At 42.5% G+C, this 72089-nt stretch overlaps 2 protein-coding genes across 3 annotated transcripts in view; both read right to left on the bottom strand.

The window, feature by feature from the left end:
• RABIF (RAB interacting factor) overlaps positions 1 to 7639 on the bottom strand; it is a 9136-nt gene extending 1497 nt beyond the window's left edge. The window contains exon 1 of the mRNA XM_089653631.1: positions 7455 to 7639. Within this exon, the coding sequence (XP_089509757.1) occupies positions 7455 to 7565 (111 nt within the window). The 5' untranslated portion in view covers positions 7566 to 7639. The remainder of the gene's footprint in view (positions 1 to 7454) is intronic.
• A 32677-nt stretch (positions 7640 to 40316) lies between these two features.
• KLHL12 (kelch like family member 12) lies at positions 40317 to 66265 on the bottom strand. Of its 2 annotated transcripts, XM_089653629.1 has the most exons (12): positions 66221 to 66265; positions 60847 to 61062; positions 57890 to 58043; positions 53797 to 54014; positions 51171 to 51320; positions 50969 to 51083; positions 45202 to 45308; positions 43948 to 44143; positions 42371 to 42529; positions 42178 to 42276; positions 41904 to 42090; positions 40317 to 41545 (listed from the first exon to the last, which is right to left on the bottom strand). In XM_089653629.1, exons 2-12 carry the CDS (start codon positions 61042 to 61044, stop codon positions 41419 to 41421), a joined length of 1710 nt encoding a protein of 569 aa, XP_089509755.1. In that variant the 5' UTR covers positions 61045 to 61062; positions 66221 to 66265; the 3' UTR covers positions 40317 to 41418. The 2 variants fall into 2 exon arrangements, with proteins under 2 accessions (XP_089509755.1, XP_089509756.1); XM_089653630.1 differs by lacking the exon at positions 51171 to 51320.
• Between the last annotated feature and the right edge of the window lie 5824 nt (positions 66266 to 72089).

The raw sequence follows: 72089 nt of genomic DNA, 5'->3' as shown, positions 1-72089 counted from the left end.
AAAAAAAAAAATAGTGAAAATCATTTTTTTAATTTTTTAATTTTCCGAAAAATTATGACAAAAAAATACAACTTCAAAAAACTCGCCATGCCTCTTATGAAGTACGTCGGACTGTCTACTCTGCAAAAAGGGGTCATTTGGGGGATATCTGTACTGTTCTGACATTCGTGGACCTCAAGAAATTAGATTGGCCGTCAGAACTTCAGGATTGATCAATATTCAGATCTATACCATAGTTTGTGAACTCTATAACTTTCCTACAGACTAAATAATAAATACTAATTTGGGTTATTTTCACCAAAGACATGTAGTAGAATACATCTTGGCCTAAATTTATGAAGAACAATTATTTATTTGGAAACTTTTATAACAGAGACAAAGAAAAATGTGTTTTTTTTTTCAAAATTTTTGATCTTTTTTTGTTAATGTAGCAAAAAATAAAAACCCCAGCGGTGAATAAATACCACCAAAAGAAAGCTCTAGTTGTGCGAAGAAAATGATAAAATTTTAGTTCGGGTACAGTGTTGTATGACCGCGCAATTGTCATTCAAAGTGTGAGAGCGCTGAAACCTGAAAATTGGCTTGGGCAGGAAGGGGGTGAAAGTGCCCGGTATGGAAGTGGTTAAAAAAGAAGCAAATAAGAAGCCGGAAGGGTGTTTCTTAGGTAAAAAAAAAAAAACCTAACATGTGAATGAGGGGGGAAAGTCTGATGACTAACCAGATTCTCTCCTCCATTCACAGATCTTGTTACAGGCAGAGAGAGCAACAAAAAAATGTTCCTCTATGGAGGAGAGGGTGGGTCCCTCATCTTGAACCTTTTTTCACAGCAGCTACAAAAAAAGATTCAAAGTTACTAACCCCAGAGGTACTAGAAATTCACAGACAGGAAGAGGATAGAGCATCCCTGTACAGATGGTTTGTACAGGATCCAGCTGTCTGCATGACATTGGACATCCTTCATTACAGGTAAATTACCTAACTAAAGCTATAGGGATTTTTTTTTTCTTGGCTAAACTTCAGCTTTAAAGATGCAAGCTTTTGAGATGCCTTACATTTCTTCCTTAGGCTTTATACCACTGATCCATGGCATCCTCAAAGCTTGAAACCGTAATAACCTAGGGCCAGTTTACAAACAGTGAGGTGACTGGTATTTTTCCGCACTTTAAGAACACCAGTCACCACAGGGGCACATAGAAAACAGAGCTGCTATAAAATGCAGAAAGGCTGCATATATCGCAGCGCACTGGATGGCATCTCACCTCACCGCAGAGCAGCAAAACACACCATGCTGCAGTGCAGTGATAGGAAGTGTCACTTTTTGCACTTCAATAAAGTTGAAGAGAATAATAAAGAAAAAAAGGAAACATGTGAAGCAATGACTTTGGTGTCACTCCTCCCACACAGACACATCATTTATTAAGAGGGATCTGTGAATAGAAAGACTACAAGTCCAATCTGCGACTGTGGCAGGAGGACTTGTAGATCTCAGTGGAGTGCAAGTTTAGTGATGTCACCACACCTGAGTTGTTTCCTTCCTCCAGCCCTATAACGGTAGGTCCATACAGTTCTGGGGTTACACTGATTGCAGTTGAAATGCTCTGCAGGCCTGAATGCAAAACATAATAAATGCACAGTTCTTTCTTTAACAATGTATTTGTTTTTTTCAAAAGGTGGACTATGCCTTTAATGACTTGCCCTCCAGAAGATTTACCTCCCTTCCTGACCAGGCCATTTTTTGCGTTACAGCGCTACGTTAATTTATTGGATAATTGCACTGTCATGCAACGCTGTACATAAATGAAATTTGTGTCCTTTTTTCCCACAAATAGAGCTTTCTTTTGGTGGTATTTGATCACCTGTGCATTTTTAATTTTTTGCGCTATAAACAAAAAAAGACCGACAATTTTGAAAAAAAAACCCCAAACAATATTTTTGACTGTTTGCTATAAAACATCCAGTAAAATAATTTTAAAAATCAAATTTCTTAAAAAAATCCCAATGAATGTAAATTAATTGGTTTACATGAAAGTTCTAGTGTCTATAAATGGCAGTATTTATACTGGAATTTTTTTAATACTAGTAACGGCGGTGATCAGCAACCTATATCGGGACTGCGTTGGGCATTCTAACACTGGGGGGAACTGACTAACTGCCACTAACATCCCAATGACACTAATACAGTGATCAGTGCACTGACACTGTACTAATGACACTGGGCAGAAAGAGGTTAACATCTGGGGTGATCAAAGGGTTAACTGTGTGCTGTTTTACTGTGTGTGATGTATTTTACTAGGGAAACATACTGCTGTGTATTTCTCTGCTGTGCAGAGAAATACACAGCAGACTGTTACTGCTGGCAGGAGAGAGACCTGTGTTGTTTACACACAAGTTTCTCCCATCAGTGATACTTGACGATCGCCGGGTGCCAGCGGGGATTCTCTGGCAGGGACATGGTGATCGACATCTGTAGTCACCAATGGCGGCGTGGGTAGGTCGCACCCCCTACCTGCAAATACAAAATCAAAAATCACACACACAAATAAATAAATAAATAAATATATATATATATATATATACACATATACATATATATACACACACACACATACACACACACACACACACACACACACACATAGCCAATAAGTCCTGATTCACACTTGAGTTTTTTGACGCTTGAATCTCAGAGCTCCAAAATGATCAACCTAAATTCCATTTATTTCATTAGTGTCTGTTTACATTTGACCATTCAGCTGAATGTAGTTCGACAGCTGAAACTCAAAAAGATACAAGAGCTACTGTTGAAGCAGAAATTGTTAATTTTGGCCCTTTACACTTCAATGGGAGTGCCTGAAAATGAGTTCTTTATGCCTAAACAACCATCTCCATTTAGTAACTAGCTTTGTACTGGCTAAAACAAAAATACTCAAGTCTGAATATGTTCGAAAAAAAGTTGAAAAACGGCCTGTAAATGCTCACGCCCCAGTGTGAATAGTCTAAGGAGTACAGCTTAGGGTTTGTTCACACAGCAAACCGCACTAAACGTACAGCTGCTAGTGTGCACTGTGTGACACACTCCCACTCTGGTGTGAATGGACCCTTCAAGCAGAACTTCAAGGAAAAAGTGAAGCCTCAGGATCCATGATGGTGGTGCTGGTGACCCGCAGCGGTAAAAAGAACTGGCTGCAGTAAGACAGCAGTTAACCCCAGACACTGGAAAGTACCTGATTTTATAGGTCAGCGGCCACAGTATTTTTAGCAGCCGACTTAAAAAAGAAAAAACAAAGAAACAAAAGTGAAGCTCAATCCATGTATGGTTTGCTTAAAGGTTAGGTTCACCTTTTAGCAAAAAATAATAAATGCATTTTTTTTACAGGTTAAAAAATGTGCATTTAGTATTTTTTGTTTTGGGAGCCTGGAAAGCATTGCACCAGCGATCAGCAGATTGCTGGTGCCATGCAAGTCTCCTGCAGACCTGTCAGTGTATCTGTCTGCTCATACGGCAAGCAGATACACTCTGACAGGAAAAATCAATAAACTACCACGGCATTCAACAACGCAGTGGTAGTTCATTGAGAACTACAAGCCGACACCCGCGAAGGCTGTCAGAACTTGTAGTTTTTCCATTCACAGAATACTGTGAATGAGTGACTCAGCTGGAAGGACAGAGCCCCGCATGACCACGTTGTTTTTTTCAATTGTGACAGCTAGCAGGGGAAGAAGATCGCTGCCAGCTGTCAAAACAGGGGATCAAGGGCCTATCCTTTTGTAACATGTTATTCCCTGAATATGGGTATAACACAGGGGCGGACTGACCATTTGGAAACTCAGGCACTGCCCGAGGGCCCCGGGTCAGTAGAGGGCCCCATGAGATGCCCCTGGTACCTTTTTCATAGGCTTTTTTGAGTTTGGGCAAGGACACAGGGGCCCCATGATCCCCTATTGCCCGGGGGTCCCATGAGTTGTCAGTCCGCCCCTGGTATAACATGTAACATGTTACAAAAAGGTGAACTTATCCTTAAATTCACCTTTTCACGAAAAATGAAAAGGCGAACCCACTCCAAATATCCTGGCCACACCTCCAGACCCCACTGCACATAGTGACTATGATGCCCCTTGTATCAATATATTTGTCTGTAAAACGCAATACACCCCACAGTAAGCATCTATCATACTGCTCACAAAGGGGAGGGCTCCTTGGTTATTGCAACCACATGGACCTGTGAGAAGTCCTCCTTTCTTCTGGGACACGTTACCAGAAAAAGCCTCAAATGCACTATTCATTGGTCAGCATGCTCACATGGATACTCACCCCAGGGCCTTGAGAGGCTTTGTTCAAACAGGGTGTATCAATGCATACACCCATGCAGGTCAATCCAGAAAAAAACATCACTTCTCATAAAGTGAGAAGGCTATACATTAAAATCTTTGCATTTTCTAGTCCCTTCTTTAAGATATAATGGGAAGTTGTCATCTTAAGAGTTACATAAATATAGGTGTGACTCGGTTTACAAATTGAATGTGTTCTCCGGGACATTTCGTATTGCGAAAAATTTGTAAACCAAAACGCGGTTTCCCATAAGAATGCATTGAAAACCAATTAATCCGTTCCGGAGGTCAGAAAAAAGTAAAAAAAAAAAAAAGTTGCTGTCACTATAGGCCAGTGCCGGTTTTAAATTTAATTACGGTATTTTTTTTTTTTCTTCACTATAGCTCAGAGAATCAGCTGTCACTTTCCCCCAGCTAAAAGAAAAAAAGTTTCATTTTAGTTTCCCAATTTAAAAGAAACAATGTTTCTTTTTAGTTTGTTTCCCAAGATAAAAGAAATAAAGTATCCTTTAGCTCTGGGGAAAGTGACAACTAATTCTGTGAGCTATAGTGAAGAAAAAAAAAAAAAAAGCCGGCAATTGCATTTACAATTTGGCATCGACATACACTTTGTATTGCAAAAAAAAAAATTCATAAACCAAGGCATTATTTTCAATGGATTTTCATTTGTAAACCGAAAATTATATTAATTGAGGCTTTCGTAAATGGAGGTACACCTGTACAGTCATTCAATAAATAATAATTTGGCCTTGTTCACCCAGGTGTACACCTACATGAAAACTGTGTTTTGTCTGCACAGATGTTTTGCAGCTGTCACATCCTAACTGACATCAATGGGCCTACCTGCAAGTAGATGCACAGAACATCCGTGCACCTCCCCTGTGGGCAAGCACGGACATACATATTGATACACCCCATGTGAACGAGGCCTATTGCAGTGTATGGCCATCACCCCCGCCATGTGCAGCCGGGTCTGGAGGGGTGACCATGATATTTGGACTATAGTTCATGGTTTCATGTTCTGAAAAGGTAAACCTACTGTTTACTCACCTTAAAGAGGAAGTTCTGCTTTAAAGAATCCCCCCAGCTCCTCTAACAATATTGGAGGCTAATTTTTTTGGGGGTAGCGAGAACCTAGTTTCGCCTAGGTGATTCCACCAGAAGTTGTCCCCCCTTACACAACGGTCACATCAAGCCCGACTTTGAAATCGTGCGACTTACAGTGAAGTCGCACAAGTTCAAAGTCAGGGGCCATGCCGATTAAAAGTAGTACATGTACTACTTTAGTAATCGGTGCGGCTCCAACCAAGTCCGAACCGCAATGATTTGCCCACTGTAATTGCGGACAATAGGGTGCAACTTGGCATACGATTTGCAAGTGTGACCGGGGTGTTACTGCTTACAAGGTCCCATAAGGCTGCTGGACCATTCACAAAGCGCAGTGAGACCCGAGCATGCGCAGCGGGAAGCCAGCTGTGAAGCTGCAAGGTGACACAGCTGGCTTCCCACAGTGCCAGGGATCCAAAGACTGGTGAAGACCCAGCTTGGGTGAGAACAGGGGACCCAAAGACTGGTGAAGACCCAGCTTGGGTGAGAACAGGGGACCCAAAGACTGGTGAAGACCCAGCTTGGGTGAGAACAGGGGACCAAAAGACTGATGAAGAACCAGCTTGGGTGAGAACAGGGGACCAAAAGACTGGCAAAGAACCGGCTTGGGTGAAGACCGGGACCAGGGGCAGACTGACAACTCATAGGGCCCCCGGGCAATAGGGGATCATGGGGCCCCTGTGTCCTTGCCCAAACTCAAAAAAGCCTATGAAAAAGGTACCAGGGGCATCTCATGAGGCCCCCTACTGACCCCTGGCCCTCAGGCAGTGCCCAAGTTTCCAAATGGTCAGTCCGCCCCTGCCGGGGACCCAATGACTGGTGATGAACTGGCTTCGGTGAGGAGCGGGGACCCAAACACTGGCGAAGAACCGGTTTGAGTGAGCACTGGGGACCCAAAGACTGGCGAAAAATTGGCTTGGGTGAGGACTGGGGATCCAAAGACTACTAAAGAACCGGCTGGGGTGGGGATGGTGCTGGATCACTGGACAGATGAGTGTCCTTTTATTACAATATTTGTAGCTTTTTTTTTCTACAGACCAAAGAACCTCCTTAATGCAGAACTAAACCCTCCTATCCTTTTCAGTCAAGCAAGCTGCCATCTTAGCTTGTTAGATCTGCAGTTGTCATGGTGCTGCACATGTGATCAGCTATTTCATGGTTTGACAGTTTGGTTGAGGGCAAAAGGAAATGTGATTCCTGGCATGCTGGTAATTTAACCGTTTTTTTTTAGATGGGTTTAGTTCTGCGTTAAGGGCCCATTTTCATCATACGTGGAGGGGGCCTCTCAAAGTCCTGCTATGGACACCCCTGAGAGAAGGAACTTAAAGCGGAGTTCCACCCCAAAGGGGAAATTCCACTTTAAGGCTTTGTCCCCTTCTCCCCATTAAGGATTGGCACCTTTGGGGAGGAGGTACCCAAATTTGACAGGTACCCACTCCCACTTGGCGATTGCCTAAGTGGAAGTTGTCCTCCCTCCCCGTAGTCTTCTGGGACCCGTGACAGTTACCAGAAGACTACGAGACCATTCACAAAGTGCAGCGCTACTCGTCATGCACAGTAGGCACCTGGCTATGAAGCCGCCAGCTATCACAGCCGGGTGCCACAAAGAAGATGCCAGCGCCGAGGAGACAGAAACGCTAGTCAACCTGGCCGGTGTGAGGACACCGCGGGATCGAGGGACAGGTGAGTGTCCATTTATTAAAAGTTAGCAGCTACAGTTGTACCTACTGACTTTTATTTTTTTGAAATTCCGAAGGGACCTCCGCTTTAAGGTCTTCCCACCCCACAACTGGCCTTTTTGCTAGATAAACGCCCTGTATAGACAACCTGTGCTGAGAGAGGTGGATCTATCCTGACTCTGTCCCACACCACCCTTGCACTGTCTATGGGCAGCTTTACATCCAACAGGAAGTCTACAATGTACTGCGCCTTGTCCGGTGGGTGAGGAGCCCATAATGCAGGGCAGACTCCTCCCTGAAAGCCCACGTTGTACATGAACAGCCGAAGCGGCACCTGACCTCTCTCTTCGCTAGAGTGGCCATTCCCTCCGACAAGACGCGGCAGCCGCACCGCTGACACAGCACAGCCCGAGAATTCTTCCCGTCCGCCGACACCAAAGACTCCTCCATTCTACAGTGTGCACACGAAGGCCGGAGACGACACTGCAGTCATGTGACCGGCTTCTTGGGTGACATCATCACGTCATGTGATGTTCGTCCTGCCTGTTCAGTCACGTGGGGAAGGCGGCTCTAGGGAAGTCAGGAGTGTCTGCTTGGACAAAGCTGATGTGGTTTGAATTGTTATTATTATGGTTTTCTTCAAGACTTTGTCCTGCACTGCTTGCTTTGCTGTGAATATGAAGAAATAAAGAAGATATTTGACAACCACTTGCTACCGGGCACTTTTACCTCCTTCATGCCTAGGCAATTTTTAGCTTTCAGTGTTGTCGTACTTTGACAATTGCACGGTCATGCAACATTGTGCCCATGTGGATTTTTTTAATAATTTTTCCCTCCACATAAATAGAGCTTTCGTTTTTGTATTTAATCACCACTGGGTGTTTTATTTTTTGCACTATAAACAGCAAAAAAAAGTTTTTCTTTTCTAAAATTTTGCAAACAGGTAATTTTTCTCCTCCACTGATGTGAGTTGTTGGGACGCGAAGATAGGCAGCACTGATGGGCACCGATAGGCTGCACTGATAGGCAGCACTAATGGCACTGATGAGGTGGCACAGATAGGCTGCACTGGTGGGCATTGATGAGTAGGCACTGATGATGCTGCACTGATATCCAGCAATGATGGGCACTGATGGGCGCAACTGCTGGTCACTGGTGGGAGGCACTGCTGGGCACTGATCACTGGTGGGAGGCACTGCTGGGCACTGATCACCAGTGCCCTGATTGTGATGATTGTGCGCAAGAGAGACATGGACGCTGTACATGACAGCCATCTTGTTAAGGTCTCCCATTTACAATAGTCTCTCCTTTCCTCCCTCCTCTTGAAATGGAATTTGTAGCTGTAAGTTGTAACGGACTTCAAAAGAGCCTCTTATCTTAAATAAAACACAGATAGATGAAGCTCTAAGAGCTGTAAACTGCTAATTAGGCATGGCAGGATGTCTGTATGGCAGAGACACTTTACTCTGCCCTATCGTAAAGCAATAACTCAGCCATGACCTGTTAGGCCATTAGAGCTCTAGGATGCAGAGCATGCCATAAAGCATCCATTCCATATGTCACAATTTCACATACAATTCATAAAATTCAACAGGAACTGGGCACATTAATATTAGGTATATATTTGGAAAGGTCATTTTGTGTCGAGTCAAACGAGGTCATACGTGACTATGTTAGCACATAGGAAGGGGGAGAAAGCAGTCTCTTACCTCCTGGGTGTCAAGGGTGCGCTGTGTTTGGTATCCCTGGGTTTGAAATGCAATTCTGAATATTAATCTGCCAGTTGCTAGAATACCACCTGTACATACTGGAAGTTATTAATATTCGTATGAAACTGCACTTGGTCATTAACTGGGTGGCCGCCTAGCACCCATCCCCAAACTGGATGATTGATCATTTGTTCTCAGGCGACACCCCTTTAATATCATAGAAAAAGACTGACAGGTCTGGAGAAGAGAACTGGAAAATCTCTGTGCAGGGCACAGCTGAGAGTGACATTGTTACACAAGTGAAAGATCGGCTGGTCCTTCGGTCACGAGTTGGTGAGAAGGGCAGTGGTCGGACACCTTGTTCCGTCACACTTGTGATGAGTACAGATGTCCTCTGTGTCATTTGCCGGTTATCAGCAGTACTTTCCTCATGCTGTCACAGCATGAGGAAAGTGCAGTCGATAACTGGCAACTGTATTTACTTGGTGATCTGCTGTGTCATTGGACACAGCTGATCACGTGGTAAAAGGCCACTGTGATTGGCCTTTTACCTCATCATGTGATCAGCTGTGACCGTAGGACACAGCAATCATGGGCAGCACCAGGTGCACACCGCTGGGGGAGGGTGCGTTCTGGGAGGACATCATATGACGCCCTACCAGAACTGAACAACCGCGCTGTAGCCGTCATTTGGCTATAGCGCAGTTGGCAAGTGGTTAATTAATGGTGGAATGGCCATGGTAAAGGGTTGGGAAAATAGGAAGTTGGGCCAGTTTTACCACCTGCCATAAAGTGTTTGTAAATATGAAGTATGGACAAAGTACATCCTTTTATAGTGTGTACTTGTCTCAGTTAAGAGCACTAAGTATAATGTAAGCTCTAACAAGCAGGGACCTCCAATTCCTACTGTATTAAATTGTAATTGTACTGTCCGCTTTTATGTTGTACAGTGCTGCATAAACAGTTGGCACTATATAAATCCTATATAATAATAATAGTTTCTGTCTGATGTCTCATTCCTCTGCTATCAGCAGGAGTCACTTCTGACAAGTTTTCCTGACACCAAGAAAAATGGTGACGGAAAGGACCTCCATCAGATTGACAGCCTCCTTTGTGGAGGGGGGGGGTTGTGTCACTTCCCTCCAATCAGCTCTCAGAACTCTCCTCAGTGAGTTCTGCAGAGTGTAACTGCAGCTCTCCGACCACTTTTTTCTGAACTCTCAGACAAGCTGCATACAGTCAGCACTTTGAACAGATGTACAGAAGAGAAGAATGCAGATGTACAGAGGAGAATAATGCAGATTAACAGGTACAACTTGTGTAGGAGGATTTGTTTTATCTCCTGTTTATCACCTGAGACTAGTCACTTAACTGGGAATAGGTAAGTTTTATCTTAAAATGACAACCTGATAGGGTGGTACACAAATTAAATAACACATCTTGCTTGGCAAGTGATACCACTGCTAAATGTGAACCATTCCTAAGAATGGTACCTTGCTGCAATCACATTTAAGGCCTTGTGCCTAAGAACTACAGCATATGCCCGTGTGAGGCTCCATTTACATCTGAGCGTAGCGTTTTTTGCACTTTTTTTGTGCATATTTTACCATCATTTTTGCGCTTTTTCATACCATCATTGTTGCTCTTTTTCATACAGTGTTTTTAACCGTTTTCGAGCTTTGGTGTTTTTTTATTAGCCAATAGAGAAAAATGTCATCTGTTGCATCATATGTTGCTAGGTTTTTCTGCTCCAGCTTTTCCATTAGCTTTTATTTCTTTTATTATTATTATTATTATTATGAATAATTTAAAATTTTATTATTAATTTATTAATTATTTGATTAATTTATTATTTAATATTTTTATTAGGGTGATAATAATAATATTAATAAATAATGTTAAATACACAAGTAAATAAAAATAATCATAAATAAATGCTATGTAATAATAAATAATAATTAACCCCTAACCTTAACCCCTTAACCCTTAAAAAATATATTAAAAAAATTATTATTATTATTAACATTAACCGCTTCTCCTCTGCCCTATAGCAGAAATACTGCTACAGGGTGGCAGGGGTGCACAAAATCACATATATACGTGACTTCGCATTTCCGGGTAGGGGGCATGCGTGAGCTGCTCGTGTGCCCTACCTGCGCCACCATTCACGGCCTCAGGTGTCAATCACCAGGTCCCGCTCCGGTGATTACTCACCGACACCCAGTGATCACCGAGCATGTCCAACAGGGGAGAGACCTGTGTAAAAACAACACAGACCTCTCTCCTGTCAGCTCTTGCACACTGTAAGCACAGTGTGCTACAGTGAAGCACACACAGCCCAAGTAGTGAAACATCACATAGTAAACCCTTTGATCGCCCCACATTTTAACCCCTTCCTGCCCAGTGCCATTAGTACAGTGTCAGTGCTTTTTATTAGCACTTATCACTGTATTGGTGTCACTGGGGATATCAGTGACACCAAGTCAGTTCCCTCCAGTGTCAGAATGCCTGCCGCAGTCCCGTTATAAGTCGCTGATCACTGCCATTACTAGTACAAAAAAAAATATCCAGTGTATATACCGCTATACACTATAACTTTAATGCAAACTAATTAATTTACACGTATTGGGATTTTTTTTTAGCAAAGTCATGGAGCTGAATACATTTTGGCCTAAATTTATGAAGAGATTTGATTTTTTTAAATTTTTTTTACTGGACATGTTTAACCATTTCAATACCGTGCAATTTTATACCTTCCTGCCCAGGCCATTTTTCACGTTTCAGCGCTCTCACACTTTGAATGACAATTGCGCGGTCATACAACATTGTACCCAAACTAAAATTTTATCATTTTCTTCACACAACTAGAGCTTTCTTTTGGTGGTATTTAATCACCGCTCGGGTTTTTATTTTTTGCTAAATTAACAAAAAAAGACCAAAAATTTTGAAAAAAAAACACGTTTTTCTTTGTTTCTGTTATAAAAGTTTACAAATTAATATTTGTTCTTCATAAATTTAGGCCGAGATGTGTTCTGCTACATGTCTTTGTTGAAAATAACCCAAATTAGGATGTATTTAGTTTGTAGGAAAGTTATAGAGTTCGCAAACTATGGTATAGATCTGAATATTGATCAATCCTGAAGTACTGACGGCCAATCTAATTTCTTGAGGTCCAAGAATGTCAGAATAGTACAGATATCCCCAAATGACCCCTTTTTGCAGAGTAGACAGTCTGACGTACTTCATAAGAGGCATGGCGAGTTTTTTGAAGTTGTATTTTTTTTGTCCTTTTTCGGAAAATGAAAAAATTAAAAAAATTATTTTCACTATTTTCTTTTTACATACTGTCACCAGTGCAGTACAGCGTCATCATATAACGGGCATGGCGGTGAACAGGGACACTGACTGGTGACAGTATGAAAAAAAAATATATATATTTTTTTTTAATTTTTTTATTATTTTTAATTTTTTATTACATTTTTTTTATTTTTAAGATTTTTTTTTTCATATTTTACTATGACCAAAGTAGTACAATGTTACCATAGTAACATTGTACTACTTTGGGGAAGTGATCAGTACTTTTTTTTTTTTTTTTACACAATTTGCTTATAGCAAAGAATTACTTTGCTATAAGCAAGCATTTACCTGAATGAAATCGATTCATTCAGGGTTTTTTTTTTTTTTTGTGCTTAGCTGTGATTTGGTCACAGCTAATCACATGACATGTGCATGTGATTAGCTGTGACCATTCACAGCTAGGCACTAGTATACAATGGATGGCATGAATGAAGCCATCCATTGTATACAACTGTCATGTGACCTGCTGTGATTGGTCACAGCAGGTCACATGGTACCAGCAAGGGGGGCCGGTACTCAGATCTGTCATCGTGCCGCTGCGCGGCTCTGCATTAGCGCAAACTGCGCACGTGCGGGAGCACGCCAAATGGCGTGCACCCAGAATGCCGAAGCACTTTTGAAGCCGCCAAAACGGCCATTGGCCGGGCGGCTAATGGTTAATAGCAAAAAGTCAAAAATATTGATTTTTTTCTCAAAAGTGTCTTTTTTTGTTTATAGCACAAAAAAATAAAAACACACAGGCAATCAAATACCACCAAAATAAATCTCTATTTATGGGAAAAGGACGTAAATTTCATTTGGGTGCAGCGTTGCATGACTGTGCAATTGTCAGTTAAAGTAACGTAGCGGCGTAACGCAAAAGGTTAGGGATGCACCGAAATTTCAGTCACTGAAACATATCAGCCAAAAATAGCCCTATCGGCATTTTGCTGGTAGGAAAAATATAGCTGATACAGGAGACTGCGTGTACTGCAGATGTGGGGGGGGGGGGGGGGTGGCTGAGAAAGGTAGGAGAGGAGCAGTGTATATAGTGACAGCCAGTGAGGGAGCCTTTCTGTACACCCTTCTCCCTCACTGTATAGACTGCTCCCTCCTTGCACACACTGCCCCCTATAAAGAGTACCTTTCACTCATATGCTATCACTAGAGATGAGCGAATCGAACATGACGAAGTGGAATTCGTTCTATTCGCGACGAATCCGAAGATTAGCAAACTTCGGATGCACGAATCGAATTTTCCCAAAAATGGCGGCGACATGTGTGGCGACGGAGAAAATGGACAGAGAAGATGGGGCGGGGATCTCTGGGAAGGCGCGCAGACAAGGCGCGCTGACCCATAATGCATTCATGACGTGATCGCATTAGCCAATCAGCAGCCAGCCAGCACTGTGTAATGGTGGAGCTATAAATCGCGGCCATCTTAGAATTCTCCATTAGCCTCCGGTCATTCAAGAGAGACAGACCTGTGTGTATTAAGGGACAGAGTTAGGGCCACAGAGACTTTAGGGCCACAGAATCGTTACTCAGGGACACAGAATCGTTACTCAGGGACACAGAATCGTTACTCAGGGACACAGAATCGTTACTTAGGGCCACAGCTATCAAAGAATCGAAAATTTAAAGTGACATACACCCTTTTTTTTTTTTGGTGGCTGTCGTGCACAGTTGGTGCTGCAGTTTGCCGATTGTGCTAAATAAACTGACTTTCTGCTTCACAACCACTATTGTACCTTCAAAGAGTTAAATCCATTTACACGCCGGCTGGCGGTAATATTTTTTGGGTGATTAGTGCATTCCAGCGACAGAAACGTACAGTTTCCAGCCAACGGCAAGCTGCAATTGACCGATTGTGCTAAATAAACTGACTTTCTGCTTCACAACCACTATTGTACGTTCAAAGAGTTAAATCCATTTACACGCCGGCTGGCGGTAATATTTTTTGGGTGATTAGTGCATTCCAGTGACAGAAACGTACAGTTTCCAGCCAACGGCAAGCTGCAATTGACCGATTGTGCTAAATAAACTGACTTTCTGCTTCACAACCACTATTGTACGTTCAAAGAGTTAAATCCGGTTTTATTTTTGGGGTGCTTATTGAATTAAAGAGTATGTCAGACAACACGCAGAGGAGTGGCAGAGGAGGCAATGTTTCAGGAGCGAGCAGACGTGGCAGCAGAGGAAGGGGTCGAGGCAGCACTAGTCGCAGCCAGAGGCCAGTGCTCCCGGTGTCATCCAGCGGTCGTGTCTCCACCGACAACCCTGCCGTCATCGATTGGTTGACTCGGTCGTCTTCCTCTTCCCAGGTCACCTCTGACACCTACAGCCAACGGTCGGTAGGTACGTCAGACACAACCGTTAGTTGGCATGGCCCGGGAGCAAGCCCACTGAAATCACGTGTCCTCGACCTGCCCATGTCCTTTGGTGTTCCCTCACCAAGCGAATTATCGCATGCTGTGGGCTCAGCCCCACTGTACAGTGAGGAAGAGCTAACAGAGGGCGGTCAGGAACGGGGGGAGACATCCGCCTCTTCAGCAGCCAGGCGAAGAAGTACTGGCGAGGAGAGTGGCTCGGTAGCCGGTCTAGAGACAGGTCTGTCTCCTGACCCACACGCAGCCGAGGGGGCTAGTAGTGACGCGGAGACCCTAATTGATGATGATGAGGCTGATCGCACTTGGCAGCCTCGTCGTCATCAGGCTATTGCTTCCGCATCATCAGGAGAAGAGGGTGGCAGCTTGCCAGCGAGCAAAACAGTCGGTGGGTTGCCCAGGAGGCAGCAGGGTCGCAGCAGTGTCAGTGGAGCCAAACGGCCACGGAGTAGAGCACCAGCTCCACTGCAGCCTACCACCACGGCCAGTAGTGGTGCCGGTGTGCACGGAGGAAGTAGCAGTCAGCCAGTGAGGAGTAGCGGGGGCAAAGTTTCCTACTCGGCGGTGTGGCAATTTTTCGTCAAGCCGCCCGAGGAAGTAAACGTAGCCGTATGTCGACTACGTGGCCAGAAAGTCAAGCGTGGCCAGGGGGCCAATGTTGGGACTACAGTGTTGCGTCAGCATATGCAGCGTCGCCATTCGGTGGCCTGGGAAAACCGTGATAAAGATACGGCGGTTCTGCCTGCCTCAGCCCCCGCTCCATCACCCGCTCCGTTACTTGCTCCGTCACCCGACGTCAATCGCCCTCTATCAGCCAGTCAAGGCTCCAACACCTCTGCTGAGGGGAGTTGTCGCTCGTTGGCATCTTCCGCTCGTTCAGATGCTCCTTCTCCTGCTACTCCTCTTCACGGATTCCGTCAGCAGTCTTTCTTGGAATCCGTTTCCAAGAGACAACAGTTTGCGAGCACGCACCCGACGGTGCAGAAGCTGAACGTCCTCCTGTCCAAGTTGCTGGTGCTGCAGTCCCTCCCTTTCCAAGGGGTGGACTCAGCACCTTTCCGAGAAATGATGGCTTGTGCCGAGCCGCGGTGGAGAGTGCCAAGTCGGTCTCTGCCAAAGTGCACGGCAGAGCCGACGTGTGGAGCTGTAACTACGGTCAGGGACAGTACATGTCATTTACGGCCCACTGGGTGAACGTGGTGCCGGCACAGCCGCACCAGCAACTTGGACAGGTCACGCCGCTTTTGCCTCCACGTTTGCACGTCCTTGGTCCAGCAAAGATGTCCGCCTCTACCACCTCTTCTTCCGCCGTGTCCTCAGCCGCCACCCCCGTGCCAAGTCCCATTACCCGACCGGCATATCACATGTGCAGGGCGCAACGGTGTCACGCTGTGCTGCACCTGGTATGCCTTGGCGAACGTAGTCACACAGGGGAGGAACTTTTGAGTGTAATGTACAGAGAAATCGACAGATGGCTGTCTCCGCGCAAACTGAAAATCGGAACCATGTTGACCGACAACGGAAAGAACATGGTGTCTGCTCTGCGTCAAGGAAGGTTGTGCCATGCGCCATGCATGGCTCACGTGTTCAATCTGGTTGTCAAGCGGTTCCTAAAATCCACCATCCCACTGCAAGACATCCTTAAAATGTCACGTAAACTTTGCATGCATTTCAGCCATTCCTACACCGCAAAGCACACCCTCCTTGAGCTGCAGCGGCAGAACGGAATTCCACAGCATCGCCTGATCTGCGACGTTGCAACAAGGTGGAATTCAACCCTACATGTGTTAGACCGCCTTTACGAACAGCAAAAGGCCATCACCGATTTCCTGATGTTACAAGCGGATAAAGGTACTCCCCTGTGTAACTTAGATGTCAGCCATTGGCAGCTCATGCGTGACACCTGCCGCTTGCTCAGGCCCTTTGAGGAGGCCACGCTATTCGTGAGTCGGCAGGACTATGGGATGAACGACGTCATTCCTCTGTTGCACGTCCTGGAACAAATGCTGTTAACAATGGCTGGTCAGGCTGCGGTAGACGTGGCGCACAGATCTCAACGCCACATGAACCCTGTGGGGGCAGGACAGGAAGAAGAGGAGGAGGTAGAGGAGGACATTGGTGCTCAGGAATTATTGAGTGAAATGGGTGGTTCTTTCACTCAGCGGACAGGAGTGGAGGAGCAGGAGCATCTGGTAGAGGAGGAGGAGGAGACAGAGGACCCAGACGCACCGTGGCAGTATGCTGTGGAGATGGAGGCAGGGAGTCCCTCGCATTCCTTGGCACAAATGGCCCATAGCATGCTTGGTTGCTTGCGTAGCGACAGCCGAATAATAACCATCAGACAGAGGGATGACTTTTGGCTGTCCACATTGTTGGACCCTCGCTACCGTTCAAAAATGGTGGCCTTTTTCACACCTGCTGAGAGGGAGGCCAAAATAAAGTACTATAAAAACCACCTATGTAGTCAGTTGGTCTCTGCCTTTCTGCGCCAACGTCCATCCTCAGACACTGTGGGCCCTGTGCGCTCGCGTTACGCTGCCATGGCAGCAGGGGAGGGGTGGGCTGGTAGGAGCAGTGGCAGCTCCACCAGCAGCGGCTGCCTCAGTCTGCAGTCGATGATGAGTAGCTTTCTTCACCAGCGCAGTGAGGAAACTACTAACCAGCCGCAGCAGCAGCAGCATCAGGTGGACCTGGAGCAGGACCTCAAACAACAGGCTTGGGCCTACTTGGACAGCACCCTGCCAACCGAGGTAGACAATCCCCTTGACTACTGGGCAACGAAACTTGACCTTTGGCCCCAACTAGCTGAATTTGCCCTTGAAAGGCTGTCATGCCCGGCCAGTAGCGTGGCATCGGAGCGCGTGTTTAGTGCGGCAGGAGGTATTGTAACTCCGCGGAGGACACGACTGTCCACCCAAAGTGTGGAGAGACTCACGTTTGTGAAAATGAATCAGGCGTGGATTAGTCTGGATTTCAAACCACCAGTTCCTGACACAACTGACTAAATCCGCCATGAATCATGCCCCAAACATGTTATTAGGGACAAATGGAAGACCTCCACCTGATCCGTACATTTGTATATATATTTTATTGACAGGCTGCTGGTCGGCCGACTCATGTTTTGCACATTTTTAATGACTTATACTCTGCAGGTCGGGCCCCTCATGAATTGGCGTTTTTTAAATTATTTATACTTCGCTGGACGACCGTCACATGAATTGAACCTTTTTAATGACTTATACTCTGCTGGTCGGGCCCCTCATGAATTGGTGTTTTTAAATTATTTATACGTCGCTGGACGACTGTCACATGAATTTAAACTTTTTAATTATTTATAGTCGACCAGTTCCAGACCGATGGAATAGCAATTTTTTTAAATATTTATTTGACACGTGTTGTCCATCTCATCAATGAGGTGGACTGTTTATTTATTGGCCACGGTTTGGCCCCCTCCTGTTTCTTACATTGTTAACTTGTTGTATCGGTCACGGTTTGGCCACATGTTTGGTTGTCTTGTTAAGATTTTCTGTAATGTACACAGTTACGCTTGACTTGTCGACTTTCCACAATCTACTAAGGTATAGCATCGTATCAAAGTTTTTTTTTTTTTTTTTTTTGGTCTAAACCATTTCTTATAATGTCAATTTGTAGGATACGCCGCTGTAAGGGGACCTACTTTTTTGTCACTGTGTAGACATCTATTTATAGGCCGATGTTTGGCCAGAAAGATATATTTAGTAATAACCTAGCCGTTCAAGCCGCTCATTGAACACCTCGGGAATTGCTTTGTATATCTGTCGCCTTAGGGGCCGCTGTCTGGCGACATAATTTTTTGTCACTGTGTAGACATCTATTTATAGGCCGATGTTTGGCCACAAAAATATATTTAGTAATAACCTAGCCGTTCAGGCCGCTCCCTGAACACCTCGGGAATTGCTTTGTATATCTGTCGCCTTAGAGGCCGCTGTCTGAACAGCTCATGAATTGCTTTCTATATGTGTCGCCTTTGAGGCCACTGGCTGGACAGCTGATGAATTGATTTGTTTATATGTACTTATTGTCCGCTGTCCAGACAGCTCATGAATTACTTTTTGTATATAGCCTTCCAAACCACTCTCAGAATAAGTCATGATATTCATGCTGTGTATAGCCTTATAGGCCAATGGTCAATCAAGTCATGATTGTTATAGTGTGTATAGCCTTATAGGCCGCTGTCTTTACAACTTTATAATTCCATGCAGTATATAGCCCTATCGGCCACTTTCTGGCATCCAGTTGCTGTAGCCCCCATCACCACACTGTGCCACGGGCCCCTGTACCGCCTTCTCATACTGCTGCCAGATCCATCCTCTGCCATGTGCATCTTTGTCGTCTGCTCACGCTGCTGGGTTCCAGTTTTAAACCTAGGCCTGTGTATGGCTTCCGAATACTGCTGCCTCCACCACCACCCTGCGCCATGTGCCTCTGTCGTCTGCTCACGCTGCTGACGGCTTCCGCTTTTTAACCTAGGCCTGTGTATGGCTTCCAAATACTGCTGCCTCCACCGCCACCCTGCGCCATGTGCCTCTGTCGTCTGCTCACGCTGCTGACGGCTTCCGCTTTTTAAACTAGTCCTGTGTATGTCTTCCGAATACTGCTGCCTCCACCGCCATCCTGCGCCATGTGCCACTTTCGGGTCTCCTCACACTGCTGCCAGGTCCATACTGATTCATGGCCCCCTGTACCGGCTTCTCATGAACGTGGTTCAGCGGGTTTGCATCACTTAACGGCAAATCGTTGACAAATGCTGGGACGTTCAGTGTTGTGCGCATTAAGCCAGACACCAAAGGGCAGCACAGACCTGTTATTACTCGCTCAAGCATGGCTGAACAAAACCAGTCTCTACCACAAATTGGACCCAGACCTGCCCAGGGTCTCGTAACTAGATTGCACGGAGGAGTAGAGTCCGTTATCGGAATTAAATAGACAAAACGCCACACCAAAAAGAGTGGCCATTTCCAACACTTATTCCAGAAAGAGGAACAACCCGTTTCATATACGGCCCGTAGACGTTTCACGTCTGCCACATTCAGTCGATTTAAGACGCAAGCTCCACTTCCTGTGGTCTCTGACCGTCAATATACCTTTAAGTGTCAGCTTTGAAGCTATATTCCCTCCGGAGCACTGACACTGGTGCCCTTCCGTCAACATGCCTTTAAGTTTCAGTTTTCAACCATATTCCCCACAGAAGCCAAACTCTTGGGTATCCCAGAAGCTGCTCAGCGGGTCAGGGCAATAAAGCTCCCAGTTCGCAGGTTGTTCCGTCTTATGGATGGAAGTACGACGGTATATGATCTTCTTCGCACCCACGGCATCACCTCATAGAATCTCTGCATTGCATCTGCAATCACAACGCTGACTTCCCGGATCGCCACTCAGCCATTGGACTCTTGATAGTCGTCTCCCCACGCTGCTGCTGGGGGGACTTTTTAACCTAGGCCTGTGTATGGCCTTCAGTTGAAGCTGCTTCTGCTCCGCCACTCTGCCATTAGACTCTTGATAGTCGTCTCCCCACACTGCTGCTGGGGGGACTTTTTAACATAGGCCTCTGTATGGCCTTCAATTTAAGCTGCTTACGCTTCGCCACTCTGCCATGGGCCCCTGTACCGCCTCCTCTTGCTGCTGCCAGGTCCAGAGTGTGTCATGGGTCCCTGTACGGCCTCCCATTGCTGCTGACTTCATTGCCAGACTCTGCCATGTGCCACTTTCAGGTCTCCTTACACTGTTGGTGGGTTCCATTTTGTGATAGGGTGCTGTATGGCCTTCCATTGCTGCTGCCTCCACCGCCACCCTGCGCCATGTGCCTCTGTCGTCTGCTCACGCTGCTGACGGCTTCTGCTTTTTAACCGAGGCCTGTGTTTGGCTTCCGAATACTGCTGCATCCACCGCCACCCTGCGCCATGTGTCTCTGTCGTCTGCTCACGCTGCTGACGGCTTCTGCTTTTTAACCTAGGCCAGTGTATGGCTTCAGAATAATGCTGCCTACACCGCCACCCTGCGCCATGTGCCTCTGTCGTCTGCTCACGCTGCTGCCAGGTCCATACTGATTCATGGCCCCCCTGTACCGGCTCCTCATGAACGTGGTTCAGCGGGTTTGCATCACTTAACGGCAAATCGTTGACAAACGCTGGGATGTTCAGTGTTGTGCGCATTAAGCCAGACACCAAAGGGCAGCACAGACCTGTTATTACTCGCTCAAGCATGGCTGAACAAAACCAGTCTCTACCACAAATTGGACCCAGACCTGCCCAGGGTCTCGTAAGTAGATTGCACGGAGGAGTAGAGTTCGTTATTGGAATTAACTGTGAGGGACTTTTAAACCTAGGCCTGTGTATGGCCTTCAATTGAAGCTGCTTCTGCTCCGCCACTCTGCCATTGGACTCTTGATAGTCGTCTCCCCACGCTGCTGCTGGGGGGACTTTTTAACATAGGCCTCTGTATGGCCTTCAATTTTAGCTGCTTACGCTCCGCCACTCTGCCATGGGCCCCTGTACCGCCTCCTCATGCTGCTGCCAGGCCCGTAATCTGCCATGGGCCCCCGTACCGACTCCTCATGCTGCTGCCAGGCCCGTAATCTGTCATGGGCCCCTGTACCGCCTCCTCATGCTGCTGCCAGGTCCAGAGTGTGTCATGGGTCCCTGTACGGCCTCCCATTGCTGCTGTCTCCATCGCCACACTCTGCCATGTGCCACTTTCAGGTCTCCTCACACTGCTGGTGGGTTCCATTTTGTCATAGGGTGCTGTATGGCCTCCCATTGCTGCTGCCTCCACCCCCACACTGTGGCTCCACACTCTGGTTTTGGCCCCGTGACTGCCCAAATGAGTGAAGTGTGCGGTGATTCTAAGATCGACGGCACTCATCTGCATGTCATACTGACTGACAGTATTAGTTCTCTTCCCCAGCAGACTCCAAGGGCATTTAAATTAAAGGTACAGTGTTCTGCACTAATATAAAGGCTCTCTGAAGCCTAGAAACATCCTTTTTATAGGTTAAATTCGCAGCGAATATATTCGGCTCGAAGCGAATTTATTCGGCGAATTCGGCGAATCAGCCGAACCGAATTTTTGAATAATTCGCTCATCTCTAGCTATCACATAGGGAACTATTTATCTCCTATGTGATAGCAAAAAAATAAGTTAAAAAAAAAAAAAAAAAATATATATATATATATATATATATATATATATACACACACATGAAATTGGAGCTCACCACCCCCATATATACAGACATTTCGGTTTTAGTTTGATTTTCGGCCACATGCATTCTGAATTTTCGGTATCGGTTTCGGCACCAGAATTTTCATTTCGGTGCACCACTACAAAAAATGGCCTGGTCAGGAAGGGGGGAAAATCCTCTGGAGGGCTGGTGGTTAATAATAGAAAAAAAATAAACACCTAAACCAAATCAAAAAAATACAATAATAATAAATAAATAAATTAAAAATAAATACACAAAAATAATCATAAATAAATACTTGTAATAATATATTAATAATGATTAACCCATAACCTTATCCCCCTAAAACCTAAAAAAAATTATAAGATAATAATAATTTTATTATTATTATTATTATTATTATTATTATTAATAATAATAATAATAATAATAATGTACTTTATGTTCTGTTTTTATTATTATTATTATTATTATTATTATTATTAATAATAATAATAATTTATTTTTTTTAAGGTTATGGGTTAATTAATTAATTTTGTTTATTATTTATCATGATTTTTTATTTATATGTGTATTTATTTTATTTATTTTACATTTATTTATTCATATATTATTACTATTTTTTAAAACATTCTCATCAGAGCAGAAAAATGCGTTAAAACGTGCCAATCGCGCTTTTCTATTCTTTCCTATGAGAATAGAAACGCGCCAAAAACTTGCAAATCTGCCCAGTTTGAGCTACAACAGTAGCTCCAAAACTTTCTTGAGCTTCAGGCAACTTGGAGTGGAGATGTCAACTATCTCCATAGAGTAATATTGATTTTTTTTTATTTACCCCTGAGCGTTTTGGATCTTCGAGTTGTGATTGGGGCCTGAGGGGCCGAGGGCCATTTCTACTTGCATGGGGATAACCTGGTATGCCATGCAGTCCCATTCATGTCAATTGGGACACAGTGGAGCATTTTCAGAGAGCAAGTGTAGAAAAGGCTGAGAAGACTGATCACCTTGCTGGAAAAAGAGTTATTAAAGCAAAAATAAATCCCCCCTATCCATTACAGGCAAGGAAGCTAACATCTTAGCCTGTGTTTGATCTGCAGTTGTCATGGTGCTGCACATACAGTATGATCACTTATGATACCAGCCATTTGATGTTTGACAGTTTGGTTGAGCGCACAAGTAACTGTGACAGTTATTCATCCCAGGATGCCTTGAATGTAATTGTATTGGTGAACAGATGGATTTTGTTTTGTTTTAAAATGAAGAGAAGCAAAAAAGTCCCGGAGTAGAGCCCTGTTGTAGCTATGTGACCAAGAGCTCCAACTGCAAAGTTGAGAGAGAACCTGCATTTTATGAATGAGCCATCAATTACAGGCATGGATATAACCTTGTGGAATATAGCACATTGTGAAATATGCCCTCCATTGTAAATAAACCCTTTAGTTTGCTGGAGCACTATGGTAGACATTTATCAATTCTGCAAAGCAATGCTAACCAGCAGAGAGACAGATTCTGTGACATTTACTACAAGTATGGCATAGGCTGAAGGTCCCATTAAACCACCCGGCAGATCATTTCTCTACAAGAAAGCTAGAATTTACAGCAGGATCTTTTTTTGCTGCTGCCACTGGACTTGCCCCTAGCAACGGGACAAAAGGAGGAATTGACCACCAGAGCAGGAAGACTTGATTAGCTTTGCTGCTAGTCCTTGTGGCCACTGTGCTGCTTCTGGAGTGAATGTGCTAAAGATTCCTAAGGCCATAGGAGCTATTCCTCTCCTACTGCTGCAGAGTGAGCTGTTGCTGTTCCGCTTAGACCAAAGGGGCCTGTGGCTGCTGTTACCACTGCTCAAAGAGAGACTGCCTGTGCTGCATGGACTTGGCTGCTGTTTTGTTTGACCATGTGCTACTACTGCTGTCAATCTGCTGCTTTGCTGAGAGACCTCTACATTAGGAGATGTAGAGCTATAGGGAGGGCACTACAGTTTTTATCAATCGCTGGCTTGAGAGAGGGACCAATTCCATCAGTGGAGGGAGGCTTATAGGCCACCATCTAAATCAGTAAAGTGCTCCACCGTAGGATAGGGGCCCCGACGCTGGCAGGACCATTTTGCAGAATTTGTAGTCTCAGTGGCCAGTGGAGTTCCTGTAGGTAGGGTCTTTTGCTCATAATTAGGCCATTGTTATGCGAATTTTGTTCTTGCAATGTGAATTGTTTAACACTGCATTGTACTTTTTTAGCCTTACCACTTTCTTTTACAGGGCTTTGCTTCCATTCTAAACAGTTCCAGATGTGTTGATGGTGGTCTCTTGGGACCAGGTACCAGATGGGCCATCACAGGAGTAGGGCAAGAGGACTCAAACAACCCATTGGCTCATCCAAGGATAGAGCTATACAGGATACAGTTTGATTTAAAATTTCTTCTTCAGCTGCTCTAAAATAGCGCTGTGACAGGACCAAACCTGACCTTAACCACTTGTTTATTATGTTTTTATTTAGAATTTAAATTTGTCTCATCTCCTGTGATAAATCTGTCTCAGAGCTTTGCAAATCTGTAACATTTGTCTAATTAGGAATACAGGTGCAGGGGCCACAAAAATACACTGTAAGTGCTCACACACACAGGTCTTTTACAGGCATTTGGTGTTTTTTTGCCTGTAAATGTTCTAATATGTCCTTGCACATTTAGGCGTTTACAGGCATATTAGAAGAGGAGCATTTACAGGTAGAAAAATGCACTTGAATGGCCAGGATAAAATAATATTATGGCCAATAGAATGCATTAATGTGCATAAACGTGTGCAATACACACTGCTTTTACTTTTTTAAGCAATTTTTCTCCTGCCAAGAGAAAAGGCTTTCAGAGGGGCTAAGTACATCCTGGGTGCATGAGGCCAGAAACACTCCTATAGACACTGCCAAATGAGAGGCAGCCTTATTTGCCTCTAAGGGCTCATTTACACTTGCTTTGACTTCAACACACATTAAAGCACCTCCCTCTTCAACATGCTTTTTGATGTTTTTTTGATCCTTCGGTGATGCTTGGCAAATGCCCTGTGTGTGTTGATTTTCTGTTTGTTTTAAAGGGTCCCATTAGATCCCTGGCTCAATAGTACCCTCCACTCAGCAGATTCCCAGTTCTGTGGCACCCTCATTCAGCAGCTCCTCAGCTGATTAGTGCCCTTGTTCAGCAGATCACCTGTTCAATAATACCCCTAGCTCTGCTAATGCCCCACCCAGTAGAACACATAGTTCTGCTTATCCCCCGCTCAGTAGTAACCGCCAGCTCTGCTTATCCCCCCCTCAATAGTAACCCCTAGCTCTGCTGTTCCCCCACTCATCAATAACATCCAGCTCTGCTGATCCCCCATTCAGCAGTAAGCCCCAGTTCTGCTGATCCTCTGATTTGCTGATCCTCCTCCCTCTCTGGTCCCTGCTCACCTCCCACTATATTGCTCCCATTCTGCACATGTTGACATTGCTAGTTTTTCCTTCTCCAGTCTGCCAGTTCTGCTGATCCTCTGCTGCTCAGTCCTCTTTCTCTGGTTCCCATACCAGACACTCCTAGAATATATACACACTAACCGGATGTGACTGCTGACATCTTTACGGTTTGCTTGTTGGTTTCCAAGTGTATCCTGGGATATCTCATACCTGCAATACCCTTGAAGCAAAGCAAAGCTGAATAAAAGCCCCTCAAAAGCTGCAGATGCTATTAGCAAGCTTTGTCATAGACTTCTATGGAGGCTTTGGAGATGCTTTGAAGCTCTAAGAAAGCGACACAGGGTATAATTTTTGAAGCGAAGTAAAGCAAACACAACGTGTGAACAGGACTGTAAGCTTACTATTTTATGTAGTGACAGGGGCTATGACTTGCATTCAGAGTGCTTTAACCAATAGTCGCCTGGCCAATAGCCGTTTGGCGGCCGGGAAAAGGCTGTAGATTTCCGGGTGGACGCCATATGGCATCCTCCTGCACATGCGCAGTTTTTACGTTTGCAGAGCCACGCAGCGGCACGATCTGTCACCGGCTGTGTACCTCGGACATGGCCGATGACAGATCTGAGTACCGGCCCCCATTGCCGGTACCATGTGACCTGCTGTGACCAATCACAGCAGGTCACATGACAGTTGTATACAATGGATAGCTGCATTCATGCCATCCACTGTATACTAGTGCCTAGCTGTGAATGGTCACAGTGATCACATGCACATGTCATGTGATTAGCTGTGGCCAAATCACAGCTAAGCACAAAAAAAAAACTCCTGAATGAATCAATGTCATTCAGGTAAATGCTTGCTTATAGCAAAGTAATTCTTTGCTATAAGCAAATTGTGTAAAAAAAAAAAAAAATACTGATCACTTCCCCAATTAATACAATGTTACTATGGTAACATTGTACTACTTTGGACATAGTGAAATATGAAAAAAAGTCTTAAAAAAAGAAAAAAAATTTAATAAAAAATTTAAAATAATAAAAAAATAAATTTTTAAAAAAAAAATATATATATATATATTTTTTCATACTGTCACCAGTCAGTGTCCCTGATCACCGCCATGCCAGTTATATGATGACTCTGTACTGCACTGGTGACAGTATGTAAAAAAGAAAAATTGTGAAAATAATTTTTTCATTTTCCTGAAAAATTATGACCAAAAAATTGCAACTTCAAAAAACTTGCCATGCCTGTTATGAAGTACGTCGGACTGTCTACTTTACAAAAAGGGGTCATTTGGGGGATATCTGTACTGTTCTGACATTCTTGGACCTCAAGAAATTAGATTGGCTGTCAGTACTTCAGGATTGATCAATATTCAGATCTATACCATAGTTTGTGAACTCTATAACTTTCCTACAAACTAAATAATACATCCTAATTTGGGTTATTTTTACTAAAGACATGTAGTAGAATACATCTTGGCCTAAATTTATGAAGAACAATTATTTATTTGCAAACTAAGAAGAAACAAAGAAAAACGTGTTTTTTTTTTCAACATTTTTGGTCTTTTTTTGTTAATTTAGCAAAAAATAAAAACCCCGGCGGTGATTAAATACCACCAAAAGAAAGTTCTAGTTGTGTGAAGAAAATGATAAAATTTTAGTTTGGGTACAGTGTTGTATGACCGCGCAATTGTCATTCAAAGTGTGAGAGCACTGAAACCTGAAAACTGGCCTGGGCAGAAGGGGTAAAAGTGCCCGGTATGGAAATGGTTAAAAAAGCATGTCCAATGCCATATTTTGAAGCAAGTATAAACAAGCCATAATTGTGTCATTAATTTGCTTACATGCCATATATTTCAAACAATTGCCATTTTTTTCTACTCTTTGTTGCATCTCCGTGTTGCTAATCTCCTTCACCCCTTTTGTAGTCACATTCTGTTTACATGCATGCACTCCAGTGATGACTGCATGACATTTCTGAGGATGGGCTGAGGACGGGTGTCCTAATGGTGACAGCATAGCTGCTTGTAATCTCAATTGACAAAGTGTTTGAGAGGGTGACAATGCAGAACTATTGGGAAAGAGGAAAAGAGTGTTGTCCTTCTATAAGAACAAGCACCCAAAATATGAAACTTTAGTGATTGGGTTTACATGTACCTTAAACAGCTCAATAAATGCAAAAAAATGCTGCTTTACTAGGTATCACTTGATTGCCTTGCGCAATGACAGTCAGAAATGCTTGTGATTGTGTATTTGCACTTATTATTGACACTTTTTCAAGGAAAAGCTACCAGCCTTATGTTCTCATTCCTATTAATACAACCGCAATTCGAAAAAAATTTGAACGCTGTGTAAAATCTACACAAAAACATAATACAATGATTTGCTAATCTCCTAAACTCATATTCTATTCACAATACAAAACAAAAAACATATAAAGTGTTTAACCACTTGCCCTCCAGAGGATATAGCCCCCTTTCTTGCCCATGCCAGCGCTGCGGTACTTTAACTGTCAACTGTGCGGTCATGCAACGCCGCACCCAGATGAAATTTACGTGCTTTTTTTCCCACAAATTAAGCTTTCTTTTGGTGCTATTTGATCACCTGTGCATTTATATTTTTTGCGCTATAAGCAAAAAAACACCGACGATTTTGAGAAAAAAAAGCAATATGTTTGACTTTTTGCTATTAAACATGTCCAGTAAAAAATTTTTAAAAATCAAATTTCATCATAAATTTAGGCCAAAATGTATTATTCTACATGTCTTCGCTAAAAAAAAATCCAACTATGTGTAAATTAATTGGTTTACGTGAAAGTTATAGCGTTTACAAATGGCGATATAGATACTGGGATTTTTTTTCCCTACTACTAATGGCGGCAATCAGCGACTTTTAGTGGGACTGCGGCGGGCATTCTGACACTGGGGGGGAACTAACTTGGTGTTACTGACATCCCCAGTAACACCAATACAGTGATCAGTGCTAAAAAAACAGCACTGACACTGTACTAATGATACTGGGCAGGAAGGGGTTAATGTCAGGGGTGGTCAAAGGGTTAACTGTGTGTAGGGAGTGTTTTACTAGGGGGCGGGGTGCTTCACTGTAAGCACACTGATCGGGATGGCTGTGCTGTGCCCGAGCTGACAGAGAGGAAGACTGCAAACTTTTTTTTTCTTTTTGATAGCATGCAGGAGAATGTGAATGCTTGTCAGTTTTTATTGCGGTCTGTGCCCTCGTTAGGAAGATTCACCCTATTTGTCCTGTTTACCATTATCATTGAATGAGAAAATAAAAGAAAATCCCAGAATCTTCCAATGGGGATACTAGTTCTGATGACCTGGGGGTCCCCAAGGATTTCTCTTAATTTGCAGGGATTTCCTCTTACTTCCTGTTTGTCTCTGGGACAGGAAGTGAAGGGAAATCTCTGCAATGGGACACAGATGGTAAAAAGAAAATCTGACAGGGGTCATAACCCTTCCTTACTCTATCCAAAATGGGAAAAAAAAAGTTTTGCCTATAGTTCTAATTTAAGGGATAAAAAGGTCATTTTGTAATTGATGGCAGCATCATGTCTCAAAAAAGTTGGGACAGGGCAACTAATGCAGCCATTTCATCTAAGAATTGGTAAGATGCATTATAATAAATGTTGGCTTTGGGGTTTAATACTGCTTTAATATGCATGAACTCTGTCTGCATTTCCTGCGAAGAAATTATATCCACAATCCCTGTTTAGTGTCAGTGTATCTGGGAATTACGCAATAATTAGATCTGACACACACACAGACAGGCAGAGCTTTCACAGACACACAGAAAACCTTCTATGCAGCTTTAGGCTCCATGCACACAAAAATTTGTTTTTAAGCTCAAAAAACGCCAGGAAAAATGCTTGATAAAAAAATGCTGGTAATAACGTTTTTTAGTAGCATTTTAGGGGTGTTAGCATTTTATTAGCGTTTTTACAAAACCTGTAGAGGAAAGAAAAAAAAAGCTGTTATGAGCATTTTAGTAGTGTTTAGCTTTTTCTGCTGGAAAAATGCTCCAAAAAATCTCTACAAAAAATGTTTTTTTTCTTCTCCTAGACACTAAACCTCAAAAAATTCTAATAGCTTAAAGCAGTGTGCATGGACACAAAGGATAAAACAATTTAGCTTCTAGGAGCAAAAAAAATATGATGATAATAGCTTCTAGGAGCTTAAAAAACGCTAGTGTGCATGGAGCCTGAAGATGTTTTTTTTATTACATTATCTCTCCCACATTTGTGATGCGACACAGAGCAAGATAGCAAGGTATGCCTTGGATGCTGTTTGACCTGAAACAGGAAGTTGCCTTGCCCCTTTGGAACACAGGGACAAGCTAACTAAAGAAATACATAGACATAAGGGAATCAATCAGCCTTGACAGTATAAACTGTGGACACAAAACATGAGCCCATTTGAAACTGTACATAGCATTTAACAGTGGCATACTCAAAGCTCTTGATTGTCATTCACAGGAGATCTTTGGATGAGAGCGGTCTATCCCAATCTTCACCTACTATGGCTGTTATACCTCAAAGGTGTTCAGAGTCTGCCTCTCTTGTACATCGCAGATCTTTTGTTTTAAGACTTCACCCCACTAGACCTAGTGGTCTCTGGTTGTATTTTTTTATTGGGTTCCATAGATATCCACTTCTTACCATTTGGCTGCTCAAGCTTCTCCTCTTGCTTTCACTCTGGACCCTATCACTGGGTATCTGACTCAGTTGTCCTTTTTATCTCCCTCACCTTTGGGTTTCTGTACATTTTAATGTGCATTATCCTAAACACTTTTGGGTTTCCTAAACCTTGAGACTTCAGTTTCCCATGATGATCTTTGGGGTCTGGTATTTTTTTTTCTACATTCCTCATTCTAAAAGGAGGTTTGCAATAAATGACAACTGCACCTTCTATACTGTGAGCTTAGTTTTTTGTAATTCCTTTATTTTTGTAGCCAAAAGTTGCATGGTACAATATATGCAAAAATATAATAACAAATGGCATGTAAATAACCAAGTCAGAGGTGTTCAAAAGTAAACTGGAAATATTATACATCAACCAGGAAAAAAAAATGTGAAAAAATGATAGACAGGACTAATAATTAGTGAATGAAGCAGTAGGTTGTTGTGAATATCTATAAACAGCCTACTAAGGAGTGCCTCGGGACATGGACTATGGGATGAAAAGCATATATAGATAAAAGTATCACGGTCACTCGAGGTATCTCAAAAACTCAAGAAAGAGAAACCCTGTGCAGAGGACCAGGCACCGCATAGGCAAGGCATATTATTAAAAAATCAACATGAAAGTAGGAGACAGTGAGTGAAACTAGGATGGGGGGGGGGGGGGGACAGCAAAGGGCAGGGGGGAGAGGAAGAGGAAAAAAAAAAGAGGGTAGAGAAAGAGTGGGTCAGGAACGAAGGGAAGAAGAATATCTAAGTCAGGAATCTGCAGGTATGAAAGGAGAAGAAAGGCTTAAGGAAGAAAAGGAAGCAGGCTAGGAAAGGCAAGGCATACCATCTCTCCCACCTGGGGTCCTCTCATGGCCAAAATGAGACACCTCAGATAGGTTGAGGGGTTCACTGAAGATAGGCTTCACTATAAACAAAGTATTGCCACGGTCTCCAGGTGTCTCAGGGAGTCTCTCCAAAGTCGTATAAAGTGTAAAGTTCCATGTCTCTTTGACTTTGGAATACCAAAGTGACCTTGTGGGTGGATTCACAGATCTCCAACACAAAGAGATGCAGGCAGTGGCATCCCTAGGATTGGTGTCACCCGGTGCGGTAACACTTGGTGACACCCCCTCCGGCGATCCCCGCAGGATGGATCGGATCTGTGGATTGAGCATAATGGATCAGAGTCCGATCCATTATCCTTTCCAATCCACAGATCCGATCCATCCTACGGGGATGGTCGGCTTGCAACCTAACTGATCTCTTCACCAGCTCCACAAAAAAGGATGTTTTAAAGCAAGCCCCCCCCCTCTCTCTGCCTTCTCTCTCTCTGCCCTCTTTCTCCTCCCCCTCTCTCTCCCCCCTACGTACTACATGATGCTGCAGTGCTGTCACCAGGGTCGGGGGATTACACACTTACCTGCTGCATACTCTGCCCGCCACTCCAACTCTCCGACTTCACCACCCGTGCAGGGATGTGGACCCGCCCCTCCGAAGAGGAGAGGTGTCCAAAGTGCCTGCCTCACTGTCTGTCCCCTCAATGCCTGCTTATTTCAGAAGCGGCACATACAGGGACGGACTGAGCCTCTCATGGGGCCCTGCAGTTCCCGAATGCTCAGTATGCCCTTGGTGGAGCGGGTTCGGTGTCACCCCATGGAAAAGGTCACCCAGTGTGGTGCGCACCCCCCGCACCTGCCTAGGGACGTCAGTTCACTGCGTTCAGCAGTTGAATCGTCAACAAAGCCTTATACTTTTTGATGGGAAGGTCAGTAAGGTGCAGCAGACATGCCACTGGGTTGTCCGCCACATCGACACTCGTCAGACGTTTGATAGTACAGGCCACTATCTGCCAAAAAGGTTTCATTTAAGGACAAGCCCAAAAGATATGCAAGATCTTACCCTGGTCAGAACCGCATCTCCAGCAGAGGTCCAAGACCTAAGGGAAAATTTGATTAAGCATCATAGGGACCCTATACCACCTGGTCAAAAGTTTATAGCTAGTTTCCTGGACCTTAGAGGCAATGGATGATTTCTGTGCAAAGCGGAGAATTTTCTCTTTTTGCATGTCAGCGAAATGGACACCCAGGTCAGCTTTCCATTTATTGAGGAAGGTAGGAGTGAAGTTTTCATGCGGACTGATTAGAGCGGAATAAAAAATGATGACATGATGAATCAGGGTGTCTACTTTACGAAAAGGGGTCATTTGGGGGTGTTTGTACTGTCCTGGCATTTTAGCACCTCATGATGGGCAGTCAGAAAGTAAATGCTATGTAAATTCCATTATGTATACCATGGTTTGTAGACGCTACAATTTTCACACAAAGCAATAAATGTACACTTACTGGGATTTTTTTAACCAAAAACATGTAGCAGAATACATTTTGGCCTAAATTTATGACGAAATTTTAGTTTTTTTGAATATTTTTTATGACCGAAATGAGAAAAGATTTTTTTTCAAAAATGTTTTTGTTTATAGCGCCAAGAATAAAAAGTGCACAGGTGATCAGATACCACCAAAATAAATTTCATTTATGTACCGTATTGCATGACCGCACAATTGTCCATTAAACTAGCACAGCGCTGTATAGCAAAAAAATGGCGTAAATTGCAGTATCTATACCATAGTTTGTAGACGCTATAACTTTCACACAAAGCAATCAATATACACTTATTGGGTTTTTTTTTTCCAAAACATGTAGCAGAATACATTTTAGTCTAAATTTATAACCAACTTTGAATTTACTATATATTTTTTATAGCTGAAAGTAAAAAATATAGTTTTTCTTCAAAATTTTTGGTCTTTTTTTTGTTTATAGCGTGAAAAATAAAAAGCGCAAAGGTGATCAAATACCACTGAAAGAAAGCTTCATTTGTGTGAAAAAAAGGACATAAATTTAGTTTGGGTGCAGCATTGCTGACTGCGCAATTATCAGTTGAAGTGCAGCGCCGAGTAGCAAAAAAAGGCCTGGTAAGGAAGGGGATAAATCCTCTGGATGGCAAGTGGTTAATATTAGTATGAAATTGTAGTTGAGACTTGGTCATAAATTTGGTGACCTCCTAGCACCCATCCATTAAATCGGATGATTGGTCAGTTGTTCTCAGGCAACACCCCTTTAATATCATAGAAAAGGACTGACAACCCTGGTGAAGGGAGCTCTCGTTTAACATCGAACAAGAAACATCTCAACGGACTTGAGAGCCAAGGCAACATCTTTGCGCGGACAATTGGACTCTGCTAAACCAGGACTTTGCAAGTATTCTGCCTTCTTAACACCTTTCTTTTATTTCTCTGTTGCTTTATTGTCTTTGTAACATCTTTTTCTGTAAATATTTTAATTGCACCATTTTGACCTTTTTAGTAATAAACGCTATTTTGGAAAAGTGTTGAAACTGTCTCTAAAGCCTTTAATGCAAACTAAAGAATCCCTGTCTCTTGAAGAGTGCTACTGTATACAATAATCTTCTGAATATACCTGTCTGTGGTGACAGTGTGTTGCAGACAAGTATGCTACACTCATAGTGTTATTGCTAGGATTTGTGAGTTTCTGCCTTCTCTGTAAAAAGGCGGTGGTGGCAGTGTGACGGTTTAATTGCGTAATTAACCTAACCTAGTAACAATTGCTCTCAGGCTGCTGGCACTTAGATTGGCAGGGCCACCCTCTGACATCACCCGTGTGACCTCTTCCCGTGTGACATCATCGACCGAGGCATGCTGGTCACTGACATCACACAGGGGTGTGGTCACATACATGATGGCCCAGCTCCTTACATATTTAAGAACTGTCAAACCAGCTTCTGAGCAGACAGCCGGGGGCCAAAGTCAATAGCGGAGCCTTTTTTTTTTTTCTGGAGCAGCAGCGGACATCATGATTGACGTTGGATCTACTACGGGGGACATTCTTTTATTAAAGGACTTGTCAAAGAATGACTCCTGTCTTTTTTCACACTACAGCTTTTTTGTGAATGGGTAGTGGTACCATGTACCCCATACTCATTCAAGTGGGGGGGGGGGGCGGGATCTGGGGGCACCCTTGCTAAAGGGGGCTTCCAGATTCCGATAAGCCCCCTGCCCACAGACCCCCCAAAACCACAGCCCAGGGTTGTGGGGAAGAGGCCCTTGTCCCCATCAATATGGGGACAAGGTGCTTTGGGGGGAGCTCCCCCTACCCCAAAGCACCCCCCCATGTTGAGGGCATGTGGCCTGGTATGGTTCAGAAAGGGGGGGGCTGTGCTCTCTTACCCCACCCCTTTCCTGACCACCGGGCTGTGACCGCTTAGTGAATTGTGCCCTGGATATGGACCAGTCAAAAACCACTTCTAAATGCAAACGCTTATAAACGTGGTTAACTGCATTTACAAGTGTTTGGCGTTTGAAATGTCGGTAAAATCTACTGAAAGCAATTTTGCTGCGTTCAAAAAAACGACTGTAAACTCAACTGCCTGTAAATGACTATGTGTACATGTACACATAGGAAAACATTAGGGAGAGTTCAGGGGCTGCTGAGAAAAAAAAAAAACGCAGAAAAGCTCCTGAACGTCAGTTTATCAGCTGCAGTGTACACGAGCCCTTAGTGTGATGTACTGGAGAGAAAAACTAGTAGTCCCGCCCCTGGGGGTTCAGTAATTGTCAGGGGTCCACTAGCCGTAATAGCTATAAATCCTCTTTCGAGTAAAGGGTCCATTGCGAAATTGAGATGACCCCCGAAGATTAATATCCCTTCGGCAAAATCCAAAAGTGGTGGTAATAACGCTTGTAAAAATTGGGTATGGTCCACATTGGGGAAATAGACGTTCCCTAAGGTAATTTGTATGTTCTGAATCGTCCCCTTCAGCAGAAGGAAGCGGCCCAGAGGGTCTAACTGCGCTGAACCACATGACCAAGGCACAGATTTGCCAATCAGGATACTACTATCAATTTAGAAATAGGTGAGGAACTGTGATACATCCACAGAAAGTTCCTGTTGGTCAGTTTGGGAACATGATCGCATTTGAAATGCGTTTCCTGTAAAAAAGCGACCTGGGTCTTACTTTTCCGATGATCAACCAGGAGCCATGAGCGCTTCTCCACCATATTTAGACCCCTCGTGTTGAGGGTGGTAATCTTCTAGATGCCCACAGTAAATCGGGGGGGACACACTTTATCAACCAGACGCCTATGGGCCTGCCCTGAGGCCCCGCGTAGCAGAGAGAAACTGCTTAAAGAAGAGGTAGAATCTCTTTAGAGAGGGAGCAAAGAGAAAAACAGGAGAAAAGAGAAAAAGAAAAGCAAAGAGATGAGAAGAGAGAAATAGTCAGGAGGGAGTGAGACCAGAAAGGGAAAGAAAGGGGGAGGGGGGGGGGTCAGGTGGAGCAGGGGTAAAGGAGGGAAGGGGGCAGAGTGTGAAGGGATGGGAGATGTCTACAGGAAGAAGTCAAATCTCAGGTCCCTGTAAGAGTGTACAAGTCACTCCAGCAGGAAACCGCCCTAACAGGGGTATAGAGCACTCTCAGATAGGTGAAGCCCGGAAAATAGTGAAAAGAGAATGCGTAGGTAAAGCAGATGCACAAAAATGGGATCTTTAAAAGAAACACATAGCATGAAAATGAGTTGTCACTGCCACAGCCTAACAATAGCTGGGACCAGGAAATTCTAGTCCATCGAATAATGGGAGGAAGCAAAGGGTCTGCCCATGCTCGGCCGGTGCCACAAGCCCAAGATGAAAACTGGTTACTGTGAGTTAACAGTTGCGGCAGAACTCAGCCAACTTGGGGTCAGAAGATCCAACCCTGTCCCACCCTGGCCTGATCGCCAAAACAGAACGTCTCAGGCAAACAGTAAAGGGAAACATAAAACATAATTACAATAAAGAAAAGGCCTCAGGATGGATCCCGTAGCCCCAGATAGTATCCCCCCATTATAGAACAAAGACAACATGACAAGAGAACAATTAAAAATATGAAGGAGCGAGACGAGTCCCTATCTCCCTCAGGGGGGAAAGAGGGCAATAAGTCAGGGATCTGAGACTGGTCCGGGCACAACAAAATCAAAATTGGGGGGGGAAAGGGGTCCATCCGTGGTCATAATGACATCCCAGAGAAAAGCCTGGCTTCCCCCACCATACCAAAGTAAAGAGACACGGCAGGAGGCAGGTATAGCCACTAATACACCACCCGCAGCAGTTACAAACAGAAGCATCAAACCCCAGCTTGAGGATCAGAATCTACCCCACAAGATAGAGAATTGCTTTGGAGTCACAAGTGATTCAGAAATGTGGGAGCGTCAATAAAAGGAAACATAAAGCTTAACTTTTTTTTGTTAATTAACAAACATGTCATACTTACCTGCTCTATGCAATAGTTTTGCACAGAGCAGCCCTGATCCTCCTCTTCTTGGGATCCCGCTGATGCTCCTGGCTCCTCCCCCCCATGCCAAGCCGCTTGCTATGGGGGCAGTCAAGCATGGTTAATCCCAAGCAGGCACCATGTGTCCATAAGACACACACAGAGCTCGGCTTGGCCCCTCTCCCTTGTCACTGACTCTGTATCTGAGCAAACGAGAGAGCGCAGAGAGCCTTGGCTGAAATGCACATCGCTGGATCGAGATTGAGCATGGGTATGTATTTAGGGGGGCTGCATGCAGAAAATATTTTTACCTTACTGTATAGAATGCAGTTAGGGTATAAAAAAAATCTTCTGCATTTTCAACCACTTTAACTAGTTAGGGTGACCTACTTCCTCGACTGGACCCCCTTTGAGGTTTTCCCTTGGTGTCCACACTATTTCCATAATGTCCGGAACTTACTTCTTAACACTTCATCTGTCAGTGAGAGGTCTACTCAAAAAGGTGTTCACTTCTTCCAGGTACTCTTCCTCATTTTGTTCAAAAACAGATAATTTCTTTATGCTTAATTTAGGATTACATTCCTTCGCTCCTCTACTTTGCCCAGCGGGATTATTTTCTATCATAGGCAATTTTACTCCATTACCCTGCTGTTTTTTTAGACAGACTTCATTCTTGTCTTTTGTACTTTGTCTAATTCCCCCCCCCCCCACCCACACACACACTTATTATATAGAGGTTATTAATTACCTTACTTCCTTCCTCTTTCCCACATGAACTAGTTAGTAGGAGATAGTATTATTAAATTTCTATATTACCTTGCCTTGAATTTTCCTCTATCTGAAATCAAGGGTTAGCTATGCAAGGTTTATATGGTAACTCAACTTTTGTGGAAAAATCTGGAGCAAATAAAAAATATTGCATATTGTGGATGAAACATGTTGGGGTGTGGCTTAGTGGTGGGCATGCTCAGCTTTGGCTGCATTAGAGAAGACTCGGAGGTAATTATTGACAAGTTTATATTCCTTTGTGAATAGTGCCTTGTTTTGATAAAAGATTTGCATTTTAAATGTTATTACACTATTGGGATGCATCCTTCTTTCATATATAACCTGGATGAGGAGAACGAGTGAAGGGGATTGAGAGCCTGCCAAGGAGGATTTAATGCTGTTCAGAGTCTTTTGCACTTTACATGCCAATCCATAAAAAAAGGCAGGGTAGTGAACATGCAAAGAGTGGATCTGTGCATGAGACGTTTTAATAAATTTTAACTTTACTAATGAACTGTTGGTGGCTCAATGTTTACACAGTATATGGCACTGGAGCATGTTATATTTAGTTTTTACTTACTGTATCCCATTGAAGATTTATTTATGTTGTCTTATGTGTATTAGTCTTTTTCGCAGACTGATATATCATTTAATTATATTGGGATTAATTTTGTGTATATTTACACAGCGCTGTATAGTAGGTAGAATTGAGTCACCATTTATGATATTTTTAGTGTATATATTGCAGCATTGTGGTGTGATTTAATATTTGTTGTTTAATCTTGGAAATAGTAGTGAAGCGCTGAGTAGGGGTGATTTTAAAGAGCACACAAATACTTTTACTTTACTACTTGTAATTATATAGTACATGTTCTCAGTAAAGCATGGTGGCTGCATAGAAGATGGCATTGTATCATACACTGTATAGAGTTATGCATATGGGCAAAATGACAGGATAATGTAACACTGTGTTGTTGTATTCATGAAACCATCCTTAGTGAACAGTGTCTTTATGTGGCTATATTATTGGAGTTTATTTATCACAGTTCAAATGGACAAGATCATTTTAGAATGCAAGTAACATAACTGATGACACTTACAATTAAATAAATTATACCGTTCTGAATTTGTCATTCAAGGAATGTTAGTGTGTGAACAATTAAATAAAACACACCATTCTAAATTAGTTATCACTAATAAGTTTTGACTTCAACGACTATGCATCATTTTCATAAGGAGGTCCACAATGGCAGCCTACATATTTTTGCCAATTCAAGAGTCAAGATCGTAAACTCTGTACTCAATGGACATACCATAACAAGGACACAGTTCCAGAATTTTATTAAAAACAGTATTTTCATTTAAGACAAAAACAGTCACTTACGTGTTGCACTCATGCCCATTATTATTCTGACTATAAACCAAGCTGTGGACTCACAAATTAATTTATTTCTTTTATAGGATTCAACCTTTATCTGGAATTGGACCTTTACTATGACTCTCTGTGTGGCAAACTGGGGAAGTTAATTCATTACGCAACCTCACCTTGCCATTAGACTGGCCAGATACATTTGCAACTAAGATGCAATGGAAAAACAGAATGGTTTGCCGCACAAACAGCAATGTGGTGGATGAAATCCTTTATTGGAATCCTTTACATGGAATATAAGAACATGACAGCTCCAAGACAGGACAGAGGAGCAGTAGATGCGTTTCACCAAAAATGTGCTTAGTCATGAGTAATGACTAAGCACGTGTTCATGTGAAACACGTCTACTGCTCCTCTGTCCTGTCATGTTCTTTTATTGCATGTAAAAAATTCCAATAAAGGATTTCATCCACCACATTGCTGTGCGGCCAACCATTCTGTTTTTCCATTGCGTCTGTGATCACGGATCGGGCTAGCACCTGCATGTCTGTGGAGGGGTTATGCAGATTCTGCACTCACCTAGATCGGATCTTTTGCTCTTTCAGTATTTGCAACTAAGCCCTGGTTACAGTAATGCGGTGTGGGAAGTGCAGCAAATCCTGTGCATTTCATGCACCGCATTGCAATTGCACAGCGTCCATGTGATTTGGTACAATTTGGTCAATGTTAAATTAACAACACCCTGAAACAGATCGCAAAACGCAGTGCGATTACCAGAATTCAGAATAAGTTGCGGGAAAAAAGGGTCCAGGACCTTTTTGGTGTGGATATGATTTGAGCCATATAAAATGCATGGATCAAATCGCACCGCACAGAAATCGCATGTGATTTGCACAGGAATGCGGTTCTGTTCCTCTGCGAATCAAATCCAATGTGCCACACTGCATTAGTGTGAACCAGGGCTTAAGAAGAACTTTTCTATAGGTTCCAAACCATTGTGAGCAACTTCTGCAACACCTTCTCATTTAATGAGTTTGCAGGGAACAGCCTTGTGTTATGAAAAAGATAATGTCCGATTTAACCCCACCAGGCTGCAACACAATAGGGTTGATTTACTAAAGTAATAGCATATGCTTTGCAAGCTAAACGGCTTCTATCAAAAAATTAACATATGTTTACTACCCAATCGTGTGTGAGCAATATAAAAAAAAAAAAACCAACGCCCTGACCCCACCAAAATCAGATTGCCTAAAAAGGTGGTTGTTAAGGAAAAAATAAAAAAATACTTTGACCCTGGTTTTAACACAGGTGGAGTCACAGTGGCTCAACCAAATCTCTTGAGATGGTTAGGGGCTTGAACGCTTGATAGAATACACTTCAGTCCATTGCAGAGACGCATTCTCACAGGATTTCAAGCAGCCAACTATCCCAAAAGCAGAGGTGAGGTGTGGAGACCTTACCAGCATTTTTAGGAACTGAGAAGTTGAAGCCAGAGTGGGGGTAATTTTTTTTTCTTTAACAGTTCTATTTTTAAAATGCTTTTGTGGGCAATCTAATTTTGGGGGGCTTTCGATAGAGCAGACCTTCCATTTTTCTATGGAAAGTCCACTTTAAGAAAAAAAAAAAAAAAAAGAGAAGGTGCAAAACATTGTCTCTCACAATGACAGTAACAATGATACTGTATTGTCTCCTATGGAGTCTGCATATAGGGTTTTGTCTATGTTCTATCAGTGAGATTTCCCTTCACTGACAGGCAGACCTGATTGGATCGCACATGTGAAAGGGGCCTTGCCCCTACTTAGACAGCTGTCACCAGAACAGGTTTACCCTTTGAAAGATTTCCCCTCCATTCCAGTTTTGATGACAACTGAAAAAATGTTGGATTTCCAATTACTATGACCAATAGTAAGGGTGAAGCTCCCCACCGAGTTCTAACCCTTCCAGTGTTACAAAGAAAAAGAAAAATTTTGGCTTTACATATACTTTAAAGCAGCACTTTTGCTTCAATTCTTTAGAAAGTGGACACAGGTAATTTTAAATAATGTTACAAAGTTTACATACAGTAACCTCATTTCTTGACTTAATGAAAAATCATTCATGCTTTTTTCGGTTATATTAAAAGTAGACTGTAGGACTTTTAAGGTTTGGAAAGAGTGGAGAAGGATTAAAGACCATGTGACCCAGGGCTCCAATGAATAGATTTCTTTTAATTACACTCATGGCAACAACAGTTTCACCAGTCAGGAAATTAGGGAAAAAATGAAACAGGGACAGACAGAAATAAATGCTGACAGGGTTTTTAGTCATCTACACCACTGATAAAAAAGCAATTGTTTTTCTGTCCGAGTAGTTTTCAAAGACTTTCCCTCACCTCCTGTCTGGTGAAACCCATTTCCATTGGGACAATATGGGAATGGAAATCTCTCCAATAAAGTCCCAAAAAGCATAAAAACTCATCAGGGGTTTTAATCCATTACCACTATATCCAAACTGAAAAACAATTTGATTAGAATACACTTCAAGAAGGATGCTACAGGCAGTTTAGTCAACTTTGACTTTCAGCATTTTGTTCACTTTACAACACAAAGCATCAACGAAATTAGATATCCCAAATATTCCTGAAATGTAGCATTCCTCTCCAAGAGTAGAGTTCTTCTGAAGCCATATGGCAGCTAGTGACAGATTTATACATAGCTCCATCACCCACACCAAAAGGTCTATAATATTCAGAGAACATTGTATTTAAAGATGGTACCAACACTTTGAGAGTTTGTATACTGGACTCTTTACTCCCCACTGCATCATTCTTGGCATCCAAATCAACGGAAAGCCCGCTGGACATCCTTATGGCTGCAGATTAAAGCTCATGTGGTCTTTGTGGCACATTGGCAAGGCATCTCCTTCCTAATGTATAGCATCTTTTGCCAGTAAAAGTTTCTGTAAGGCCTGGCAGTGGAAAGGCATATCGTTACAGTGAAGAGTCAGTTTTCACATTTTCCTGTAGAATGCAGGCAGCAGCAGCAGCACAGTTCCAAGTCTACTAAGCCCAACTTCACAGTTTTTGCTCTCACTTCTCCCGAAGTACACAGACTCCAGCATCACACCTTTGGGTTGCCATAGATGTAACTACATCCCAACTGTCAATAACAGGGTCATAGCATTCAACACTGTTCAGTAGAGAATTTCCATCATAGCTGAAAAACAAAGAGCAAAGAAAAAAAAAGTAAATGTTATTAAATATGCTGTCCATACTACTTTATGGAATCATGAAAAACAGCTTGAGTACATGCATAGACAATTCAAAGTCTACACCATCCCACTCAGAGTACTAGAAAATCTCTATTACAGTAAATATCAGAAAAAGGATATTACTCAATTATATATTGATGATCCATTAAATGTTTTGCACATTTTTGCTTCATATGATTCCAAGTGACCATTTTTGTTTACAATTCTGTATACGCCCATACAATTTGAAAACATTATTTAAGAAAGGGGCTTTTGTACGGATTTAGGCCGAAAAATGAACGGAATGTTCTTAAAAATACACACCCTGCAATGGCATAAAGTCTCCCACGAAGTACAGTGGCTCCAACATAACAGCGAGGAGTAGTCATGCTAGTCATCGTAGTCCAAGAGTCAGTACGAATATTATAGGCTTCTACAGAAGATAGATGAGATGTGCCATCAAAGCCTCCCACCACATATATGTGATCATTTAGCAGTGCCACACCAGCACCTGGGGTCATAAGAGAAAACTGTAAGCTCCACAGCAAAGCAATATATACAAATTATGGCGACAATTGAAACTGTTAGGTCTGATTACCTGAGCGCTTGGTTGCCATAGGTGTCACGTGGCTCCAGTGGCCCGTATGTGGGTCATATCGTTCTACTGAGCTTAAAATGTTTAGGCCATCATAACCTCCTAAAAGCCACAAAACAAAAACCGGTAACTAAAGTTTGTTAGAAAACATTGCTATGCATAATGTAGAATGACATTAATTGATAGTGTCCCTCACCAAGGCAATAAATAACTCCATTGGCCACAACAAGTCCTGCCCCTTCACGTGCTGTTTGCATGTCACCCAGCATGCTCCACTGGTCAATGTTAGGGTCATAGCGCTCCATACTTGTGTGTCGGCGGCTTCCATCAAATCCACCCGAGACATATATCATGTCTTGGAAAAAAGCAAATATGGCCCCATTAATGTATATAAAATAAATAAATGAATACATTCAAAATAGTTATTCAGGAAAAAACATATTGCTTAGAAAAGCAACCCTCTCACAAAAACGGAAAAACTTAAAGAAGGCCTATACAAATGAAGAGTTTCAATAATTATCTGTCCTATCACCTGTGCCTTAGATCCTTGCCTTCTTGCAAAAGTGCAGCAGAAGTCTTTTGGCTGCTGCAGATCCCTGCCAGTGCCCTTGCTCTGCAAGATTTCAAGAAGCAAGGCACAGGTGATGACCATGAAAGTATTAATGCTCTTTTTTTCCAGGAATCTTTTTTTTTTTTGTAAATAATTTTGTTTTGATGACTGGGTACCTTTAAGCCTCAACCTCACATTTATCACTACCGTTACCATAAGTAGCTCCTTGTATTATTTTGTGTCATATCACAGCCAAAATTTCCCGGGCGGGCAACTAAATCAAGTGCCTAGGGACAATGGACTTCTTTATAGTGCAAGTTCAGCTTTATCAAAAAGCACATTATGCTCTTTCATGGCTATAGCAGCATAATGTGCTAAAAACCTACCTACCAGCCAGAGTTCCCCCTCTGTTTTAGCAATGCAGTCCAAAGTTGCATTTAAAATAAGCTTCTTAAAAACTTGTGCAGCCTGTGACGGCTCTGCCCTGAGCTTTTGGAAGGACAGGGCAACCACTGGTACCAGAAACCCATAGTGCCGTGGGAGGAAGTGCCGTCCTGTTCTTTCTCCTAAATTGTAAGCTCTAACAAGCAGGGCCCTCTGTTTCCTCTTGTACCAAATTGTACTGTAACTGTAATGTCTACACTCATTTTTGTAAAGCGCTGCGCAAACCGCTGGCACTATATAAATTCTGTATAATAATAATAATATTTTTGGGCACATGTGAGCAGTGTGTATTGCTCCTGTTGAGCTTATCATAGGAGTCAAGTGAAAGTACACACCGCAAATGTGCAGCTCAAAAGAACAGGACAATTCTCGCTCCCATGGCACTAGGGAGCATTGGTCTTCACAGCTCATCCTTCCTAGAGTAACCAAGGATGGAACCATCACAGACTGCAGAGATTAGTAAAGAGACTTCTTTAAATTGGATTTTGTACTACATTTTTTAAACATAAAGGGAGCCCTGGCTGATAAGTAGGTTTAGTTCAATATGCTGCTGCAGCTATAGGTGTGCTTTTTGGTAAACCTGAAATTACAATTTAAAGTTTTGGTCACCCAATACTGCAAGAATGTCTGATTATTGTGCACGTTGAGCCGGCCACACCAAGTTTGCTTTAGATTTTTTGATTTGATAAATAAAACTCACTGTGTAGAGTAAAGGTCTATTGGACAAGATAAATGTTTGAATTTGTCTAGGTATAGGAGAGCAAAAATCAATTGCAAACCTCCTAAAGTGGTTGCTCCTGCTAGCCCTCTTCTTACATTCATTGGAGCCACAGAGTACCAAACACCATCTTCTTCAGACGTGTAATCCAGACACTCTACAGAACTGAGTCGGGAACGCCCATCATAACCTCCTATTACATAGACTCGGTCCCCAAGAGATACTGTGGCAACATATCTCCGCTTACGTGTGATACTCTGTATATAGGAAGTTAATAAAGAGTGATTCAAATTTTGTTGCTGTAATATCATAAATCACATTATTACAAAAAGTTAGAGACTTAATATTTATCAAAAGTTAAAATGTATTTGAGTCAGAAATTCAAGTGCTGACATTTTACCACTGGACATCCTGTGGTCAAGCTATTCAAGTATTCATATATTCTTATCAGGCAGTATATGAGCTTTAAAACAAGCACTTACTGTTTCTGCAGACACCATAATACAGTTCATAGCAGAAGCACTGTCTGTGTACTTTGCAATTTATCAGTAATGAAGTAGGACGACAACACGTTCTTTGGAATGCAGGGCAAAAACTATAGTGTGGTCAGGACAAAAAGGAAGGTAGGAGTTCACTGCTGTATATTCTGGCATGTCAGCAGTTACTTTTCTACACTTGCTAAATGTTCAAAAGAGATAAAACATTTAGAAATGTTCATATATTGCAGAGATGTATTTTTTTTTCTTTAAGTTGATTGCTTGTTTTAAAGCTCAGCTGTAAATACTTTAAAATCTATAGCATAAACACAGATGAACTTTTAAGACATAGGGATCCAAAGAGCGAGTCAACCTGCAATCCAGTCAGACGAAGCAACCAGAAACGCAGGAACTACTGCTCATAAATGAATAACATTATCTAATCTCATTACTTCCTGCAATACAGTTCTCTCTAATAACATAGGGCAAACACTGCAGCCGCACTGTTATTATGTATAAACATTTTCTAGGCAATTAGGGCAGTCCAATCAGGAAAAACATTTAAAAAAGGTAAAATGACAGCTCCACAAATCTATCTCTCTATAATATAGTATTGATGGGGCCTGAATGATGGACGCTGCAGGGGAAGGGCTGAATGACAATGGGAATTTGACAGTGAGACCAAAACTGTGGCAATGCATGTGTCCCGCATCTACATCTCATCATAGAAGTCCTGGACACTACTCATGTTTAAAACATACGGTACATTAGTTAACTTCAATGTCTACACAGTCACTAAAATTATGTTGTAATATTTCAAATCTCCAGAGAAAACTCACTGGAAGGAAACTCCACTCCTGGGTTTTGGGATCATATTTCTCCACTACATCTATTGGAGATTGCTGGCTGCCAAACCCACCAATGACAAGAAGAACCTCGTTCGCACCTTAAAAAAAATATACAAAAGTGACAGTTTGTTATCATACATAGGTCGATGTACTCAGTAATATCAAATTAAAAATATAAAACGCAGAAAGGCACGTATAAAAGGCTATCCTCATAAAACTTTCAGCATAAAATAAGCTCTGGTGCTCTTGAATTCAAACCATCCATTGGAGATAGCGAACAAGTCATTTTTATTTTCAAATTGTCCCACTTGATTACAGGTAAAACCTTTATGTTCTTCCTTTCCTAATGTGCCTAAAATTGCTTGCAAACCTAGAAAACATTAACATATATTTTTCGCTCCATAAGACACACCTGACCATAAAGACACACCTAGATTTTAGAGGAGGAAAACAAGAAGAAAAAAAATTCTGAACCAATGGACTGCAGACACAGTACAGGAGATGACCAGAGACTGCGGACACAGTACAGGAGATGACCAGAGACTGCGGACACAGTACAGGAGATGACCAGAGACTGCGGACACAGTACAGGAGATGACCAGAGACTGCGGACACAGTACAGGAGATGACCAGAGACTGCGGACACAGTACAGGAGATGACCAGAGACTGCGGACACAGTACAGGAGATGACCAGAGACTGCGGACACAGTACAGGAGATGACCAGAGACTGCGGACACAGTACAGGAGATGACCAGAGACTGCGGACACAGTACAGGAGATGACCAGAGACTGCGGACACAGTACAGGAGATGACCAGAGACTGCGGACACAGTACAGGAGATGACCAGAGACTGCGGACACAGTACAGGAGGTGACCAGAGACTGCGGACACAGTACAGGAGGTGACCAGAGACTGCGGACACAGTACAGGAGGTGACCAGAGACTGCAGACGTTTGGGGGGGGGGGGTGTACCCGAATTTGACAGTTCCGCGGAGTTGTCCCCCCCAGTAGTCTTGTGGGACACTTGACAGGTCCCACAAGACTATGAGGCCATTCACAAAGCACAGCGCTTTTCGCGCATGCGCAGTGGGCACCCGGCTGTGAAGCCACAAGCTGTGACAGCCAGGTGTCCACAATGAAGATGCCGGCGCCAGGGAGAGAAGACGGCCGATGGAAGCAGGACACTGCTGGACCGAGGGACAGGTAGGATGGAGGAGCGGGTTCTTCTGCACAGTAGAGCCGAGCGGCCGGCCCGGTATTCTAACACGGTGGCGGTGACGGGAGGAATACCGGGCCGGCTGCCCCATATTCGCTCCATAAGACGCACAGACGTTTTTCCCCATTTTGTTTGGAGCGAAAAATACGGTAACTATTGGGAAACTTTAAATTAAAAAACTTTAGATTTTAAGGCTAAGCACTGCCACCTACAGTACCATCCCTCTGTCCAATGAGAGTGTCTCCACAGCCATTAAGGGCACTTCAGTGATCAGAGAGATTGGTAGAGCTCCCTAGTAACAAAATAAATCTAGATACAGATCATGGCTTTCTGACTAATAAAAAAGCTAACAGTGGGAATCTTGTGGTGTATGTAACATATATATATTTTTTACTCTTACTTTATTTTGCAGGAAATTACTTGACAGATTTGTCTTAAAGCAGAACTACACACCATCTGAGCACCATGAACCAAAAATGCTATTTAATTCATCAGGGACAAAATTGTAGAATTGCACAAGGCTGGAATGGGCTACAAGACGATCAGCAAGAAGCTTGGTGAGAAGGAGACAGCTGTTGAAGCGATTATTCGCAAATGGAAGAAATACAAAAGAACCATCAATCGCCCTCGGTCTGGGGCTCTATGCAAGATTTTGCCTCATTAGGCAAGGATGATCATGAGAAAAGTGAGGCATCGGCCCAGAACTACACGGGAGGAGCTTGTGAATGATCTCAAGGCAGTTGGGACCACAGTCACCAAAAAAACATTGGTAACACAATACACCCCCATGGACTGAAATCCTGCAGCGCCCAAAAGGTCCCCCTCCTCAGGAAGGCACATGAACAGGCCTGTCCGAAGTTTGCTAATAAACATCTAAATGAATCAGAGAACGATTGGGAGAAAGTGCTGTGGTCAGATGAGATCACAATTGAGCTCTTTGGCAATAACACGACTCGGCGTGTTTGGAGGAAGAAAAATGCTGACTATGACCCTAAGAACACCATCCCTACAGTCAAGCATGCAGGTGGAAACATTATGCTTTGGGGCAGTTTCTCTGCTAAAGGTACAGGCCAACTTTCCCGCATTGAGGGGCCAATCGACTGGGCCATGTATTGTAAAGTCTTGGCTGAGAACCTTCTTCCCTCAGCCAGTACACTGAAGGTGGGTCGAGGATGGGTCTTTCAGCATGACAATGACCCAAAACATACCACCAAGGCAACAAAGGAGTGGCTCAAGAAGAAGCACATTAAGATTTTGGAGTGGCCTAGGCAGTCTCCACACCTCAATCCTATAGAAAATTCAAGGAGGGAGTTGAAACTTCCGAGTTGCCAAGCAACAGCCAAGAAACCTTAAGGATTTAGAGAAGATCTGTAAAGAAGAGTGGACCAAAATCCCTCCTGAGATGTGTACAAACCTCGTAACCAACTACAAGAAATGTCTTACCTTTGTGCTTGCCAGCAAGAGTTTCTCCGCCAAGTACTAAGTCATGTTTTGCTTGGGGATCAAATACTTTTTTTACTCATTGAACTGCAACTCAATTTCTAACATTTGTATCATGTGTTTTTTCTGGATTTTTGGTAGATATTCTGTCTCTACCATTTAAAATATACCTAGGATAAAAATTATAGACCCTTTGTTTCTTTGTAAGTGGGCAAAGTGGGATCAAGTAATTATTTTCCCCACTGTAAAGCCTCCTCTAGCTTGTGCATTACTTTACTGAAAATAAATGGGGAAAAATATAATAAAGCCAAGTAATCCACCTATTCTTAAAACTTGGGCCGCAGTGTGTAGTCGAAGGAGCCCCATGAAGCTCGTTTTACTAAGCGGAGAGATGTCTAAGATTGGAAGACATTTGGTCACATGGCTGACAAGCACATGACCAAGTTCTCCTCATGGCTTTTTGTTTGCTTTAAAATATCTACCATTACTTTTTACTTGCACTCCACTGTCTTCAGAGTCTCCATAGCTGGTAGAGTGCTTTGTTTTTTTTAACCACTTGCCCTCCAGAGGATTTAACCCCCTTCAAGACCAGGCAATTTTTTGCTGTTCGGCACTGCATTATTTCAACTGGTAAATGCGCGGTCATGCAATGCTGTACCAAAACAAAGTTTATGTCCTTTTTTTCACACAAATAGAGCTTTGTTTTGGTGGTATTTGATCACCTCTGCGGTTTTACTTTTTCCACTGTAAACAAAAAAAAGACTGAAAATTTTGAAAAAAAATTATATTTTTCACTTTTGGTTATAACAAATAAACAATAAACTCAAAGTTAGTCACAAATGTAGGCCAAAATGTATTCTGCTACATGTCTTTGGTAAAAAAAAAAAAAAATCTCAATACATGTATATTAATTGGTTTGTGTGAAAGTTATAGTCTCTACAAACTATGGTATTTGTATTGGAATTTATGTACAATGGATATAAAAAGCCTACACACCCCTGTTAAAATGTCAGGTTTCCGTGATGTAAATATAAATCATTTCAGAACTTTTTCCACCTTTTTAATGTGACCTATAAACTGTACAACTCAATTTAAAAAAACAAACTTTTTTTTTTTTTGGAGGGGTGAACATAAAAAACTAAAATAATGTGGTTGCATAAGTGGGCACATGTGTTTATAACTGGGGATGTAGCTGTGTTCAGAATTAAGCTATCACACTCAAATTCATGTTAAATAGGAGTCAGTACACACCTGCCATCATTTAAAGTGCGTCTTATTAACCCCAAATAAAATTCAGCTGTTCTAGTAGGTCTTCCTGACATTTCTTAGTCGCATCCTACAGCAAAAGCCATGGTCGGTAGAGAGTTTCCAAAGCATCAGCGGGATCTCATTATTAAAAGGTATCAGTCAGCAGAAGGGTACAAAAGAATTTACAAGGTATTAGATATACCATGGACCACAGTGAAGAGTCATTGAGTGGAGAAAATATGGCGCAACAGTGACATTGCGAAGAACTGGATGGCCCTCCAAAATTGATGAAAAGACAAGAAGAAAACTGGTTTGAGAGGCTGCCAAGAGGCCTACAGCAACATTAAAGGAGCTGCAGGAATATCTGGCAAGTACTGGCTGTGTGGTCCATGTGACAACAATCTCCCGTATTCTTCATATGTCTGGGCTATGGGGTAGAGTGGCAAGACAGAAGCCTTTTCTTATGAAGAAAAACATCATAGCCCAGCTAAATTTTGCAAAAACACATCTGAAGTCTCCCAAAAGCATGTAGGAAAATGTGTTATGGTCTGATGAAACCAAGGTTGAACTTTTTGGCCACATGGTATAGGGTGCTGTGATTGGCCCCATGTATCATGTGACAGCTGTGGGACAATCACAGTTCATTAGGAGAAGCAGAGCTGTTATGAATGAGATTGATTGATAACAGCTTTGCTTACATTGTGATCATGTGATCGCATAGCAATGACATGATCATCAGGTCCCATTCACCGGGATCTTCATTCCACTGTGACACAGCAGTCATGGGGGGGATGGGGGAAGAGCTGCACGTCCGTTCGAGTGCGCAGCGCCCCCCCCCGTGTTATTACAGCCAGAGCAACGTCGCTTTGCCTGTAGCTGCTGCGGTACATTGTGGGCGGGTGGTCGAGAAGCGGTTAAAGCAAAAGTATGGCAGCCCTCAGGGGTTTTACATATTACTGTTATAATACCTAAAAGCTAATATCCTGTAATTTGGAAAATGTTAGGCTAAGTAATTGTAAAAGGAGAAACTCCTTGAGTATGTGCTTAAAAACTGTATGGAATCATCTGACAATTAAAGGATAAGTTCACCTTTGAGAACATGTTACATGTTCCACGTGTTTTTTGGGTAGAACATGTTAATATGTTGCCGCTCCTGCAGCCTCCCCGCCACCGATCCCCCTGCTAATTGTGACAGCCCACATGGCTGCATCTTTTATGCAGTTTCCTGTGAATGAATGAACTACAAGTACTGACAGCCTTTGCGGCTGATGGCTTGTAGTTCTCAATGAATTACCAAGGTGCTGGTGAGCACCTGTCATTGAACTTCCTGTCATTGTGTAATTTCCTGCCCATTCGAAGTACAAGTAGACATATAAACTGACAGTCTGCAGGAGCCTTGCATTGCACATGTGATCTGCTGATCGCGGGGCCAATGCTTTATAGGCTCCTAAAAATATAAACAAATATTAAATGCGCATTTTTTGTGAAAAAAAATGTGCATTTATTTTTTCAGAAAGGTAATTCTTTAAGTGAAAACTATTTTAAAAGGTTACTATGACTTTCAGAAGAAAAAAATATTCCAATATAATCTGCTTCAAAAAAAGGGGGATATCTCTACAATTTCTAGTAGCATAAATCAATTTAAGAACAGTAATATTAATCTACAAATACAGCTAGCTCTCCCCTAGAAGCAACCAATCAATTCATAAAAACATTGTTTATATAAATCTTGAAGGGGTTAGATGTTAAATTGTTAAGTAGTCTTGGTGAATGCAGCAGACTTTTTAGTTGCTCCTTTGGCATACTTACGGATAAAAAAAAAAAAGTTATCACTTGTAATGTATAACTTACCCAAACGCATGCGAGTTCTAGGACCCTGCATCTGACTTCTTAACTCTGGACGGAGGTGAAATTTCTTGGCTTCATCTACCAAATCTCGACACTGCAGACTACATTTGATCAAAGGCTGCAGAGAAAAACATATAATGTTTACATAAAATAATCCGGAATCCAGCTACTTTAATCCAGCTACTGAAGAAGTTTTCTCATGTACCTCTGTGTCTATGACATCTGTGATATAGCGTGGTGTTAGCAGAGGCATGCGCACATACTGAAGAAGCTGTGATAGTGATTTCTCCCTGTGCTGTTTGTTGTGCTTCACCCAATTTAGAACGGCCTCAAAAACTGGTTCTTCTGAATCTACCTGTATTACAAGCAATAACAATAGTAATATTACTTTATAAACAAGAGCAAGTGTTAAAGCCCGTACTTTTGCACCCTGCTGCTGATCAGCTGTTTACCAGCACTTATGAGCAGTTTTAATTTAGTATCCCTTGGAACCTCATGTTACTAGTATAAAATATTAGCCTATTCCTGCTCAACACAGGAAGCCTTTGGAAACCTAAAACAGGCTGAACACTGCTGCTTAACCATTTGCCGCCCGGCCTATAGCCGTTTGGCGGCCGCAGAAATGCATTACCTTTCCGGGGTGTACGCCATTTGGTGTCCTCCCGCAGATGCGCAGTTCGCGCGGTTGCAGAGCCGCACGATCTGTCACCGGCCGTGTACCTCGGACAAGGCCGATGACAGATCTGATTACCGGCCCCTGTTACCGGTACCATGTGACCTGCTGTGACCAATCACAGCAGGTCACATGACAGTTGTATACAATGGATGGCTTCATTCATGCCATCCATTGTATACTAGTGTCTAGCTGTGAATGGTCACAGCAGGTCACATGCACATGTCATGTGATTAGCTGTGGCCAAATCACAGCTAAGCACAAAAAAGAAACCTGAATGAATCGATGTCATTCAGGTAAATGCTTACTTATAGCAAAGTAATTCTTTGCTATAAGCAAATTGTGTAAAAAAAAAAAAAAAAAAAAAAAAAAAAAAAAAAAAACTGATCACTTCCCCAAAGTAGTACAATGTTACTATGGTAACATTGTACTACTTTGGTCATAGTAAAATATGGAAAAAAAAACGTAAAAAAAAGAAAAAAATAATAAATATATATATATATATATATATATATATATATATATATATTTTTTTTTTTTTTTCCCCATACTGTCACCAGTCAGTGTCCCTGTTCACCGCCATACCACTTATATGATGACGCTGTACTGCACTGGTGACAATATGTAAAAAAAAAAATAGTGAAAATAACTTTTTCATTTTCCGAAAAATGACAAAAAAAATACAACTTCAAAAAACTCGCCATGCCTCTTATGAAGTACGTCGGACTGTCTACTCTGCAAAAAGGGGTCATTTGGGGGATATCTGTACTGTTCTGACATTCCTGGACCTCAAGAAATTAGATTGGCTGTCAGTACTTCAGGATTGATCAATTTTCAGATCTATACCATAGTTTGTGAACTCTATAACTTTCCTACAAACTAAATAATACATTCTGATTTGGATTATTTTCACCAAAGACATGTAGCAGAATACATCTTGGCCTAAATTTATGAAGAACAATTTATTTGTAAACGTTTATAACAGAAACAAAGAAAAACGTGTTTTTTTTTCAAAATTTTCGGTCTTTTTTTGTTAATTTAGCAAAAAATAAAAACCCCAGTGGTGATTAAATACCACCAAAAGAAAGCTCTAGTTGTGTGAAGAAAATGATAAAATTTTAGTTTGAGTACAATGTTGTATGACCGCGCAATTGTCATTCAAATTGTGAGAGCGCTGAAACCTGAAAAATGGCCTGGGCAGGAAGGTGTAAAATTGCCCGGTATTGAACTGGTTAAAACAGCTTTGCAGAACTACTATTACTGCTGATTAGTTGGGTTTCAACCACTTCCCCTCCAGACGATTTACCCCCCTTCCTGAGCAGGCCAATTTTTGCAATATGGTGCTGCGTTACTTTAACTGACAATTGCGCGGTCATGCAACACTGTACATAAATGAAATTTACGTAATTTTTTCCCCACAAATTGAGCTTTCTTTCGGTGGTATTTGATCACCTGTGCATTTTTTTTTGAGCTATACACAAAAAAAGACCGACGATTTTTAGTATTTGATCACCTATGCAATTTTTTATTTTTTTGCACTATAAACAAAAAAAGATTGACAATTTTGGAAAAAAAACAAAAACCTTTATAGCGGGACTGCGGCGGGCATTCTGACTAACTGACACGGACATCCCAATAAAACTAATACCGTGATCAGTGCTAATCAAAAGCACTGACACTGTACTAATGACATAGGGCAGCAAGGGGTTAACATCTGGGGTGATCAAAGGGTTAACTGTGTCCTGTTTTACTGTGTGGGCTGTGTGTGTTTTACTAGGGAAACATGCTGCTGTGTATTTCTCTGCTGTGCAGAGAAATACACAGCAGCATGTTACTGCTGGCAGGAGAGAAACCGGTGTTTCTCGGCAATCGCCAGGTGCCAGCAGGGAATCTCCGGCTGGGACCTGGCGATCAATATCTGTAGCCACCAAATGCGGCGCAGGTGGGGCAGTGTGAGCCCCCCTACCCAGAAATGAAAATTTGGCGCAGCCCTGCCGCCCTGTAGCAGTATTTCTGCTATAGGGCTGCGGGGAAGCAGTTAAGAGACATCCGTTCCAACCAACAGGATGGGAGGGCATGTGTAGACTTTCTTCTCTGTGAAAGTGGAAAGCCTCTTTAAGGAGAGATCAAACAGGGTACCCAATATACTATCTTGTACCTGAATCTCATCACATCGAATAAGTTTTTCCACCTCTTCCTGCTGCAACAGCATAAACTCCTCATGTTGCACCACTTCTGGAAAGTGCTTCTGACTGTAAACTTCAGCCGCCTGCATCAAGTCTAAACAATTATGAGTCTCTGCAAAGTCACGGATTCCCAAGCAATTGGAAGGGTCAAGCTGAGATTCCAGAAAGTCACAACATGCCTGTTTCACACCTAGGAAGAGAGAGGCAAGAAAACAAAATGCTTATTCAAAATAAACAAAAACATGTACAGGATAAGTTGACCGGTTATTGGCTAGTCATATTTTATTTCAATGGGAACACAGTTTTCTATCAGGGCAGTAGCAAAGCAGATTTGATAATGAATGGAAACTTTGAAAGAGAACCTGTTCATTGTGAAACAATGCCTTTCACTTTTCTACTTTGTTGTGATGATGGTCTTTTTTTTTCCTTTTTGTCTATAACTGTTCTATGAGGCAGTTTGTCTCTTGGTGGTTAAAGATAAAAAATAATTTCTATATAAAAATCAGATTTAAAAATGCAGCTTACCAATTGTTAGATTTAGTGGCTGCATTAGTTTCCTCCCCCCCCCCCCCCCTTATTTTCACCTAGCGATCCAGCAACCAAGTCTGTTAACTTTCAACTTACTTTAACAGACCAAGCTGTCCAGGCAAAGTAGAAGTGAGATGGTAGAGACACACCATATACAGGGGTGCTTACAATGATCAGGTTTTATTAATTTATGTAAAACGTATCATAAAAACTGTTCGTCATAACTGTTTATAAAGCACTAGCTGGAGTTCAGCTTCAATTTGTTAGTCAAGTCCATCTACAGTGTATTAATGGCCAGACCACCAGGTCTAATACAAACTTTAAATTATGCTTTATATTCCCCCAAGAAGCAGTAGTTAACATGGTTTATCTGAATTCCAAGTATTGCTATTGTGCGTGGACAAGGAATATTCAGGAGGTCCTGGCACTTTCCATGACTAAAATGGCCATTGACAGCCTGAGTGCTATGTCAACCAACATTGCCTGTTTGGAAAACTCCATAAGCAGCATGACAGCAGAGGAACTATTAGGTGAAAAGAGTATCCAAGAGATGAAACATACAGTATTGCAAACTTTGACACTTTTGCAAAATGCTGTTCAATGGAGTTGGTTTTGTTAAAACGTTAATCTTCAGGCAAAAGACATACCATCCCATTTTTCCTTCTCTTTCTTTTTTATTGCTAATACTGAACCCCCTGGGTATCTGTCCCTGAAGGGTAAGTACTAGGTAACTGGGTATTTCTGCAATGTGAAATGCTTGAAGCCAACTGTCACCTCACCTTCATAAAACTTAGACATGCTCTTCAAGATGAAACATGGCCGCCATCTATGCTAGATACAGTGATTGTTGTAATTCCTAAGCCAGGTAAGAATCCAATCTTGTGTACCTTCTACCATTTTTTTGTCTTCTAAATACGGATGCTAAGATTCTCACCAAGGTGTTGGCACAGAGGTTGACTGTAGTTATTTCCAAGCATGCTCGAAGATCAGACTGGCCTTTTGCTGGGAAAAGGGATCAACAATAATCTCCAACGACCTTTTATGCTTATCTCAATGTCTAACTCAAGAGAGGACCCTGGTGTGGTTGTGTCCTTCGATGCGGAAAAGACTGTTGATTCCGTAAAACGGCCCTATCTCTGGGAGAACCTACACAAGTACGGGTTTGGGCCCAACTTTATTTCATGGCTCCAAAAACTATACTCTGAATCTGAAACCCAAGTACACACTAATGCCACTCTTACACCCCCATTTCTACCAAGGAGGAGTACAAGACAAGGCTGCCTGCTCTTCCCAGACTTTTTCACTGTTGTACTAGAACCACTGGCATTCCGCATCAGGGAGCGACTTCCATCAGGGGATTCCCACTCTGAGCACTGGAGAAAATTTTTTTCACGTATGCAGATGATACACTTCAGGTCCCTTTTTACAATCTGCAATGACGATTGACTCCTTTACTTCCTATATACACTTACTCTGTTGATCCTCCTCTCCTGACTCCATTCCTCTGCGATGGGTAACTAATTTATATATACTGAAATTGAGGTTCGTACTGACCTCTTTTCCTACTCCAAAGATAATCTTGAGCCAATATTGGGTCAACTTATAAAAAATATAACACAGTTTCTCTCCTGCTTGGCCCAGCACGGTGTGTGAATCTTATAAAGATGGTCTTAATATACACACTTTTTTTTTTTTTCAGCAAATGCCTGTAACATCACTAAATTGTTTTTCTGGAAAATAGACCGTATTCTCTCCTCATTCATTTGGAATGGGAGAACCCCTCAATTGGCAAAAAACAGTTTCTCCTAAAAGGTGGTGGTCTTGCCCTAACAATCTTTTTAGTATATTACTGGACAGCAGTTCTTCTTACCGCATGCTGGTGGTTTTCTCAACCACGCGATTATGTTGCAATCACCCTTTTGGCTGGTCTTTTAGGATCCTATTCTGAACTTAGTAACTTAACCTTTTATACGTCTCCAATCCAATTTGGCCATTACGGTACCTATGCAATCTATTCTAACAGTTTGGAGGCAGGCTAGAACATGTTTTTATAGAGAGATTTCCTTCTCTCCATATGCTCTCCTTTGGGGCAATCCCACTTTGTCACATCTATGTGATTTATAAGATCCCCAGTTGTGGGCTAGATACAGAATTACACCACATTAGTTCCCTAAAAGAATACAAGTGGTTTTCGACTATATAGAAAGTTTGCTATCCACCAAGGACCTGACCATGTCTCTCTCAGCTTTCTTCATTGCTCTGTAAAGATAACCCTAAACTGACTGCACTCTACCAACACCGACAGGTGGATGCCACTTCATTAACTGATAAGGACTGGCACAAATATCCACAACACTATCTGTCTTACGCATTATTGGCTAAGGATGGATTTTTACAGCTTAAATTCTTACACCGCTCTTATTACACTACCCTCAGGCTCTCTAAGACATATCCAATAAGGGTTATTAAAATGCCATTGGTGTGGAGTGGAAATTGGCACCTTCGTTCACATAGTGTGGGACTATCCCTGAATGCAACAATACTGGCTTGAGGTAACCCAAACTATTAATTAAGTACGGAAACTTGCACTGCCCTTGGACCCTCTCATTTTTCAGCTGGGTATTGTGGATAATGTTGACAGGTCCCACTATAAAAAACAAACTGTTTATATTCTATACTGCATTTTATGCAAGGAAGGAGATCCTTCTACATTGCAACTCTTCCACAATGCCCACCTCAGGAGGCTGGAAGACCTTACTGTATGGAACCATTTCTCTGTATAAACACACATATGCTAGTTGCAACTGTCTGAAAAAGTTCAACAAAAACTGGGCAAATTGGAGTGACACCCAGGGACTGACTATATAAAAGGTTGATTAATTCAACCATACTCCCCTCATTTAAGTACAAGTATACTCTCAATGTCCCTGGTACCCCCTCTATTATTGTTTACGATATTATAGCATTTATGCTTCCCCTTTGTGACATCTAAACTGGATGTCTTCATTTTTTGCTTTCTCTCCGCTCTACATTTTTCTCCCCTACTTATTTTGCTCGCTTTGGCATTATCTAACATCACTGATGATTGCAGCATGTATGTCTTGGAGATGTCTTTACCTCCTCAAAGAATTACTGCTATTATACTCAACCACTGTATCTGTGCCTTTAAGATGTTTTTAATTGACAATTTTATGATTCTTCCTGACCATTGTGCCTTATTGTGTTACGGTACTGTTGTACATGTGTAATTTTGATAAATGCCTAATAGATTTGTATCTAGGAAAAAAAAAAATGTTTGAAGCCATATATTTAATGATCACTTTTATTCACCTTCTAAGTAAATATAGTTTTACTTGTCATAGTACTTGCCTTGCATATTACCCTACCTAGCTGATGGCTAAACATTTTAAACTGTATGGCTTCACCATCTCTGGTTATTTGAGTATTTACTACAGTTTATGAAATTTTCTGAATAAAAATGTACTGAAATTAACATACAAATCAATATTTGTGCAGAAATGTTTGAGGCATTCTCACCTTTAAGCTGAAGTAAACATGCAGCCGGAAGAAGCTCCTGCACATTTTCCACTGTTACATGAACAGTCTCTGTGTACACAAAATCAAGTAGGATTTCCATGGTAGATGAAGTCAGTCCCTGGATATCAACATATGGTTTTCCTTTTTCAGACAGCTGCAGGTCAGTAGGGCAAAAGAAAGCCACTTTAAAAACTTAAAGTATTCTGCAAAACATACCAACTATGAGACTGTGTTGACACCTTTGTGTCTTTTGTGCATTTTTCCTGCCTTGATTTTCATTCCTATGAAATTTGTATTTTGCTAGAATCGGCAACAAAAAATGCAGCAAACATGAATTTTTACTGTGGTCCACCTGCCACAAAACACATTCAAGTGAATGCACTTTAAAGTGACAGGCCCTAAAATTGACCAAAACAGTCAAAAACAAAATACATCCATAAATCTGAGAAGCATCTGGGGGTTCAATAATCTTAATGACCTTCATTCAGTCAGCAGAGAAAGCAAAATTTTAGACCATTGCTGTAAATAATTTGGCCAACATAAGAGCTACTGGAATCTTTTATGGCCATGTAATATCTGCTCAATTGCAGATGCAGACCAGGTTCAGGGTGGACATATGTGGCCCAATACCATAATGATATTACATCCAGATGAACTTATTAGAACCCCCAATCTTCCCTAGAGCCAACAAGGAGCGCAGTCACCCACGGAAATTGTACAACTTGTTAGCTTCCGTATAAAAGCTGAATGTATTTATTTGGGCCATACAGATCTTCCCTAGTGCCATTATTTAGAGAACTGGCCCACTTCCATACAGATATTACAGCCAGATGCATTTATTAGGCCTCACAGATCTTCCCTGGCACCAATAACGAGCATGATCACCCACAGAAATTGTATAACTTGTTGGAGAATTGGCCCAATCACACTCTGACATTATAGCCAGATGCATTTATTGAGCCCCACTGATCTTCCCTAGTGCCGATAATGAGCGTAGTCACACTCAGAAATTGTATGACTTGTTGGAGAATCTCCATGCAAAGTATTTAAATACATGTAATCAAAGGAATATAAAATTATCTCCTGCGCCACTACATATAATGGTACTATTCAGCAGCCAGCACTAACGATGTCACAATCACAACACCAGCAGTAGTCAAGAAAAATAAAAGTATAAAATAGTGCAGCGCTCAAACCGAAGTAAAATATAATATATCAGATGGCTATATATATATATATATATATATATATATATATATATATATATATATATATATATATATATATATATATATATATAATTGAAAGTGACCCACACAGCCGTACCACTTATATAGATTAATGGGCTGGTGGTAACATAATCTCAAGCAACTTATTCATGCACTATAGTGACTATAAACATAATGCAGTAAATAGTGTCCATGTGCATAAAATTCCATGCAGGTGAAAATTGTAGGTGCCAATCCTCAAAATAGGTGAAGTGCCCCCTCACCTTCCTGCCCAGGCCCCTAGGGACCAATGAGCCTTTTGATATATGGTGGGTCTTGGGTAGATCCTTCAGATGGTGGATCCCTCGGGAAGTAATGGTGGGACTCTCCTCCTCTTATCTCCTATATCAGAGCGTTGGTGGTATCGAAGGTACCCCTCCCACACGGTCATCAATAAGGAGAGAGAACTTGTATAGTGTAAAATCGCTTTATTATATGAGTGATAAAGCCAAAAATCTACTCACACATTCAATCGTAAAAACGAGCCTTCACACCACTCAAAGGGTGTACTGCATTCAGGAAATGGGAGCACCAAGATGGGGCCCACGCCGGATATGACGTCAGAACGTTCGTGTAAGCTCCTCCCACTGGCGTATCTACGCGTTACGTCACTTCAATCACGTGACTTCATCAGGATATCTGAATGACGTGCTGTGGGATGAAGTCACGTGCTTGAAGTGACGTAACGCGTAGATACGCCAGTGGGAGGAGCTTACACAAACGTTCTGACGTCATATCCAGCGCGGGCCCCATCTTGGTGCTCCCAGTTCCTGAATGCAGTACACCCTTTGAGTGGTGTGAAGGCTCGTTTTTACGATTGAATGTGTGAGTGGATTTTTGGCTTTATCACTCATATAATAAAGCGATTTTACACTATACAAGTTCTCTCTCCTTATTGATGACCGTGTGGGAGGGGTACCTTCGATACCACCAACGCTCTGATATAGGAGATAAGAGGAGGAGAGTCCCACCATTACTTCCCGAGGGATCCACCATCTGAAGGATCTACCCAAGACCCACCATATATCAAAAGGCTCATTGGTCCCTAGGGGCCTGGGCAGGAAGGTGAGGGGGCACTTCACCTATTTGAGGATTGGCACCTACAGTTTTCACCTGCATGGAATTTTATGCACATGGACACTATTTACTGCATTATGTTTATAGTCACTATAGTGCATGAATAAGTTGCTTGAGATTATGTTACCACCAGCCCATTAATCTATATAAGTGGTACGGCTGTGTGGGTCACTTTCAATTATATATATATGCCATCTGATATATTATATTTTACTTCGGTTTGAGCGCTGCACTATTTTATACTTTTATTTAAATACATGTGCATGGCTTCCAATCACTGGTAAAGTTGCATGCTAGAGTTAGGTGGGCTTCATAGCCTTTTGCTGGTAAGGAATCTAGACTATAGTCAGCATCAGCCTTGGTCAGGACTAAGAAACTCTCTCACTGGACACATCAACAGCAAGACAAAAATTAACTTCAGATATGAAACCACTATTTTCTAAGTAAAGCAGTATCAACAAATATTAGCCCAATTCCTTTACCCGTTTAACAAAAAGTTTCTCTCTGCAGAAACAATAAATCCCTAGAAACACTTGCTTGTTGCTGCAAAAAAAAAAAAAAAAAAAAAACTGCAGTTGTAGTAACTGTGTCCATTAAGAAGAGACAGCTTACCTCACTAGTAAACATAGCACAAAAATAGTCACTGCAAGCGGCAAGAACAATGCGATGAGCAGGAAAATCCTTCATATTTACACGAAGAGTCACATCACACAGTGTTTGGCTCTTGCGTAATGAGTTCATAGTATTTAAGATTGATTTGGCATGGGAGTTTGTCATGATGTCTTTGGGAGCCATGATGTCAGCAGGCATCACTATGTCTGAATAGACCTTTTGTAAAAAGAAAAACAAAAAACTTAATTAAATGTCTTCCCAAAAAATATTGACAGAAAATATAAAACAAATTAATTGCTAACACAATTAAAAAGATGCTCACAGTTGAGGTCTTAAAGCGACTGTAAATGCATGTTTTTTTTAAATAATAAACAGCTTTATACTTACTTGATCTGTGCAGTGGAATTGCACATATTGACTCTGAGCCTCCTCTTCTCAGGTCCCCCCCTCTCCGATGAGTGCCCCCATAAAAATTCACTCTCTATGGGGGCACTCATGCAGGCTTGCTCCCAAGCATCACAGTCTAAGTCTATAGACACGGACAGCAGGACTCAGCCCCAGCCCCTGCTCCCTTGTCACTGGCTTTAATAGGCAGCAGAGCTACAGACGGGCGGAGCGCTGGATCGAATGAGGGCTCAGGTAAGTAAAAGGGGAGGTAAGGAGGAATACCGGTGCCTAAACATTTTTACCTTAATGCACGGAATGCATTAAAGTGGCTCTAAAGTCAGAAAGTTTCTATCTCAATCCAGCAATGTGAACAAGAGGAGAGGTTCTTGGTTCTCTGCCTCCTCATTGGTTGAGATACAGCTATTGGCTCCCACTGTTGTGAATCACAGCCAGCAAGGAAGGAGCACACACAGTTGGAGTAGGGAGCGAACAGGGTAAGCAACCTGTGTAACCTCCTGACTGACAGTACAAATTAGTGACTTAGTAGGCAGAGAAAAATAATATAAAAAGGCAGACTCATGATCCTTGATGGTGTTAAGGGCTAAACATTATTCTACCCCCAGCAAAAGGACAGACAAAACATGGCCCACTGAACAGTCACATGGAGAAATCCCCAAAGTCTCACACCAGCAAAAGTAGGCCTTCCATCCCCAATGATAAATCTTGCAGATTTATCAATTTTGCTAGATTTAAGAGTTTTAACCATGGTCAAGATCACTGAATATGAAGTCAAAAGCTTGGTTTCAACAGCTAAGCCATCAAAGCCAGCATCTGAGAACCAGTGTGGATGATAGGGCCTTCAGATAAAAGATCGGGCCATGGAGTGTCAGCTAACAGACAAATGAAGTTGGTGCACCACATTCTGCAAGGCCAATCCAGAGCTAGGACAATGACTGGAATGACTTCTATCTCAATCCTTCGAAGCAGACGAGGTAGTAGAGTCAGCAGAGGAAAGTCAAAGATTACCGCATACTAATCCCACGGCACTACAAAGGTATCCACTGCATACACCCTTGGGACCTGCTGTGCGAATCCTCTACTGGCTACATCTGGAACACAATTATTTACACTGGCAAAAGGAACACAATTTGATCCCAAGTACAGCAAATAGGAAATGGCAACACTATCCGTCCTGTCACTAATTGAGCCTCTGCTAAACCAAGGCTACTGTGTAACAACTGACAATTTCTACACCTCTCCAGAACTTTACAAGGTTCCTCTGCAGCACAAAATGGATGCCTTTGGAACTGTTAGGGCTAACCGGTGCAACCTGCCATCAATGTTTGGAAAAAGTAAACTGAAGCCTGGAGAAATAGTTACCTGGCAGAAAGGCAAAATGATGGCACTGAGATGTCGGACAAGAAGGATGTGTGCCTAATGAGTACCATTCACAATGCCTCCACAGTGATGGTAAAATCAAAAGGTAGGAAAAACATTCCGAAGCCGCAGGTAGTTATTGACTACAATAGCACCAATGGAGGTGTCGACAGGGCTGACCAAGCTATGACATTATATCCGGAAATGAGAAAGCAGCAGAGGAAATACTACAAAAAGATTTTCCGGCATCTTCTGGAACAGTGCTTGTAGAATGCCTATTCTGTTCTGCAAAAACAGTGACAAACCCGTGGTTCATGCGGACTTTATCTGGAAAGTTGCGGAATCCATCTTCCTCAAACACCATCAATGTCTGTAGGTAGATCTGGATGACGTGCTGTGGGAGTTGTCAACCCAGAATGCCTGACTGGACATCACTTTATGGACTACATCCCACCAACCCATAAAAAGGCAGCACCTACAGGGATGTGCATGGTATGTTGCTCTTGACAAGATGAGAGTGGAAAACAAATCTGCAAAGAAACAAGGTTCCACTTTCATGATTGCGATGCCGGACTTTGTGCAGTCCCGTGTTTCAAAATATACCACACTCGTGATATTTTCTAGAACAAAATGCAGTGTCTATATAATATTGTTTGGACAGAGTTCCGTGTGTTTGATTTGATTACATTATTTAATTATTATATTATTTTTATAATTATAATTTATGATTTAATGTATTAAACTTTATTGCACCCAGGATGTCTACTAGACACTTGTTTAAACAGATTTCAGTGAGTTATTCCTAAGAATTACAGGCCTTCAATAAAAAAAAACATCATATTTCCATTGAAAACAATGTACCGCTTTGATCACAGAAATACTGACATAATCATACAGCTAGGGAGGTTAATGCCACCTTCTGACAGCCTTTTAAGTGTGTTTTAATGCCAAGCTTCTGTATCATGACTGGCAGTCATGTGATCGGAAGCCCATCCTGCTGGCTCCCGATCAGAATCCTTGACAGAGAGCTGCTGATGACATTTTGGTCAGTGAATGCATCCTCAACCTCACGCCACCATGGATACCTATGTACGGCGGTTGGGCATTAAAGCCCACTTTTCTTTCTCCAGCATACACTATATTGCCAAAAGTATTGAGACACCCCTCCGAATCATTCAGGTGTTCCAATCACCTCCATGACCACTGGTGTATAAAATCAAGCCCCTAGGCATGCAGACTGCTTCTACAAACTTTTGTGAAAGAATGGGTCGCTCTCAGGAGCTCAGTGAATTCAAGCATGGTACCGTGATAGGTTGCCACCTGTGCAATAAGTCCATCCGTGAAATTTCCTTGCTACTAAATATTCCATGGTCAACTGTTGGTGGTATTATAACAAAGTGGAAGCAACTGGGAACAACAGCAACAGCCACATAAAATGACAGAGTGGGGTCAGGGCATGCTGAAGCACAGTGCGCAAAAGTCACCGACTGCCTGCAGAGTCAACAGCTAAAGACCTCCAAACTTCGTGTGGCTTTCAGATTAGCACAACAGTGCATAGAGAGCTTCATAGAATGGGTTTCCATGGCTGAGCAACTGCATCCAAGCCTTACATCACCAAGTGCAATGCAAAGCGTCGGATGCCGTGGTGTAAAGCATGCCGCTACTGGACCCTAGAGCAGTGGAGATGTGTTCTCTGGAGTGACCAATCAAGCTTCTCTGTCTGGCAATCTGATGGATGTTTCTGGGTTTGGTGGTTGCCAGGAGAACGGTACTTGCCTGCTGCATTGTATCAAGTGCAAAGTTTGGTGGAGGGGGGATTATGGTATGGGGTTGATTTTCAGGGGTTGGGATTGGCCCCTTAGTTCCAGTGAAGGGAACTCTTAAGGCGTCAGCATACCAAGACATTTTGGACAATTTCATGCTCCCAACTTTGTGGGAACCATTTGAGGATGGCCCCTTCTTGTTCCAACATGACTGCGCACCAGTGCACAAAGCAAAGGTCCATAAAGACATAGATGAGCAGAGTTTGGGGTGGAGAAATATGACTGGGCTGCACAGAGTCCTGACCTCAACTCAACAGAACACCTTAGGGATAAATTAGAGTGGAGAGTGCGAGCCAGGCCAGACCTCACAAATGCGCTTCTGGAAGAATGGTCAAACATTCCCATAGACACACTCCTAAACCTTGTGGGCAGCCTTCCCAGAAGAGTTGAAGCTGGTATAGCTGAAAAGGGTGAACCAACTAAATATTGAACCCTACGGACTGAGATTAAAGTTCATGTGCGTGTAAAGGCAGGTGTCCCAATACTTCTGGCAATATAGTGTATATGTGTTTAGCTGGAGTTTAAAGTATAACTCAAAAAGTTTTTTGGATAGGGTGGAAAGGGACTAGAACGCCTGTCAGTTTTTATTGCTGTCTGTGCCCATTACAAAGATTTATCCTATTTGTCCTGTTTACCATTATCATTGAAAGTAAAAGAAAGTCCCACATTTTGGGCTGTTCCCAGAAAAGTAATAGGGGGGAAGTTTTCCAATGGGGACAAAGGGGTCCTGATAGCCTGGGGGTCCCCAAGAAATTCCCTTCATTAGTAGGGATATCCTCTCACTTCCAGTTTGGCTATGGGACAGGAAGTGAAAGGAAACCTCTGCAATAGAACACATATGGTGAAGAAAAAAAAAAAAAACCTTGCGTACTCTATCGAAAATGAAAAAAAAAAAAGTTGTTGCCTATAGTTCTACTTTAACATGTAAATGCCAAAATAAATACATACATAACTACTCTTGTGGTTTCGTAAATTGATACTGCAACTGCCACTTACCCCATCAATTGCAAACACTGCTAAAATGGTTAAGCTGGCCATAAATAGACTTTTCAACAAAAAAACTCTTAGGAAAAATTCTCAGAATATTAAAATGTCATTTGAAAGATTTAAATTTGCTTTAAACATTTAATTTTGGAATGAATGCCCTTTATAAAGTGAAAACCACATACATTGTTAAGCTGGCCATAGATGGATAAAATCTTGGATGGTTCGGCAGGGACCGGTTCGATATGGGCAAGCTGGTTGTACTGAAGTTAATCCCTCGATCACCTTCAATACAGCCAGTAGATTTTTTGCATTGCACTGCAGGAGAGATTTCCCCCATCAACACTGACTGTGTTAATGGGGAAATCAAGTGATTTTCTTTCCTGAAACTTGTGGTTGCTAGAAAGAAAACTGCAAAATCTGTGGCTTTCCTTTGAAATTTTTTGTTTGAAAAAAGTTTTCCATCTTGCTCCTTCAAATTTTCTCCTTAGAACCTTCTCCTGAAAAAATTTCAATTGAAATTCTACCCATCTCTAGCCAGCTTTACACAGAGTGGGAGAATCAGCAAGAGCATCATGCAGCAGAGTTGTGGTATCTGCATTCTACTACAAAATCTGCCATAGCCCCAACAACTGTACATACATATATGCAATCCATATAGAAGACTGTGGAACCTAACTGTCCCTCCAGAATGCAAGTCCCTGTAAAGCTTCCCAGTAGTCCATCAACACCAAGCTGTCACCTATAGCAGAATAGAATAACACAACATACATCACAATCATGCAATTCGCCTTTTAACTTACTCCCAGTCCAGTCCTGTCTGGCGCTTCCTGATGACATCGCTGACGTTTCCATACAGCGCATGCTCTCGGCGCTGCTGATTGTAGTGTCCTCGGAGAAACTCGTTGGGCGCCATTTTTCTGGAGACAAACTTCATTGTTAGCTCAGCATAACAGAGCAACCTGAAATCTCAGACGGGAGACGATTTACAGGAAGCAGTTTACCTCTAGTATACAGAACAAGAAAGGCGTTTAACTCTCTGTCTAGCCCAGGAAAATAAGCAGAACTCCTACAAGCAACAATATGGAATCTATGAAAGCTGGCTTGTGCCTAGGGGCGTACTGACACCTCATGGGGCCCCCGGGCAATAGGATATCATGGGGCCCGTGTCCTCACCAAAAAAAAGCCAATGAAAGGTACCAGGGACATCTCATGGGGCCCCCTAGTGACCCCGGGCCCTCGGGCAGAGCCCGAGTGTTCAATGGTCAGTGCTTGTGCCATTTGCCCTCTTGAGGATTTAACCCCCTTCCTGACCAGGCCATTTTTTGAGATACGGGCTGCGTTACTTTGACAATTGCGCAGTCATGAAATGCTGCACCTAAATTAAATTTACGTCCTTTTTCCCCACAAATTGAGCTTTCTTTTGGTGGTATTTGATCACCTGTGCATTTTTTTTTTAGCTATACACAAAAAAAGACCGACGATACTGAGAAAAAAAACAATATTTTTTACTCTTAGCTATTAAACATATCCAGTAAAAAATTAAATCATAAATTCAGGCCAAAATGTATTCTGCTACATGTCTTTGCTAAAACAAAATCCCAATACGTGTAAATTATTTGGTTTATGTGAACGTTATAGCATTTACAAATGCTATATATACTGGGATTTTTTTTTTTTTTTTTACTAGTAATGGCGGCGATCAGCGACTTATAGCGGGACTTGGCGGACATTCTGACTTCGTGTCTCTGACATCCCCAGTGACACCAATACAGGAATCAGTGCTAATAGCAGCACAGTGGCTCAGTGGTTAGCACATCTGCCTGCAGTAAATGGGTCATGGGTTCGATTCCTGACCATGGCGCCTCCTGCCTGGAGTTTGCATGTTCTCCCTGTGCTTGCATGGGTTTCCTCCGGGTGCTTTGGTTTCCTCCCACACTCCAAAGACATGCTGGTAGGTAAATTGGTCCTAGTATGTGTATGTATGAATGTAAGTTAGGGACCTTAGATTGTTCACCCCTTGAGGGTTAGGGACTGAGGTGAATATACAATATATATGTGTAAAGCGCGGCGTAAATTGACGGCGCTATATAAGTACCTGAAATAAATAAATAATAAAAAGCACTGACGCTGTACTAATGGCACTGAGCAGGAAGGGGTTAACATGTGGGGCTATCAAAGGGTTAACTGTGTGTGCACTTTCAACTGTAAGCACACTGCTTTGTATGGCTGTGCTATGCAGAGCCATACAAAGCAGTGTGCAGGAGATGACAGGGGAGATATCTGTATTGTTTATACACAGGTCTCTCCCCCATCAGAGATACTCAGCAATTACCTGGTGTCAGCGAGTAATCACCAGCTAGGACCCAGTGATTGACAGCCGAGGCCACAAATGGCAGTGCGGGTAGGGTGCATATGCGCCCCTACCTGGAACTGCAATATCAGATATATATAAACATGATTTTGCGCCGCCCTGTAGCAGTATTTTTGCTATAGGGTGCAGTGGAAGCTGTTAAAAACGAATAAAAGAATACTTGCATGGACACAAACCCTTTCAATGCTGAGGCATTTATGTAATGCCCTTCTTTTAGGGCCAGTTCACACTACATGCTTTTCAGTGTGCTTTTTTTCTGCATCCACAATGCACAGAAAGTAGGTTACACGTTTGTCAATGTCATTCACATCAGTGCTTACAGTTCCTGTGCGTTCTGGATGCAGAAAAAAAAGAACAGGCTGCATTTATCCTGCAGAGAACTGTACTGGAACTTGGTAAAATGCATCAAAAACGCACATGTCCCTATATAAATGGAAAAAGAGAAGGGAAAAAAACTGGAACGCATCAACAATGCACCAGAACCTGTCAAAAACACACTGGAATGCACCAAAGAAGCGCATGCAGGAACGCATCCAGACTGCGTTTCTATAGTGTGAACCGACCCTTAGCCCTGGTTCACATCTGTGTGAGTGGTATCGCTGCAGGACCCGCACAAACACCTGCAGTCGTACCACCCACACAGAGGAATGCAGGACTGGCAGGCGGGAGCTATCAATTCTAATGGCATGCTGCCCACACTGGAAATTGCAACCATACTGGTAACCTCGGTTCACATGCGGGCTGTGATTTCCAAAGTAGTGCAGGGACTTCTCTGCATTTCCTGGGGCACGGGAGTCCATTCAAATGAATGGGCTCTCATGCTTGCGCAAATCGCGTCCCGCACAGATGCGAAACAGGGCTTAAGGTAGAAACACACTTTTGCATTAGGATGAGTTAATTCCTTTTAAATAACACCCCAATGCACTCGTTTACACTGGGGAGGGGGTGGTAAAAATAGGTGCTTGACCATCGCCCCATCTACCCTCCTTAGGCCACTTTCACATAAATGGTCTGATCAGGTCCTCTTGTAATTTTTTCAGGTGGACCGGATCAGATGATCCATTCACCTCTATGGACCAGCGGTACAAATGGACTTGTGTCTTTTTACACCCACCTATTTCTAATCTGATCTGCTCCACAAAAAAACAAACAAAAAAAAAAGAAGGCATAGCTCCCAACTGTCCCTGATTTTGAGGGACTGTCCCTTATTTGAAACAAAGTTCCTCTGTCCTTCTTTCTTCCTCATTTGTCCCTCTTTTTGGTCTGATGTATACACCTGCATTAAAAATGCATTATTTATCCATGAAGAAGTGTTTCAGAGTGTTAAACCTTTCATCCAGTTTCTAAATTGTTGCATCTGCACATTTCAAAAGCCAATATAAAGGAATACTGTGACGATCGCACGTCAGACCCCAGCCCTACTCACCAAACTCGTGACCGAAGGACTAGCCAATCTAAAATCAGCAATAACACTAGGATGGTTAGATAATCGTCTGTATACCACTGTCGCCGCAGACAGGTTATACAGAGGGTTAAACACACATAGTAGCGCTCTTCAGCGGCAGGAATTCATAAGTTGTATTAAAGAGCTATAGAAGCAGTTCAACACTTTCAGAAAGAAAGATTTATTACTAAAAGGTCAAAAGGGTGCAATAAAAATATTTACAGAAAAAAGATGTAACCAATATATATATAAATACAGAGAGCAATAACACAGCAAAAAGGTAACAGAAAGAAGTTTAGAGAGGTAGAGTACTTGCCAAAAGTCCTGGGTTAAGCAGATCAAGTTTCAGAGCAAAAGGGCACCATCTCCCAAGTTGGTTCTGGTGTTAAAAGGGAGATTTCTTCAACTTCTCTCTTAGGCCTGACAGCCTATTTTGTAGTCCCCCAGCAGGGGGTGTCTCTGAAGCCAAGGACCAATGCCTCATTTGGGGAGGGGTGTCTAGGCGGAGACCCAAGCTAGAACAAAAATCTCTATTAGCTTATATTTTGGCTCATAACTTTTCCTAGGCACAAGTAACATTCCACCCGTGGGTAGATTAATATACAGACACATCTGCGGAACGGTTAGATATGAAAGACATACTTGAATGGTTCAAGAGATGTAATTTTCTGCTTTTCCATATATTCCAGCCAAGCAGTGTGACATATCAAACGGTTTGTCTTCTCATGAGCAATCTGAAGATATGCCTGGTTTTTATGTAAGTCTCTCATATTCCAAGATATGAGACATAGGGGGAAAATGGATTTTAAAAGTGGTATCTAATTTATCACTCCCCTGGAATGTCTTTGAACTCAGGGGAAGGCTTGGGTTATCCTTTTACGAGGTGCCAGATTGCACAGTTTCTTAGACCGCCAGGCACCCAGCTCAGAGAGGTTTTATACCTCGGAGCTACCTGCTGTGCTCTGGCCTGCCTGTGACACTTCCAACACACACACCGACCACATGTCACTGGATTTCAGAGAGGGAGGGGATAAGGAAGATATAGTTGTACAAGCTGGATGATCCTTTGCCAAGATGGAGGTTGGAGCAAAATGGTTGAACCGTGTCCATCTCTGTGGGTACGATTGCTACAAATACTAGTGTTAAAAAAGTACTTATAGGTTTAACCAACCATTTTTTCATATTCATTTTCCTTGTAAGGGGGCATGGCAGGAGGTGTGTCCTATGAATACGTACTTTTGGTTATAGGTGTCCCTCATTCCCATCTCAAAGTTAGGAGATATGCAGAAGGGGATTCATCCCCCTCCATCTAGGAGGATCGGAGGGCAGTTGGGTGTAAACGCACAGCAGTGTCAGTTTACACCCAGTCAACCATACAGCACAGCGGGTTCTGAAAACAAATCATACCCAAGCTCAACTGCTTTATTCACCGCATGGAGACAGGAGACCGGTGCACTGACTGAGGCGTCCACTCCTCACAGCAAATATCCACAATACAAATAGCCAGAAAGGCAGAAAGCTTCTTAACCTCCTCGGCGGTATGATTCTCTCCGATTTTTTGTGCTGAAAGCGGTACATTTTTTTGCATGGAAATATGTAGTTTTTTATTGTAGGCTGTAATTTTTAGGAATAACTCATTGAAATCTGTACGAACAAAAGTCTAGTAAACATTCCGGATATGATAAAACTGAAACACGAAATCATAAATTATAATTTAATAAATAATCATAAAAAATAATAATATAATAATAAGAAATTTAATTCAATAATATAATCAAACCAAAAACACTGAAATTTGAAATACAGAGGCAAATTCGCACATTGCTGAGCAAAGTGGCAAAATCGTTTTCAGTGTCTGATGACGAATTTCCCCACGAATCATTATCACTCAATTCTGCAAGTGGTTCTGATTTACTATCGCTGTTCTAAAAGTTTCCAGGCAGAAAGAACAGTCAAAATGCAGGCAGGGCATAGGACAAAGCAGTAGGGACAAAATATATGTGAAATGCATTGAAACAGCAATGACAGCAAAAATGACATTTTTTTAAAATTTCTAATTTCCTGTCGGTTCCGGCGCCCGTACGTCCCGACATCACAGGGACCGGAACACGGAAGCCGGATGCCGGCATCGGCCGGAGGAGATGGCCGGGGACGCTGCAGGGGACACATCGCAGGAGCGAAGGACAAGGTAAGTGCTGCAGGGACCCCCTGAGCAATGCCGCATGGTAAGCTCGAGTGTAGCTCGGGGTTACCGCTGTTGGTATTGAAATTTTACCCGGAGCTACACTCGGGAAAACCGCTAAGGAGGTTAATGAAAATCTTTATTGGTTACATAAATACAGGATCCATAGAGCTGATATGTTTCGGCTTCACAAAGCTGCATTCTTAGCATTCGTAGTATGCTATGAATAAGGCTTTGTGAAGCCGAAACGTGTCAGCTTTATGGATTCTGTATTTATGTAACCAATAAAGATTTCCATTAAGAAGCTTTCTGAGTTGCCGGCTACTTGTATTGTGAGCACAGCAGGTTCTGTCTGTGTCCACTCAGAATCTGAGAAACTCAACCGCCCGATCCTATCAACAGGGGATCATCGGACAGATCCATTGCTGATTCAAACGGAGTCTGCCCCATGTGAAAGGAACCTTAACTTTGGGGTGATACACAGGCCATGGCAAAAACTATACCCCATCTCTGGTTTGGGAGTCCAATTGCAACCTATTCAAGGAAAGAGGGCTATGCGTAATGCACACAATTATGGGGCTTTCAAGGATTAAAAGTGGTATCCAGGAGGCAACATCACCCGTCAGCTGGTTATCATCTGCTCTCTGAAATGAGATCCATCACAGATCACGA

The sequence above is a fragment of the Staurois parvus genome, unplaced genomic scaffold (genome assembly GCF_062004578.1).
Source record: "Staurois parvus isolate SC_StPar_1 unplaced genomic scaffold, SC_StPar_1.0 ptg000717l, whole genome shotgun sequence".
In the NCBI taxonomy this organism is placed as follows: Eukaryota; Metazoa; Chordata; class Amphibia; order Anura; family Ranidae; genus Staurois; species Staurois parvus.
The sequence above is the reverse complement of the archived record's forward strand: the minus strand, read 5'-3'. Positions and strand labels throughout refer to the sequence as shown.

What these genes read in the sequence shown, in the direction of transcription:
- KLHL12 (XM_089653629.1), bottom strand. Translation starts at nt 61,044, where the DNA reads ATGCCTGCTGACATCATGGCTCCCAAAGACATCATGACAAACTCCCAT. An exon ending in ATGTTTACTTCAGCTTAAAG is followed by an intron (nt 54,015 to 57,889) that starts GTGAGAATGCCT and finishes CTCTCTTCCTAG; the next exon opens with GTGTGAAACAGGCATGTTGT. An exon ending in TATGGCAACCAAGCGCTCAG is followed by an intron (nt 42,091 to 42,177) that starts GTAATCAGACCT and finishes TTATGACCCCAG; the next exon opens with GTGCTGGTGTGGCACTGCTA.